Genomic DNA, 60,802 nt, shown 5'->3' with positions numbered 1-60,802 from the left:
GGATGGAACCCCCGACTGTGAGCCTGATCCCCAACATCACTGCCCAACCTCACTAATGCTCTTGTGGCTGAATGGGAGCAACTCCCAGCAACATCTAGTGGGGCCTTCCCAGAAGGGTAGGGGCAGTTATAGCAGCAAAGGGAGGGGCAACCCAACTGAACCCCTGTGGGATGGAACCCCGACTGTGAGCCTGATCCCCAACATCACTGCCCAACCTCACTAATGCTCTTGTGGCTGAATGGGAGCAACTCCCAGCAACATCTAGTGGGAACCTTCCCAGAAGGGCAGGGGCAGTTATAGCAGCAAAGGGGGGGGAGGCAACCCAACTGACCCCCTGTGGGATGGAACCCCGACTGTGAGCCTGATCCCCAACATCACTGCCCAATCTCACTAATGCCCCTGTGGCTGAATGGGAGCAACTCCCAGCAACATCTAGTGGGAACCTTCCCAGAAGGGCAGGGGCAGTTATAGCAGCAAAGGGAGGGGGCAACCCAACTGATCCCCTGTGGGATGGAACCCCCGACTGTGAGCCTGATCCCCAACATCACTGCCCAACCTCACTAATGCTCTTGTGGCTGAATGGGAGCAACTCCCAGCAACATCTAGTGGGAACCTTCCCAGAAGGGTAGGGACAGTTATAGCAGCAAAGGGAGGGGGCAACCCAACTGATCCCCTGTGGGATGGAACCCCAACTGTGAGCCTGATCCCCAACATCACTGCCCAACCTCACTAATGCCCCTGTGGCTGAATGGGAGCAACTCCCAGCAACATCTAGTGGGGCCTTCCCAGAAGGGTAGGGGCAGTTATAGCAGCAAAGGGAGGGGCAACCCAACTGAACCCCTGTGGGATGGAACCCCGACTGTGAGCCTGATCCCCAACATCACTGCCCAACCTCACTAATGCTCTTGTGGCTGAATGGGAGCAACTCCCAGCAACATCTAGTGGGGCCTTCCCAGAAGGGCAGGGGCAGTTATAGCAGCAAAGGGAGGGGCAACCCAACTGATCCCCTGTGGGATGGAACCCCGACTGTGAGCCTGATCCCCAACATCACTGCCCAACCTCACTAATGCTCTTGTGGCTGAATGGGAGCAACTCCCAGCAACATCTAGTGGGAACCTTCCCAGAAGGGCAGGGGTAGTTATGGCAGCAAAGGGAGGGGCAACTTCATATTCACCCCCTTGGGTTGGGAATGAGATGTTGGGCAGGTAGGGGGTCGGCATATTTTCAGCCATACAGTGAATATTGGGAATATAAACAACAGTGAACCCCTCTGAGATATATTCTTTGGCAAATACAGAACCAGCCAACTGAACTCAACATCCTCAGGGCAAATCACAAAATGGCGGCTCCTTGGTATGTACCAAAGACAGTCCATGACCGATACATGGCGTAACCCACCATCAACTTATCCATGTGTGTTCGGACCTGCTATAGAACATACATCAAAGCCCAACATTCAGGATCCCATTGAGACTAATGGATGGACATTCTGGGCCGATGGATCTGCAAATTCCCGGGACACGAGAGGAGAAATGTGGCTAAAGACTCCCCAGGTGATAAATAAACAGAAATGATACATAAGTACCAAAGTCTATGGTAAAATATTATTAGAGCGAAAAGAAGGATGCAGAGCTGTTTTGACCTTTGGGGGTCAAAAAAATCATGAGAATCGTAATGGTGAATAAGATAACATATGAGAGGAAAATGTAGAAGAAAAGTTTATTTGTACGAATCAGATCCCGACTCAGCTTCTCCACCTTGTCAGGTTCTCCTCTGTGCCTGACCCAAATCACCTAGAAAACAGAATAAATACATCAATAACTATATGTTTCAATAGGATATTTTCATTTACTAAAAGATCCATTATTGTTGTACAAAGAAAGGTCTTCTTCTGACTTCTACAGGATCTCAACAGGTTTTAGATGATGTATTTTTGCATTCAGATTCGGTTTTGTTTCATAGTAAAAGGGTTTTTTTGTGACAAAATTGGGTTTGGGTGTCAAAAATGCCCCCCTCAGGTATATAATAGCCCTAGTCTTCATTATAGTGACTTTAGCTACATAAGGTCAGGAGCCTCAAGGAGCCCCCGCCATGGCCTTCACACTCCCCCAACCCAATCCCCGCAGGGCACTCCCCCGAGCCGCCAGTCTCCCTCCCCTGATGAACTGAAGGACAGGGGGCCCTTGGGGTAGCGCCCCCCCGGTTTGACCCTGATACAGAAAGCTGGGGCCCCAAAAAGACATTGTATAATAATGGCGGTATGTAGCACTCAGCACAGAGTAAAGGTAATATTGTCTTCTTCTCAGGGTCGGACTGGTGGGTGAGGGGAACACCGGGGCTCCCGTCCCAGGGTCCCCACCCCCCAAGGCGCCCCTACCCGTCCAACTTCCTCCCCCAAGCGTGCCTGCTTTAGTCTTACCTTAGGCACAAAGGGGGAGGGAGACCTTTGGGTGGGGGAGTGCCATGGGGATTGGGTTCAGGCACTAGTGACTCAGGCCCACTGGTTTATTTCCTGGTGCCCCGCCGGGAAAACAATAAAGTTTATTTCTTAGTTACCTGAAATGCCTTAATGATGCAAATCACTCCAATTGGGGGGTAGAGAAGAAAGAGGATAAAGGAGAAGACTATGCAGAAGTTAGTTGCCCTCAGTTCTTTGGTGCCTCCAAGCTGGCGGCGGGAAGGGGCCCGTGGTGATGCCTGATGGGAATTGGTAATGGAATACGGTGGTGGAGTCTCATGGTTGCCTGAGGGAGATGGTCTAGAAGACTCGTCCTGGGCAGTTGAGGGTTGAGGAGAAGGTTGATATTGAGGCAATGTTGGGTTGATGAATGATGGGTCAAGAGACTCGCAGGCAGGAGGGTCGATATACACAGAATCATATTCCGGAGGAAGCTCATTCAGTATGGGGTAACGGGGCATCTCCATGCTCATGGTCCGTCCCAGGCGAATGTAAGATACATGAGCCTCCGCGTATCTATAGAGCCTGTAGCACCGACTACGCCCCATGGAGTCACGTTTTGTAACATTCCAATGTCGCCTCTTCTAACAAACGAGAAATATGTTTGAACGCTCGGGAAACCAGAACCAGGAAAGGCAGCGCTGATTATGTGGGTCTCCCAGGTGCCGTTGTGGGGCATAGGGAGTTATTCAGCCGCGGGGTAAGCGCTCTTCCTGCCAAACTGGTTTCACTCCTCCCCCTCGCCTTCTGCAATGTGACCTGTCAATCACCTGCTCAACTTCATTGGTTTGTCCCTTGTTGAGATCCTCAGGCAGCAGTGCCCCCAAAGTACCCAAGAGGGGCAAAAAGCCACTCCTGGTAACTTAAAGGGGATATAAACCCAACCATAACGCTGCCCCACTGCGCCCCCTAGTGTTGCTATAGTCGTAATTCTAGATGCAAGGAAATTCCCCAATGAGAATTCTACTGAGCAACAATGTGAGTGTAAGTGCAAGAGAAGTGACCAATGAGAATGCTGATTCCCTGTGTCAGGCCCCTTGCTGGTACCTTACATATAGAGATAATGATGGCATTTTCCCCTCATTATATGGCACAGGAATCAGACATGGGGATAAAGGGACAGACTTGTTCAGTGCTGGGAAACTGTGCTTATTGCTCCCAACTCCAATTGCAGGAACAGAGAACAGGGAGCCGGATTTACTCACATCAGCTGGGATTCTCATTGGGGGATTTCTTGCATTTTAATGCAGTTTTATTGGGCAATATTGCTTTAACCCTTTCACTGCCAGCCGTTTTGGACAAAGCGGAACTTCTACTGCCAGACAGTTTTTGAACATATTGCACTGTTTCACTTTAGGGGCCTTTCCTTGGGGGGACTTTTAGTTTACCCAGGAAAACTATATATTGTTTTTTTCAGGACCTAAGCTTTTAAAATATGGTAGAATTTTTGTGTAATTCCAATTCTGTAACAAGATATAGTCTTCTAAATGTCTAAAAAATGAAAAAAAAATCATATTTTCCATAATATAAACACATGCACCAGAAACAAAAATTAGTTTATGCATGAAATTACAACTGATTTGGAAAGTCCCATGTCTCCTGAACGTGCCAATACCAAATATATATAGTTTTATGGAGATTTCTCACTTGTATAGGTCACAAACTCCCAGCAGTACACTACCAAATTTCCAAAGCACTGCTCCAGAAAGCTGCATACTTTAGATTTCAAGGCCAAAAATTCCGCTAACAGAAAGTTTATCCCAGAAAATTTTACATTTTTAGAAAGAAGAGATTCTGGGGAATACAGAATAGGCACAACTGTTTGTCTACTCCAAACTATCAAGTCGCAATGCTTTCCTAAAGTTATTGGTTTTTATCAAAATTTGTGAAATTTTTTTAAAATCGCTTCAAAGCTTCCAGTCTATAGTATCTTAACTCCTAAAGGTCATAAAGTAACCAAATAAAACACCCTAAATATGAATGCCAGGGGTCCACTGAACAGTTTGATGCCCAATATGTATAGGTTTACCTAAGTATGTGGCATGTAGGGGCCCCAATGTGAACATACCCCCATATATACTGTCATTTCTGTCATTTCAGCTCCTGCAAAATCAACATTTACATCATTAGATGTGGGATAAAACTAGTAAAAAGTACATTCACCCCAGAAAGCCATATATTTTTGGAAAGTACACATTCCCCCGAATCTAAAATGGGTACCCATGTCTTTCTACTCCACAGTACCAAGCCGCAAAGCTTTCCTAAAGTTGGCAATTTTGATAACATTTCCAAAAATCCACTCAAAGCTTCCAGTTTCCAGCATCTTATCTCCCACATAGCATTAGGTACCAAGATAAAACACCCTAAATATGAACGCCAAGGGCCCACTGAACAGTTTGATGCCCAATATGTATAGGTTTACCTAAGTATGTGGCATGTAGGGGACCCAATGAGAACATACCCCCATATATACTGTCATTTCTGTAATTTCAGCTTCTGAAAAATCAACACATTTACATCATTATATGTGGGATAAAGCTAGTAAAAAGTACATTCACCCCAGAAAGTCATATATTTTTGGAAAGTACACATTCCCCCGAATCTAAAATGGGTACCCATGTCTTTCTACTCCAAAGTACCAAGCCATAAAGCTTTCCTAAGTTTGACGATTTTTATGGCATTTCCAAAAATCACCTCAAAACTTCCACTATACAGCATCTTATTTTCTACAGGTCATTAGATACCAAGATAAAACACCCTAAATATGAACCCCAGAGGCTACTGAACAGTTTGATGCCCAATATGTATAAGTTTACCTAAGTATGTGGCATGTAGGGGCCCCAATGTGAACATATACCCATATGTACTGTCATTTCTGTCATTTCAGCTTCTGCAAAATCAACATTTACATCATTATATGTGGGATAAAGCTAGTAAAAAGTACATTCACCCCAGAAAGCCATATATTTTTGGAAAGAACACATTCTCCCAAATCTAAAATGGGTACCAATGTCTTTCTACTCCAAAGTACCAAGCCGCAAAGCTTTCCTAAAGTTGGCAATTTTGATAACATTTCTAAAAATCCACTCAAAGCTTCCAGTTTCCAGCATCTTATCTCCCACATAGAATTAGGTACCAAGATAAAACACCCTAAATATGAATTCCAGGGGCCCACTGAAGAGTTTAAGGCCCAATATGTATAGGTTTACCTAAGTATGTGGCATGTAGGGGCCCCAATGAGAACATACCTCCATATGATCTATCATTTCTGTCATTTCAGCTTCTGCAAAATCAATACATTTACATCATTATATGTGGGATAATGCTAGTAAAAAGTACATTCACCCCAGAAAGTCATATATTTTTGGAAAGTACACATCCCCCCGAATCTAAAATGGGTACCCATGTCTTTCTACTCCAAAGTACCAAGCCATAAAGCTTTCCTAAGTTTGATGATTTTTATGGCATTTCCAAAAATCACCTCAAAACTTCCACTATACAGCATCTTATCTTCTACAGGTCATTAGGTACCAAGATAAAACACCCTAAATATGAACCCCAGAGATCTACTGAACAGTTTGATGCCCACTGTACATAGGTTTATCAAAGCACATGGCACTTAGAGACCCCCAAATATACCTTGTGCACACTAATTTCATGGCTTATCTTTACCTAATTCATAAACACATGGCAGTTTTATGATGGGTGGAAGCTGCAGAAATGTAGGGTGACCCCTAAAAACCCTATATTTTTGGAAAGTACACATTCTGACAAATCCAACAAGGGTAAAGAGTCCTTTCTACACCAAAGTACCAATCTGCAAAGCTTTCCTAAAGCTAGTGGTTTTTATGACATTTCAGAAAATCACATAAAAATATTGCAGTTTGCCACATTTATCTCACACAATTTCTTGCGTACAAAGGCAAATCACCCCAAATAGGAACACCTAAGGTCTACTGAACAGTTTGATGCCCAATATGCATAGATATACCAAAGTCTGCGGTGTGTACTGAATCCAAAATGAAAATAGCGCATATGGATTTCTCACCAACTCCGCTTTTGCACACAGAGCCCCCTGTCAGTGTATTATGTACCGTAACCCCCCTAACTATACAGAGACCCCCAGAAAACCATATATTTTTGGAAAGTACACATTCTGACAAATCCAACAAGGGTAAAGAGTCCTTTCTACACCAAAGTACCCATCTGCAAAGCTTTCCTAAAGTTAGTGGTTTTTATGACTTTTGAGAAAATCGCATAAAAATGTTGCAGTTTGCCGCATTTATCTCACACAATTTCTTGCGTACAAAGGCAAGTTACCCCAAATAGGAACACCAGAGGCCTACTGAACAGTTTGATGCCCAATATGCATAGATATACCAAAGTCTGCGGTGTGTACTGACCCCAAAAAGAAAATAGCGCATAAGGATTTTTGCACACAGAGCCCCCTGACAGCGTATTATGTGTAACACCCCCAAACTACACAGGGACCCCCAGAAAACCATATATTTTTGGAAAGTACACATTCTGAGGAATTCAAAATAGGTAAAGTTATTTTTCTACACCAAAGTACCGCATGGCAAAGCTATGCTAAAAACTAGGATTAGGAACTGTTATACAGGGATAAAAATGCAATAAAACCACAAAAATTGTGTAAATCGACACAACAAAATAAGTCACATGACAGTGTAATTAGTGGTCAGAATAATAGATCCAATAGTCATGGTGTCAAAATAAAATTTTTAGGGAAAAAAACTAAAAACAAAGGGGTAAAAAAAAAAAATTGTATACACAAAAAATTGTGTATACATGTGTGCAGACATCTAAAATGTGTGTGATAGTGTGTAAGTGTGTATATAAGTATGCTAAATTGTGTGTAGATGTGTGTAAATGCCTGTAAATGTGTGTAAGTGTGTGTATTAGGCAAATAAAGAGCACTTACCAGCAGGGATCGCAGGCAGGCAGTCCTCGCAGCACAGGAAGTGAGTGGGCGGAGCTAGGAGGAGCAAGGAGCTGGGGAACAGACTCGACAAGCAGCAGACGCTGCGATCGGTCTGCTGCTTGGTAAGTAGGTTGTGCGATGCGATTGCATCGCTGGACCAACTTGCCAGCCCCCTTGGGTCCTTGCCGAGGGGGTTGGGGGCACAGCTGACTCTCTGCACCGGCGGCTTTTGCCGCCGGTGCAGAGAGAATTACACTAGTACCAAAAACGTAGGTACTACGTCGGTGGCATACAACTGCTTTTTTTAAACCAACGTAGTACCTACGTCTTTGGCAGGGAAAGGGTTAAGAATACAGCCCTGATGTTGCTGGACTACAGCTCCCAGCATGCCTCACCCTTCATTATATGTTACATTATTCTGGGATTTGTAGTCCAGCAACAGCTGAGGGTTTAGTTCCCCTAAAGGAGCAAAATTCTGATTTTTAAATTGGACTTTAGGCTCTGCTAGTGTAGATAGCGCTATTGCACTTCCCTCTGGCCTCCTCTGATAATAAAAAAATCAGCACTAAGAGGTGAGGGGAGGCGCATCCCCCAGTTAGAAATCAGTACAGGTATGGGATCTGTTATCCAGAAACCCGTTATCCTGAAAGTTCCAAATTACAGAAAGGCCATCTTCCGTAGACTCCATTATAAGCAATAATAAAACAGTACCTGTACTTGATCCCAACTAAGATATAATTACCCCTTATTGGGGGCAGAACAGCCCCATTGGGTTTATTTCATGGTTAAATGATTCCCTTTTCTCTGTAATAATAAAACAGTACCTGTACTTGATCCCAACTAAGATATAATTACCCCTTATTGGGGCAGAACAGCCCTATTGGGTTTATTTAATGGTTAAATGATTCCCTTTTCTCTGTAATAATAAAACAGTACCTGTACTTGATCCCAACTAAGATATAATTACCCCTTATTGGGGCAGAACAGCCCTATTGGGTTTATTTCATGGTTAAATGATTCCCTTTTCTCTGTAATAATAAAACAGTACCTGTACTTGATCCCAACTAAGATATAATTACCCCTTATTGGGGCAGAACAGCCCTATTGGGTTTATTTAATGGTTAAATGATTCCCTTTTCTCTGTAATAATAAAACAGTACCTGTACTTGATCCCAACTAAGATATAATTACCCCTTATTGGGGGCAGAACAGTCCTATTGGGTTTATTTAATGGTTAAATGATTCCCTTTTCTCTGTAATAATAAAACAGTACCTGTACTTGATCCCAACTAAGATATAATTACCCCTTATTGGGGGCAGAACAGCCCTATTGGGTTTATTTAATGGTTAAATGATTCCCTTTTCTCTGTAATAATAAAACAGTACCTGTACTTGATCCCAACTAAGATATAATTACCCCTTATTGGGGCAGAACAGCCCTATTGGGTTTATTTAATGGTTAAATGATTCCCTTTTCTCTGTAATAATAAAACAGTACCTGTACTTGATCCCAACTAAGATATAATTACCCCTTATTGGGGCAGAACAGCCCTATTGGGTTTATTTAATGGTTAAATGATTCCCTTTTCTCTGTAATAATAAAACAGTACCTGTACTTGATCCCAACTAAGATATAATTACCCCTTATTGGGGCAGAACAGCCCTATTGGGTTTATTTCATAGTTAAATGATTCCCTTTTCTCTGTAATAATAAAACAGTACCTGTACTTGATCCCAACTAAGATATAATTACCCCTTATTGGGGCAGAACAGCCCTATTGGGTTTATTTCATGGTTAAATGATTCCCTTTTCTCTGTAATAATAAAACAGTACCTGTACTTGATCCCAACTAAGATATAATTACCCCTTATTGGGGCAGAACAGCCCTATTGGGTTTATTTCATGGTTAAATGATTCCCTTTTCTCTGTAATAATAAAACAGTACCTGTACTTGATCCCAACTAAGATATAATTACCCCTTATTGGGGGCAGAACAGCCCTATTGGGTTTATTTAATGGTTAAATGATTCCCTTTTCTCTGTAATAATTAAACAGTAGCTGTACTTGATCCCAACTAAGATATAATTACCCCTTATTGGGGCAGAACAGCCCTATTGGGTTTATTTCATGTTTAAATTATTTTGTGTAGACTTAAGGTATGGAGATCCAAATTATGGAGAGATCCCTTATCCGGAAAACCCCTGTTCCAAGCATTCTGGATAATAGATCCCATACCTCTAGTTGTGCGTAGGGCTGGATTCTTGGGACGATGAACCTTTGCGGGTAAAAATAACGGCAAGAATTACGGTGGTGTAAATAGCGATAGCCAATGGGAGGCTGACGTAAAAAAAAAAAATTATTCTTCACTGTCTGAGGTTCTCCTCTATACATGAACCAAATCACCTAGAAAACAGAATAAATACATCAATAAATATATGTTCCATGTACGTTGCCTCTTTGTTTTCCCCATCAATACATAATAGGATATTATCATTTCTCAAAAGGTTCCAATTGAAAAACCAAAGCCAGCGTCAAAAAACCCCAAAACCTCTAGAACCACCAAGCAAAGAAGGTCTTCTTCTACCATTGACTTCTTCATGATCTCTACACAGGGTCCCAAAAAGACCTTGTATAACAATGACGATATGCACCAATCAGCACAGAGTAAAGTTAATGCTGCCTTCTTCTTCTCAAGGCACCTGTCTTGACATTATGGTATATTCCGTAGTTACCTTGAAGGAGTTAATGATGGAAACCAATCCGAGTGGGGGTAAGAGGAGAAAGATGATAAAGGAGAAGACTATGCAGCAGTTATTTGCCTTCACTTCTGCCGGAGCCGGTGCCTGATGGGAATTGGTAATGGAATATGGTGATGGAATCTCATAGTTGCCTGAGGGAGATGGTTTGGAAGACTCGTCCTGGGCAGTTGAGGGTTGAGGAGAAGGTTGATATTGAGGCAACGTTGGGTCGGAGTATGTTATGAATGATGGGTCAAGAGACTCGTAGGCAGGAGGGTCAATATACACGGAATCATATTCCGGAGGGGGCTCATTCAGTATGGGGTAACAGCCAGAGGCTCGGGGCATCTCCATGCTCATGGTCCGTCCCAGGCGAATGTACGACATATGAGCCTCGGTGTGTTTAGCCTGTAGCACCAACTACGCCCCATGGAGTCATGTTTTCCAGAATAACGATATCGTGTTTTAACAGAAAAGAAATATGTTTGAAATTAAACATTGGAGAAGCAGGACAGGCAGCGCTAATTACTGGTCTCCAAGGCAACGCAATACGGCATAGGGAACAGTTACAGGTCGGCGGCTTAATATTTGAATACCAGTTTCACTCCTCCTCGCCTTCTGCTGGTAAGTCTATGCCACATCTGGCTTGGTCCTGTCATGATAAGCAGGAGAAGAAGAATCTTGTGTCTTTAGACCAGTATTAAATAATCAACTCAGTGGGGTAACTTGGTCCACCAACATCTTCACCTCTACCCGAGGTTCTACCAACATCTTCCCCTGTACCCCAGGTTCCACCAACATCTTCCCCTGTACCCCAGGTTCCATCAACATCTTCCCTTGTATCCCAGGTTCCACCAACATCTTCCCCTGTACCCCAGGTTCCATCAACATCTTCCCCTGTATCCCAGGTACCACCAACATCTTCCCTTGTATCCCAGGTTCCACCAACATCTTCCCCTGTACCCCAGGTTCCACCAACATCTTCCCCTGTACCCCAGGTTCCATCAACATCTTCCCCTGTACCCCAGGTTCCACCAACATCTTCCCCTGTACCCCAGGTTCCACCAACATCTTCCCCTGTACCCCACCTTCCACCAACATCTTTTCTTTCAGATCGCTCCTTTCAAGTCCTTTTCTAGCCTAACCTCCACCTCATTCCCTCTCTCTGTTCTGGCTCTTGTATGCCCTCTGCTGTTCTCACTTTATACTGTACTTCTATAGGAAAATGTATTTACTGAACTAGGGACTGAACTAGGGGCTGAATTTGGGACTGAACTAGGGGCTAAACTAGGGACTGAACTAGGGACTGAACTTGGGACTGAACTAGGGACTGATCTTGGGACTGAACTAGGGACTGAACTTGGGGCTTAACTAGGGACTGAACTTGGGACTGAACTTGGGACTGAACTTGGGACTGAACTTGGGACTGAACTTGGGACTGAACTTGGGACTGAACTAGGTACTGAACTAGGGGCTCAACTAGGGACTGATCTTCGGGCTGAACTATGGACTGAACTTGGGGCTGAACTAGGGACTGAACTAGGGGCTGAACTTGGGACTGAACTTGGGACTGAACTAGGGACTGAACTAGGGGCTGAACTAGGGGCTGAACTAGGGACTGAACTAGGGGCTGAACTAGGGACTGAACTTGGGGCTGAACTAGGGACTGAACTAGGGGCTGAACTAGGGACTGAACTTGGGACTGAACTTGGGGCTGAACTAGGGGCTGAACTAGGGACTGAACTAGGGGCTGAACTTGGGACTGAACTAGGGACTGAGCTTGGGGCTGAACTTGGGGTTAAACTAGGGACTGAACTAGGGAATGAACTAGGGGCTGAACTAGGGGCTGAACTAGGGGCTGAACTAGGGGCTGAACTAGGGGCTGAACTAGGGACTGAACTAGGGGCTGAACTTGGGGCTGAACTAGGGACTGAACTTAGGGTTAAACTAGGGACTGAACTAGGGACTGAACTAGGGGCTTAACTAGGGGCTGAACTTGGGGCTGAACTTGGGGCTGAACTTGGGACTGAACTTGGGGCTGAACTTGGGGCTGAACTTGGGACTGAACTAGGGGCTGAACTTGGGACTGAACTAGGGACTGAACTTGGGACTGAACTTGGGGCTGAACTAGGGGCTGAACTAGGGACTGAACTAGGGGCTGAACTTGGGACTGAACTAGGGACTGAACTAGGGGCTGAACTAGGGACTGAACTAGGGACTGAACTTGGGACTGAACTTGGGACTGAACTAGGGGCTGAACTAGGGGCTGAACTAGGGGCTGAACTAGGGGCTGAACTAGGGACTGAACTTGGGACTGAACTTGGGGCTGAACTAGGGGCTGAACTAGGGACTGAACTAGGGGCTGAACTTGGGACTGAACTTGGGGCTGAACTAGGGGCTGAACTAGGGGCTGAACTAGGGGCTGAACTTGGGGCTGAACTTTGAACTGAACTTGGGACTGAACTTGGGTCTGAACTAGGGAGAAAGGTCTATGAAGGGCTCAGTACATAAAACAATGTGCGCATTCAAAGCAGCCCCAGAACATGGTGTGACATTGCTTGGACGACCCCCATAGACTTGCAACTGACTATATTTTCCTATGCCAAAGTCAGATAATAACGACCTAACGATGCATCAGTAGAGTTTTCCAGGCAGCTATCCCCTAACGAGCACTTATTATACATAATAACATAGCGCTTAATAGCACCAGGGTATATAAGCCCCTAGCAACCAGAGAGCTGCTAAAATACCAGATGGAGAGCTGCTGAACAAAAAATGAAATAACTAACAAAAAATGAAATCCAATTGCAAATAATCTTAGAATATCAATATCTCCAATCCCCTTTAATGTTGGCTCTCAGCAATTATCATGAAAATGTATTGTAAGCTTTATCCAATGGAAATATGAAACTTTTTACATTTAATTAATTCAAAATAATCAGTTTGTATCTCCCTCCCAGCAGCCTGTCTTTCTCCATGTAGGAGGCGGGGCCAGACTGTGATTGACAGGAAGGTCTGATATATCTTTCAGGGGGTTTCCTTTCCCAGCAGGTGTATTAGAGCGCAAATAACTGACTCTGACAATTAAATCCTTTTTATAATCAAACAAATACACAATATTGTACATTTCATTTACACAAATGATTGTAACAAAGCAAATACACGTTACATAACGGTTTATATATAAAAATATGTACATAGTAAAGTCTCTGCGTCCTAAATTTGTATTGAACTTATACTAAATATATCATTTGTATAGAAATTTCTCTGTATAAACGATACATTTAGCATTAGTGAGGAGCGAATCTGTCCCATTTAACTTTGGCGGAAAATTTGCGAATCTTTCAAAAGATTCGCAAATGGCGGAAAAAAATATTGTCGCACATCAAAAAAAGTGATGCGTGCAACAATTTTTTTGCCCCTACATGATGCAATGACATTCCTGGAATCATTTGTGGGGCTCTTTCCCGTTGCAGCACAATAATGCCCCCCGTGTACAGAGCCAGGGCCTACAGATTGGGTTTGCCCAAGAACCTGACTGCACAGAGGCCTGAAATTAACCCAATAAACCCCTGTGGAATTATTCGGAACCCCAACTGTGAGCCTGACCCCCAACATCACTGCCCAACCTCACTAATGCTCTTATGGCTGAATGGGAGCAACTCCCAGCAACATCTAGTGGGGGACCTTCCCAGAAGGGTAGGGGCAGTTATAGCAGCAAAGGGAGGGGTAACCGAACTGAACCCCTGTGGGATGGAACCCCGACTGTGAGCCTGATCCCCAACATCACTGCCCAACCTCACTAATGCCCTTGTGGCTGAATGGGAGCAACTCCCAGCAACATCTAGTGGGAACCTTCCCAGAAGGGCAGGGGCATTTATAGCAGCAAAGAGTGGGGCAACTTCATATATCCCCTTGGGTTGGGAATGAGATGTTGGGCAGGTAGGGGGTCAGCATATTTTTGGCCATACAGTGAATATTGGGAATATAAACAACATTGAACCCCTCTGAGATATATTCTTTGGCAAATACAGAACCAGCCAACTGAACTCAACATGCTTAGGGCAAATCACAAAATGGCGGCTCCTTGGTATGTACCAATGACAGTCCATGACCGATACATGGCGTAACCCACCATCAACTCATCCATGTCTGTTCGGACCTGCTATAGAACATACATCAAAGCCCAACATTCAGGATCCCATTGAGACTAATGGATGGACATTCTGGGCCGATGGATCTGCAAATTCCCGGGACACGAGAGGAGAAATGTGGCTAAAGACTCCCCAGGTGATAAATAAACAGAGATGATACATAAGTACCAAATAAATATTAAAATATTATTAGGGCCAATAGTGCACTGGCGAATAGAAGGATGCTGAGCTGTTTTGACCTTTGGGGGTCAAAACAATGATGAGAATCATAGAAGTGTAAAAGATACCCAATAGGAGGCAGAGGAAGAAGAAAAGTTTATTTGTATGATACAGATCCACACTCAGCTTCTCCACCTTGTCAGGTTCTCCTCTGTGCCTGAACCAAATCACCTAGAAAACAGAATAAATACAGCAATAACTATATGTTTCAATAGGATATTTTCATTTATTAAAAGATCCATTATTGTTGTACAAAGAAAGGTCTTCTTCTGACTTCTACAGGATCTCGACAGGTTTTAGATGATGTATTTTTGCATTCAGATTCGGTTTTGTTTTATAGTAAAAGGGTTTTTTTGTGACAAAATTGGGTTTGGGTGTCAAAAATGCCCCCCTCAGGTATATAATAGCCCTAGTCTTCATTACATGGACTTTAGCTACATAAGGTCAGGAGCCTCAAGGAGCCCCCGCCATGGCCTTCACACTCCCCCAACCCAATCCCCGCAGGGCACTCCCCCAAGCCGCCAGTCTCCCTCCCCTGATGTACTGAAGGACAGGGGGGCCTTGGGGTAGCGCCCCCCCGGTCTGACCCTGATACAGAAAGCTGGGGCCCCAAAAAGACATTGTATAATAATGGCGGTATGTAGCACTCAGCACAGAGTAAAGGTAATATTGTCTTCTTCTCAGGGTCGGACTGGTGGGTGAGGGGAACACCGGGGCTCCCGTCCCAGGGTCCCCACCCCCCCAAGGCACCTGCTTTAGTCTTACCTTAGGCACAAAGGGGGAGGGAGATCTTTGGGTGGGGGAGTGCCATGGGGATCGGGTTCAGGCACTAGTGACTCAGGCCCACTGGTTTATTTCCTGGTGCCCCGCCGGGAAAACAATAAAGTATATTTCTTAGTTACCTTAAATGCCTTAATGATGCAAAACACTCCAATTAGGGGGAAGAGAAGAAAGTTGATAAATGAGAAGACTATGCAGAAGTTAGTTGCCCTCAGTTCTTTGGTGCCTCCAAGCTGGCAGTGGGCAGGGGCCTGTGGTGATGCATGATGGGAATTGGTAATGGAATACGGTGGTGGAGTCTCATGGTTGCCTGGGGGAGATGGTCTAGAAGACTCGTCCTGGGCAGTTGAGGGTTGAGGAGAAGGTTGATATTGAGGCAACGTTGGGTCGATGGATGATGGGTCAAGAGACTCGCAGGCAGGAGGGTCGATATACACGGAATCATATTCCAGAGGAGGCTCATTCAGTATGGGGTAACAGCCAGGGGCTCGGGGCATCTCCATGCTCATGGTCCGTCCCAGGCGAATGTGAGATACATGAGCCTCCGCGTATCTATAGAGCCTGTAGCACCGACTACGCCCCATGGAGTCACGTTTTGTAACATTCCAATGTCGCCTCTTCTAACTAACGAGGAATATGTTTGAACTCTCGGGAAACCAGAACCAGGAAAGGCAGCGCTAATTACGGGTCTCCCAGGCACCCCAGTGTGGAGTAGGGAACAGTAACAGGGCGGCGGCTTAATGTGTGAATTCCATTGGCAGTTATTCAGCCACAAGGTAAGTGCTCTTCCTGCCAAACCGGTTTCACTCCTCCCTCTCGCCTTCTGCAATGTGACCTGTCAATCACCTGCTCAATTTCATTGGTTTGTCCCTTGTTGAGATCCTCAGGCAGCAGTGCCCCCAAAGTACCCAAGGGGGGCAAAAAGCCACTCCTGGTAACTTAAAGGGGATATAAACCCAACCATAACGCTGCCCCACTGCGCCCCCTAGTGTTGCTATAGTCGTAATTCTAGATGCAAGGAAATTCCCCAATGAGAATTGTACTGAGCAACAATGTGAGTGTAAGTGCAAGAGAAGTGACCAATGAGAATGCTGATTCCCTGTGTCAGGCCCCTTGCTGGTACCTTACATATAGAGATAATGATGGCATTTTCCCCTCATTATATGGCACAGGAATCAGACATGGGGATAAAGGGACAGACTTGTTCAGTGCTGGGAAACTGTGCTTATTGCTCCCAACTCCAATTGCAGGAACAGAGAACAGGGAGCCGGATTTACTCACATCAGCTGGGATTCTCATTGGGGGATTTCTTGCATTTTAATGCAGTTTTATTGGGCAATATTGCTTTAAGAATACAGCCCTGATGTTGCTGGACTACAGCTCCCAGCATGCCTCACCCTTCATTATATGTTACATTATTCTGGGATTTGTAGTCCGGCAACAGCTGAGGGTTTAGTTCCCCTAAAGGAGCAAAATTCTGTTTTTTAAATTGGAATTTAGGCTCTGCTAGTGTAGATAGCGCTATTGCACTTCCCTCTGGCCTCCTCTGATAATAAAAAAATCAGCACTAAGAGGCGAGGGGAGGCGCATCCCCCAGTTAGAAATCAGTACAGGTATGGGATCTGTTATCCAGAAACCCGTTATCCTGAAAGTTCCAAATTACAGAAAGGCCATCTTCCGTAGACTCCATTATAAGCAATAATGAAACAGTACCTGTACTTGATCCCAACTAAGATATAATTACCCCTTATTGGGGCAGAACAGCCCTATTGGGTTTATTTCATGGTTAAATGATTCCCTTTTCTCTGTAATAATAAAACAGTACCTGTACTTCATCCCAACTAAGATATAATTACCCCTTATTGGGGGCAGAACAGCCCTATTGGGTTTATTTCATGTTTAAATTATTTTGTGTAGACTTAAGGTATGGAGATCCAAATTATGGAGAGATCCCTTATCCGGAAAACCCCTGTTCCAAGCATACCTCTAGTAGAATGTAGGGCTGGATTCTTGGGACGATGCACCTTTGCGGGTAAAAATAACGGCAAGGATTATGGCGGTGTAAATAGCGATAGCCAATGGGAGGCTGACGTAAAAAAAAAATTATTTGTATAATACAGAGTCCCCCTCAGCTTCTTCACTGTCTCAGGTTCTCCTCTATACATGAACCTAATCACCTAGAAAACAGAATAAATACATCAATAAATAAATGTTCCATGTACGTTGCCCCTTTGTTTGCCCCATCAATACGTAATAGGGTATTATCATTTCTCAAAAGGTTCCAATTGAAAAACAAAAGCCAGCGTCAAAAAACCCCAAAACCTCTAGAACCACCAAGCAAAGAAGGTCTTCTTCTACCATTGACTTCTACATGATCTCTACACAGGGTCCCAAAAAGACCTTGCATAATAATGGCGATATGCACCAATCAGCACGGAGTAAAGTTAATGCTGCCTTCTTCTTCTCAAGGCAACTGTGTTGACATTATGGTATATTCCGTAGTTACCTTGAAGGAATTAATGATGGAAACCAATCCGAGTGGGGGGAAGAGAAGAAAGATGATAAAGGAGAAGACTATGCAGCAGTTATTTGCCTTCACTTCTGCCGGAGCCACTGCCTGATGGGAATTGGTAATGGAATACGGTGGTGGAATCTCATAGTTGCCTGAGGGAGATGGTTTGGAAGACTCGTCCTGGGCAGTTGAGGGTTGAGGAGAAGGTTGATATTGAGGCAATGTTGGGTCGGAGTAGGCAGGAGGGTCAATATACACGGAATCATATTCCGGAGGGGGCTCATTCAGTATGGGGTAACAGCCAGAGGCTCGGGGCATCTCCATGCTCATGGTCCATCCAAGCAACTGTACGACATATGAGCCTCGGTGTGTTTAGCCTGTAGCACCAACTACGCCCCATGGAGTCACGTTTTCCAAAATACCGATATCATGTGTTGAAATGAAATGCGAACTCTCGGAGAACCAGGACAGGCAGCGCTAATTACTGGTCGCCAAGGCAACGCAATACGGCATAGGGAACAGTTACAGGGCGGCGGCTTAATATTTGTATACCATTGTCAATTATTCAGTTGGGGGGTAAGTGCAGTTCCTGCCAAACCAGTTTCACTCCTCCTCACCTTCTGCTGGTAAGTCTATGCAACATCTGGCTTGGTCCTGTCCAGATAAGCAGGAGAAGAAGAATCTTGTGTCTTTAGACCAGTATTAAATAATCAACTAAGTGGGGTAACTTGGTCCACCGACATCTTCACCTCTACCCGAGGTTCCACCAACATCTTCCCCTGTACCCCAGGTTCCACCAACATCTTTCCCTGTACCCCAGGTTCCACCAACATCTTCCCCTGTACCCCAGGTTCCACCAACATCTTCCCCTGTACCCCAGGTTCCACCAACATCTTCCCTTGTACCCCAGGTTCCACCAACATCTTCCCCTGTACCCCAGGTTCCACCAACATCTTCCCCTGTACCCCAGGTTCCACCAACATCTTTCCCTGTACCCCAGGTTCCACCAACATCTTCCCCTGTACCCCAGGTTCCACCAACATCTTCCCTTGTACCCCAGGTTCCACCAACATCTTCCCCTGTACCCCAGGTTCCACCAACATCTTCCCCTGTACCCCAGGTTCCACCAACATTTTCCCCTGTACCCCAGGTTCCACCAACATCTTCCCCTGTACCCCAGGTTCCACCAACATCTTCCCCTGTACCCCAGGTTCCACCAACATCTTCCCCTGTACCCCAGGTTCCACCAACATCTTCCCCTGTACCCCAGGATCCACCAACATCTTCCTCTGTACCCCAGGTTCCACCAACATCTTTTCTTTCAGATCGCTCCTTTCAAGTCCTTTTCTAGCTCCACCTCCACCTCATTCCCTCTCTCTTTTTGAGTTCCTCAAGGCTCTTGTATGCCCTCTGCTGTTCTCACTTTATACTGTACTTCTATAGGAAATATAGAAGTTTTATTCTATATATAATAACATAGCGCTTAATAGCACCAGGGTCAGATTGGACCGGCGGTCCCAGAGGTTTCCTTTCCTAGCAGATGTATTAGACTCTGACGCAGCGATGGCAATTATATCCTTTTTTTTAATCAAACAAATACACAATATTGTACATTTCATTTACACAAATGATTGTAACAAAGCAAATACACGTTACATAACGGTTTATATATAAAAATATGTACATTGTATCGGCGTCCTAAATTTGTATTACACTTTTGCTAAATAGTGATGGGCAAACGTTTTTGCCATGGATTTCCCCATTGGGGGATTTTTTTTCTGTATAAATTATACATTTATCATTAGTGATGAGCGAATCTGTCCCATTTAACTTTGGCGGAAAATTTGCGAATCTTTCAAAAAATTCGCAAATGGTGGAAATTCTGCACAGCAAAAAAATATTATGGCGCCGTATCAAAAAAAATGTACAGAGCCAGGGCCTACATATTGGGTTTGCCCAAGAACCTGAATGCACAGAGGCATGAAATTAACCCAATAAACCCCTGTGGAATTATTCGGAACCCCAACTGTGAGCCTGATCCCCAACATCACTGCCCAACCTCACTAATGCCCTTGTGGCTGAATGGGAGCAACTCCCAGCAACATCTAGTGGGGACCTTCCCAGAAGGGTAGGGGCAGTTATAGCAGCAAGGGGAGGGGCAACCCAACTGAACCCCTGTGGGATGGAACCCCGACTGTGAGCCTGACCCCCAACATCACTGCCCAACCTCACTAATGCCCTTGTGGCTGAATGGGAGCAACTCCCAGCAACATCTAGTGGGACCTTCCCAGAAGGGCAGGGGCAGTTATAGCAGCAAAGGGAACCCCTGTGGGATGGAACCCCGACTATGAGCCTGACCCCCAACATCACTGCCCAACCTCACTAACTCCCTTGTGGCTGAATGGGAGCAACTCCCAGCAACATCTAGTGGGGACCTTCCCAGAAGGGCAGGGGCAGTGATAGCAGCAAAGGGAGGGGCAACCCAACTGACCCCCTGTGGGATGGAACCCCGACTGTGAGCCTGATCCCCAACATCACTGCCCAACCTCACTAATGCCCTTATGGCTGAATGGGAGCAACTCCCAGCAACATCTAGTGGGGACCTTCCCAGAAGGGTAGGGGCAGTTATAGCAGCAAAGGGAGGGGCAACGTTATATTCATCCCCTTGGGTTGGGAATGAGATGTTGGGCAGGTAGGGGGTCAGCATATTTTTGGCCATACAGTGAATATTGGGAATACAAACAACATTGAACCCCTCTGAGATATATTCTTTGGCAAATACAGAACCAGCCAATGGAACTCAACATGCTCAGGGCAAATCACAAAATGGCGGCTCCTTACAGTCCAAAGTCCAAGGTACATACCAATGACCGATACATGGCGTAACCCACCATCAACTTATCCATGTCTGTTCGGACCTGCTATAGAAAATACATCAAAGCCCAACATTCAGGATCCCATTGAGACTAATGGATGGACATTCTGGGCCGATGGATCTGCAAATTCCCGGGACACGAGAGGAGAAATGTGGCTAAAGACTCCCCAGGTGATAAATAAACAGAAATGATACATAAGTACCAAAGTCTATGGTAAAATATTATTAGGGCATATTGTCCATTGGCGAAAAGAAGGATGAAAAGCTGTTTTCTGTGGACGATGCACCTTTTTGGCTAAAAACAATGGCGAGAATGACAGTGGTGTAAATAACGATCCCCAATGGGAGGCAGAAGTAGAAAAAATATTTATTTAAATAATACAGATGCCCACTCAGCTTCTTCACTTTGTCAGGTTCTCCTCTGTGCCTGGCCCAAATCACCTAGAAAACAGAATAAATACATAAATAAATATATGTTTCATATATGTTGCCTTTTTGTTTGCCCCATCAATACATAAAAGGATATTATCATTTCTCAAAAGATCCAAATTGAGAAAGCACCACGGAAAAAACTGACTTTTTCATACAGGTATTTGGCCCCTTATCCGGAAACCCATTATCCAGAAAGTTCCGAATTACAAAAAGGCCATCTCCCATAGACTCCATTTTAATCAAATAATTCAGATTTTTAATAATGATTCCTTATTGGGGGCAGAACAGCCCTATTGGGTTTATTTAATGGTTAAATGATTCCCTTTTCTCTGTAATAATAAAACAGTACCTGTACTTGATCCCAACTAAGATATAATTACCCCTTATTGGGGGCAGAACAGCCCTATTGGGTTTATTTAATGGTTAAATGATTCCCTTTTCTCTGTAATAATAAAACAGTACCTGTACTTGATCCCAACTAAGATATAATTACCCCTTATTGGGGCAGAACAGCCCTATTGGGTTTATTTAATGGTTAAATGATTCCCTTTTCTCCGTAATAATAAAACAGTACCTGTACTTGATCCCAACTAAGATATAATTACCCCTTATTGGGGGCAGAACAGCCCTATTGGGTTTATTTCATGGTTAAATGATTCCCTTTTCTCTGTAATAATAAAACAGTACCTGTACTTGATCCCAACTAAGATATAATTACCCCTTATTGGGGCAGAACAGCCCTATTGGGTTTATTTAATGGTTAAATGATTCCCTTTTCTCTGTAATAATAAAACAGTACCTGTACTTGATCCCAACTAAGATATAATTACCCCTTATTGGGGCAGAACAGCCCTATTGGGTTTATTTCATGGTTAAATGATTCCCTTTTCTCTGTAATAATAAAACAGTACCTGTACTTGATCCCAACTAAGATATAATTACCCCTTATTGGGGCAGAACAGCCCTATTGGGTTTATTTAATGGTTAAATGATTCCCTTTTCTCTGTAATAATAAAACAGTACCTGTACTTGATCCCAACTAAGATATAATTACCCCTTATTGGGGCAGAACAGCCCTATTGGGTTTATTTAATGGTTAAATGATTCCCTTTTCCCTGGTTAATATGGCATCATTAACAAGAGGGTAATCTCCACCCCTACCTCCGACTGGACAGAGCACATTATTTAGCAATTAAAGAAATTAACAGTGTGTATATAGGCATGCCCCACCCCCCGGTTCCTTTGTCTTTTTTTACTCTGTCCTACAACTGACTGGAAGGATTTTTTTCTAGGAACCTATACAATAATATAGCTTCCATTACCAGGGAGTTTTTCATTTTAGGCTCAACTGAGGAGCTCGCATGGTTTTGCCTGGTGGCCTGACAGCGAGCTAAAAAAGACATAAGCATTGCTATATCAGCGCTGCGGGGATCCTTACCTTATGGAAAGGAGGCAGCGATTAGACGAGTCAGACCTGGTGGCTGGCATATTAAAATAACCAATGCGCGCGGGAGCGCAATGGAGAGACACAGGACTTCCGCGTTCGGCGTAAGGGGGCGGAGTTATGACGCGGTCGCGTCTCTTAAGGACGTGGCTGCAGGCGCGAGGCGCTGCGCCATACCAGCACCTTCGGGAACGCAGAGGGAGCGAACAGTATAAGCGAACAGGTAGAGTCGCTACTATTTACTTTGCTTCCTTATGAGGTTCCTTATGAGCGTGTCTATTATCATTAACAGGCATGGAAGCTCGCCACTCACACAGCCCAGAAGGCACGAATAGAGAAGATAGGAGGTAAAAAAAAACAAAAAAACCCTATATTTTTTTAAAAGATGGAGAAGGAAAGGAAATTTAAAGACATTTGTGTTTTGTCTCTCTGCTTGTGTCTCCCATGCTTCTTCAGTGTGTCTACCCCAGTAAGAACAAGAGAGAAATCAAGATGTGCAGCTTGTGAGAATCCAGCAGCCAGAGATGCAAAATTTTGTCAGTCATGTACAAAAAAGCTGTCAGGAGAGACCTCAACAGAATCAGTTGACATCATGGCATGGATTAAAGATGCAGTGGCACAAGGCATAAAAGAAGCAACAGCGCCTAGCACTTCAAAGCAAGTTCGAAAGAGGGTGGCAGAGAGAGAGATTTTCACCAGAGATGATTCACCAGTAGAGGAATCATCAACAGGGGAATTATCTGAAGAAGAGCAAGAAGAAGATTTGGAGCAATTTATGGGATTTGATTTTGCCTTGGTAGAAACCTTAGTGAAGGCAGTAAGGCAAGAATTAAAACTGCCAGAGGTTCAAGAGGGTCAACCATCTACAAGCAATCCCTTTAAGACACTAAAGAGGGAACGAGCAACTTTCCCCTTGCATGAGACGATTAAGGAAATAATTACTACAGAATGGGATAAAATGGATGCTAGATTTACAGTCCAAAATAAAATCCAGAGGTTATATCCTTTTTTGTCCAGATCAGGAGAAGGTTTCGGAAAGACCACCAAAGGTGGATGCAGCGGTGGCTAGACTATCCAAGAGAACAGTCCTGCCAGTGGATGATGTGTCATCTTTTTCAAATCCTATGGATAGAAAGATGGAGACTATACTAAAAAAGAACTGTTTGGCTACAGCAGCTGCCTGCAGACTGGCCATAGCATTAACATCAGTATCACGAGCCATGCAAGCCTGGCTGCATGGGATAGAGAGAGCCATTAAGCATGGAGTGGAGAGAGAAGAGATTATAAAATCTCTGTCAGACTTAAAACTAGCAACAGATTTTGTGGCCGACGCATCGATTGATTTGGTAAAGTCCTCTTCTAGAGCACTAGCATTGTCAGTGGCGGCAAGACGTGCACTATGGCTTAGATCCTGGAGTGCAGATAAGGCCTCTAAGGCAAATCTATGTAACATGCCTTTTGAGGGTGAGATGCTTTTTGGAGCAAAACTAGAAGATATGATAAAGAGAGTCACAGGAGGAAAGAGTTTTTCTGCCGCAGGAGCGAAGGCAACATTTTTCTTCTTCAGGTCCAGGTTCAGATAGACAAAGACAATCCTTTCGGGATAAGCAAAACTTTAGAGACCAGAGAGCATAGAGACCTGGAAGAGAATATACACAGGCACAGAATTGGAGGAGAGATACCAACATGACGACCAGAACCTCTAGAGGTAGAGGTTCATCCTCAAGAGGTGCAAAAAAATATTTTTGAAGGGGGGACAGCTCAGACCGAGAAAATCCCCAGGAGATTATCAAAATTTTTAAAGGTCTGGGCAAAGTCAATATCGGACGCCTGGGTGTTGAAGACAATAGAGAGAGGTTATTGTCTGGAGTTTTCAAAGATTCCCCAACAGAATCATTTCGTAATTTCCCGCATTCCACACGACAGACAAAGGAGAGAGATATTGTTAAATTATGTGGATCAATTGAAGATGCAAGGAGCAATCAAGGTAGTACCAACCTCGCAGAGAAAGAAGGGGTTCTATTCACCCTTATTCATGCTAAAGGAGAAGACAGGGGACTTCAGGCCAGTACTAGATCTCAGAGACCTCAATCAATATTTATGGATAAAAAGGTTCAAGATGGAATCATTATACACAATAATTCCAGAGGTAAGGCCAGGAGATTGGATGATTTCTATAGATCTAAAGGATGCTTATCTACACATACCAATTGCAGGGTCGCATCAGAAGTTTCTTCGGTTCACGGTCGGGCCCTGCCATCATTACCAGTTCACATGTCTGCCTTTCGGGCTTGCAACGTCACCGAGAGTATTCTCAAAGGTTCTAGTAACATTGACAGCAGAGTTGAGAAGGAGAGCAATCAACATCTACTATTACCTGAATGACATCTTGATGTTAGCAAGGGAACCTCACATCTTAGAAGTACAAAAAGAAGAAGTTATTGCATACCTACAGAGTCATGGCTGGATAATAAATCTAGACAAGAGCCAATTATTTCCCTCTCAAGATCTAACATATCTGGGAGCAAGGTTCTGCACAGACAAAGAAGTGGTGACATTACCAGAAGAGAAGAAACAAAGGATAAAACAGAAGGTGCAATGGTTTCAAGAAAGATCAGTCTGCTCAGCAAGACAGTTCATGGGGCTGATAGGCTTATTGACGTCGGCGATACCGATGACTCAATGGGCAAGATGGAATATCAGAATCCCTCAGAGAGAATTTTCGTCCCAATGGGACAGGTTAAGTCCAGACTGGGACCAGAACATTTCTATTTCAAGAGAGCTGAAGACAGCCTTAGAATGGTGGTTAGAAGACAATCATCTGTCAAGAGGCAGAAGATTAGGAGACATATCCTGGGAAGTGCTGACCACCGACGCCAGCTCGACAGGTTGGGGAGCTTATTGGAGGTCAGAGATGACCCAAGGAGTTTGGTCTGTACAAGACAGTTTACTCCCAGCGAATGTCAGAGAATTGAAGGCAGTGGCATTGGCCCTAGCAGATTTTGGGCACTTGCTAAGCAGCAAATCCTTACTAATCAGAATGGACAACATCACAGCGATGTGCTATATAAAGAAACAGGGGGGCACAAGAAGCAACCAGCTGATGCAGGTACTGCAACCAATCATGCAATGGGCGCAGGACAATCTGGAAGATCTGTCAGCAATGTTCCTCCCAGGGAAAGACAACAAGATTGCAGACTTCCTAAGTCGATACCTACTAAACAGGCACGAGTGGGAACTCAGTCAACAAATATTCGAAAGAATAGTGAACAGGTGGGGCCAACCAGACATAGATCTGATGGCGACACAAACCAACAGGAAGGTGGACCAATTTTATTCCAGAATACTGGAACCGAAAGCGAGAGCGACGGATGCGCTAATGCAGGATTGGAGCTCAGGTCTTCTATATGTGTTCCCACCAATCCCAATGATACCAAGAATTCTAAGAAAGATAAGAGAAGATCAAGCAGAGGTTATAGCAATCATCCCAGATTGGCCAAGGAGACCGTGGTATCGGCTGCTCAGACGGATGACGGTGGGGATACCCATGAGATTACCGAGAGTACCATGGCTACTGAGACAGGGACCAGTTCAGCATCCAGAGGTACATACTCTAGCCCTCAAGGCATGGCGTTTGAGAGGAACAGATTAAGAGGCTCAGGCCTTTCATCGCCTGTGGTAGACACAATGATGAATTCAAGAAAGGGGGCTACATATAAAACATACCAGAAGACCTGGAAGGTATTCATGAACTATCTGAAAGACAAAGAGATGACAGCAGACCAGGTTACTGTTGTACAGATTTTAGAATTTTTGCAGAAAGGCTTAGAAAAAGGCCTTAGCATGAGGACACTAAAATCTCAAGTCTCAGCAATTTCAGCCTTTACGGGGAAGGCTTGGGCTCAAGAACAAGCTGTCATTCAATTCATGGCAGCAGTTATAAGAATAAAACCGCCAAGAAAGAATGTCGCACCTTCATGGGATTTGCCTTTAGTGCTAGAGGCTTTAACGGGACAACCTTTCGAACCTTTGCTAGAGGCTTCAGACACAATAATGACTTATAAGACAGTCTTATTAACAGCGGTAACATCAGCAAAGTGAGTGAGTGAATTGAGAGCCTTGTCAGCCCAGGAGCCATATACGATATTTCTTCTGGATAAAGTTATTCTAAGACCTAACCCAACATTTTTACCAAAGGTGATGACTTCTTTTCACCTGAATACAGAAATTGTGCTACCAGCCTTTTTTCAGCGACCACAATCAGACCAGGAAGAGAAATGGAGTACATTAGACCTGGTCAGGTGCTTATCCATCTATTTAAAGAGGACAGCAAAATACAGAAAAACACAACAGCTGTTTGTTATTCCGGCAGGAGTAAAAAGAGGTCAAGCAGCGGCAGTATCCACGATAAGTCGTTGGATAGTGATGGCCATACAGAAGGCTTATTCTTCGAAGGGGAAACAGATGCCAATTGGCATTAAGGCACACTCCACAAGAGCAGTGAGCGCTTCATGGGCTGTAGAAGCGAATGTTCCACCAGATAAAGTCTGCAGAGCTGCAGCATGGAGTTCCTTCTCTACATTTCTTAAACATTATCAGCTAGACGTCAAATCAACGTCAGAAGCAGAATTTGGACAAAATGTTCTAAAAGCAGTCCAAACCAGCAGAAAATAAAAATATTTTGCCATATTAACCAGGGAAAAAAGAAAATTAATACCATACTTACCGAAATTTTCTTTTCCTGGTTAATAGATGGCATCATTTACAAGACCCTCCCTAAAAGGCTTAATGACCAAGACAAAGGAACCGGGGGGTGGGGCATGCCTATATACACACTGTTAATTTCTTTAATTGCTAAATGATGTGCTCTGTCCAGTCGGAGGTAGGGGTGGAGATTACCCTCTTGTAAATGATGCCATCTATTAACCAGGAAAAGAAAATTTCGGTAAGTATGGTATTAATTTTCTTTTTTCTCTGTAATAATAAAACAGTACCTGTACTTGATCCCAACTAAGATATAATTACCCCTTATTGGGGGCAGAACAGCCCTATTGGGTTTATTTAATGGTTAAATGATTCCCTTTTCTCTGTAATAATAAAACAGTACCTGTACTTGATCCCAACTAAGATATAATTACCCCTTATTGGGGCAGAACAGCCCTATTGGGTTTATTTCATGGTTAAATGATTCCCTTTTCTCTGTAATAATAAAACAGTACCTGTACTTGATCCCAACTAAGATATAATTACCCCTTATTGGGGCAGAACAGCCCTATTGGGTTTATTTCATGGTTAAATGATTCCCTTTTCTCTGTAATAATAAAACAGTACCTGTACTTGATCCCAACTAAGATATAATTACCCCTTATTGGGGGCAGAACAGCCCTATTGGGTTTATTTAATGGTTAAATGATTCCCTTTTCTCTGTAATAATAAAACAGCACCTGTACTTGATCCCAACTAAGATATAATTACCCCTTATTGGGGCAGAACAGCCCTATTGGGTTTATTTAATGGTTAAATGATTCCCTTTTCTCTGTAATAATAAAACAGTATCTGTACTTGATCCCAACTAAGATATAATTACCCCTTATTGGGGCAGAACAGCCCTATTGGGTTTATTTCATGGTTAAATGATTCCCTTTTCTCTGTAATAATAAAACAGTACCTGTACTTGATCCCAACTAAGATATAATTACCCCTTATTGGGGCAGAACAGCCCTATTGGGTTTATTTCATGGTTAAATGATTCCCTTTTCTCTGTAATAATAAAACAGTACCTGTACTTGATCCCAACTAAGATATAATTACCCCTTATTGGGGGCAGAACAGCCCTATTGGGTTTATTTCATGGTTAAATGATTCCCTTTTCTCTGTAATAATAAAACAGTACCTGTACTTGATCCCAACTAAGATATAATTACCCCTTATTGGAGCCTAAACAATCCTATTGGGTTGATCCAAATTACGGAAAGACCCCTTATCTGGAAAACCCCAGGTCCCGAGCATTCTGGGTAACGGGTCCCATACCTGTATTGTCATACAAAAGCCAGTGTCAAAAATCCCCAAAACCTGCAAAGCCACAAAGCAAAGGAAGGCCTTCTCCTACCATTGACACTACATGATCTCGACAGGTTTTAGATGACGGATTTTTGCATTCAGATTTGTTGCAGTTTTTTTTTTTTTTGGAAATTGTGACAAAATCGCAGTGATATTTCGCGATGAAAATGGGTTTTGGTGTCAAAAATTCCCCCCTCAGGTATATAATTATAGTGACTTTAGCTACATAAGGTCAGGAGCCTCAAGGAGCCCCCGCCATGGCCTTCACACTCCCCCAACCCAATCCCTGCAGGGCACTCCCCCCGAGCCGCCAATCTCCCTACTCTGGCGTGCTGAAGGGCAGGGGGCCCTTGGGGTAACGCAGGTTCCCCTGGGGCAGTGGCCCCCCAGTCTGACCCTGATACAGAAAGTTGGGGCCCCAAAAAGACATTGTATAATAATAGTGGTATGTAGCACTCAGCACAGAGTAAAGGTAATATTGTCTTCTTCTCAGGGTCGGACTGGGAGGTGCAGGGCCCACCGGGGCTCCTGTCCCAGGGTCCCCACCCCCCCAAGGGGCCCCCGTCCTGGCTCCCACACCCCCCCAAGAGCACCCACCTGTCTTTGGGTGGGGGAGTGCCATGGGGGTCGGGTTCGGGCACTAGTGCCGCGGGCCCACCGTTATTTTTTCCCGGTGCCCCACCAGGAAAACATTAAAGTATATTTCTTAGTTACCTTAAATGAGTAAATGACGCAAATCACTCCAATTGGGGGGAAGAGAAGAAAGTTGATAAAGGAGAAGACCATGCAGATGTTTTTTGCCCTCAGTTCTTTGGTGCCTCCAAGCTGGCGGCGGGCAGGGGCCCGTGGTGATGCATGATGGGAATTGGTAATGGAATACGGTGGTGGAGTCTCATGGTTGCCTGAGGGAGATGGTCTAGAAGACTCATCCTGGGCAGTTGAGGGTTGAGGAGAAGGTTGATATTGAGGCAATGTTGGGTCGATGGATGATGGGTCAAGAGACTCGCAGGCAGGAGGGTCGATATACACAGAATCATATTCCGGAGGAGGCTCATTCAGTATGGGGTAACAGCCAGGGGCTCGGGGCATCTCCATGCTCATGGTCCGTCCCAGGCGAATGTGAGATACATGAGCCTCCGCGTATCTATAGAGCCTGTAGCACCGACTACGCCCCATGGAGTCATGTTTTGTAACATTCCAATGTCGCCTCTTCTAACTAACGAGGAATATGTTTGAACTCTCGGGAAACCAGAACCAGGAAAGGCAGCGCTAATTACGGGTCTCCCAGGCACCCCAGTGTGGAGTAGGGAACAGTAACAGGGCGGCGGCTTAATGTGTGAATTCCATTGGCAGTTATTCAGTTGGGGGGTAAGTGCTCTTCCTGCCAAACCAGTTTCACTCCTCCCTCTCGCCTTCTGCAATGTGACCTGTCAATCACCTGCTCAATTTCATTGGTATTGTCCCTTGTTGAGATCCTCAGGCAGCAGTGCCCCCAAAGTACCCAAGGGGGGCAAAAAGCCACTCCTGGTAACTTAAAGGGCATATAAACCCAACCATAACGCTGCCCCACTGCGCCCCCTAGTGTTGCTATAGTCGTAATTCTAGATGCAAGGAAATTCCCCAATGAGAATTCTACTGAGCAACAATGTGAGTGTAAGTGCAAGAGAAGTGACCAATGAGAATGCTGATTCCCTGTGTCAGGCCCCTTGCTGGTACCTTACATATAGAGATAATGATGGCATTTTCCCCTCATTATATGGCACAGGAATCAGACATGGGGATAAAGGGACAGACTTGTTCAGTGCTGGGAAACTGTGCTTATTGCTCCCAACTCCAATTGCAGGAACAGAGAACAGGGAGCCGGATTTACTCACATCAGCTGGGATTCTCATTGGGGGATTTCTTGCATTTTAATGCAGTTTTATTGGGCAATATTGCTTTAAGAATACAGCCCTGATGTTGCTGGACTACAGCTCCCAGCATGCCTCACCCTTCATTATATGTTACATTATTCTGGGATTTGTAGTCCGGCAACAGCTGAGGGTTTAGTTCCCCTAAAGGAGCAAAATTCTGATTTTAAAATTGGACTTTAGGCTCTGCTAGTGTAGATAGCGCTTTTGCACTCCCCAAACTGGAATATATATATCAGTAAATATTGCCCTTTTACATCCTTTCCCTTGAGCCGCCATTTAGTGATGGGCTGTGTGCCCCCTCAGAGATCAGCTGACAGGAAGTGATGCAGCTCTAACTGTAACAGGAAGTAGTGTGGGAGCAAAAGGCAGAACTCTGCCCATTCATTGGCTGATGGGGCCTAGCATGTATGTGTGCCTTGGCTTGTTTGTGTGCACTGTGACTCCTATGATCCCAGGGGGCGGCCCTTAGTACTTAAAATGACCTACATTGTTTGGGGGTATAGTTTTCCTTTAATTTAAGTTTTAGTATGTTATAGAAAGAACTATTCCTAGCTACTTTGCTAATTATCATTATTTATTTTTTATAGTTATTAATTATTTGCCTTCCTCTTCTACATCTTTGCAGCTTTCAAATGGGGGTCACTGACCCCGGCAGCCAAACCCTATTGCTCTGTGAGGCTCCTGTTTTATTGTTATTGTTACTTTTTATTCCTTATCTTTCTATTCAGCCCCTCTCCTATTCATATACCGGTCTCTCATTCATACCACTCCCTGGTTGCTAAAGTAATTTGGACCCTAGCAACTCTTTGCAGCTTTCAAATGGGGGTCACTGACCCCGGCAGCCAAACCCTATTGCTCTGTGAGGCTCCTGTTTTATTGTTATTGTTACTTTTTATTCCTTATCTTTCTATTCAGCCCCTCTCCTATTCGTATACCTGTCCCTCATCCAAACCACTCCCTGGTTGCTAAGGTAATTTGGACCCTAGCAACTCTTTCCAACTTTCAAATGGGGGTCACTGACCCCGGCAGCCAAAACCTATTGCTCTGTGAGGCTCCAGTTTTATTGTTATTGTTACTTTTTATTCCTTATCTTTCTATTCAGGCTATGTAGTTCCTGCATACTGTCTGTAAGCTGTGGGGAAGTTGTTACAATTTGTAACATCAGTGTTTTAGTCCCTCCTCCCCTGCCAGGATTTCCAATGATGCTGAAAGAGAAGAACTGTTCTGCAGCTGGTTCTCAGCATATAAAAATGGGATTTATTCCTACTTTTTGATGGAATGGGTTATATATTATATTATTATTATATCCCACTAATCGTTATTGGGGCCACCATCTCCCACAGAGATTCACAGAGTAAAGGACAGAAATAGAAGACATAATGGGGATATAAACACTGGGATGACTGGCCGGTACTACATGTTGTTAGGGGCAACAGAGGGGGATGAAGTGAGGGATACGGGATGGGTAACCGACTCCGGGATACGCCCACAGCAATGTATCATGGGAGTGAAAAGTCCATTTCTGCCATTGGGCCAGTTTGTGGGTCAAAAAGCAGGCAAGAATTATGGCCGTGTATAAGGCGAACCCCAACGGGAGGCTGAACAAAAAACATTTTTTATTCATGTCATTTGTGCTCCTACTCAGCATTTTCACCTTCTCATATTCTCCTCTGTGGATCAACCATCTCACCTAGAGCATAGAATATACATATTAGTAAGTATCTTTGATATTCAGCACCACTTTGTTTGCCGTGCCAGCCATCAGCATCCCGGTTACACCTTCCTTTTCTCTACAATCATGAAAAAAAATGTAACTTTAGTAGAATGCCCCCCCTTAATCTCACTGTTGGTGCCTATGAAGGCAGTTGGCAGTGAGACCACCCTACTGACCCTTTAGATAATTCTCTGTCTTGACATTAAATTATAGATACCTTGAAGGAGTAGATCATGGAAACCAATCCGAATGGAGGGAAGACCATAAAGGTGAAAAGGGAAAAAAAATTAAGCAGTTATTTGTCTTCAGGTGGGCAATGTGGTCAAACGGCCAGTCAGCAGGATCCCGTGGGGGCAGATGAAGAGAAGAACCATTCATAATGCAATATGGTGGCGGAAGCTCATAGTTGTCTTGGGGAGACCGTTCAGCTATTGGTGGAGAAGGATCCAGTGGGGGCAGATGAAGAGAAGATCCATTTGAAATGCAATATGGTGGGGGAAGCTCATAGTTGTCTCGGGGAGACCGTTCAGCTATTGGTGGAGAAGGGTCCAGTGGGGGCAGATGAAGAGAAGATCCATTTGAAATGCAATATGGTGGGGGAAGCTCATAGTTGTCTCTGGGAGACCGTTCAGCTATTGGTGGAGAAGGGTCCAGTGGGGGCAGATGAAGAGAAGATCCATTTGAAATGCAATATGGTGGGGGAAGCTCATAGTTGTCTCGGGGAGACCGTACAGCTATTGGTGGAGAAGGATCCAGTGGGGGCAGATGAAGAGAAGATCCATTCGTAATGTAATATGGTGGTGGAAGCTCATAGTTGTCTCGGGGAGACCGTTCAAATATTGGTGAAGAAGGATCCAGTGGGGGCTCAAGAAGAGAGGATCCATTTGTAATGCAAAAAGGTGGTGGAAGTTCATAGTTGTCTTGGGGAGACCGTTCAGCTATTGATGAGGAAGGATCCAGTGGGGGCAGATGAAGAGAAGAACCATTCATAATGCAATGTGGTGGCAGATGAAGAGAAGATCCATTCTGAGGCTCGTAGGCAGGAAGATCAATATGCAGAGTATTATTCTGTAGGGGAGGATCACACAGTATGGGGCCAGGGAGTTGAGACATCTCCGAGCTCATGATCTGTATCTTGGGCAGCTGAGAGAGACAGGAGCTCCTGGGTATTTATAGCCCCCGTAGTGCTGGTCCCACCCCATGGAGTACAGTTTGCAGAATAATAATGTAACATTTGCACAGAAGAGCAATATCCCCCTGCCTGTATGAACTGATTTCAGCAGAAGGGAGTTGCTTTGTGGCTGTTGGACAAACAAGGGATCAGTTCTGCGGAAGTGTCAGTGCCCGGGGCAGTTAGTGGGGAGAGATGCTGGTAGGGGAAGGGCACATTTCCATGCATGAATATTCACATATACAGAGAGACTGGGTGGGAGTATGTGGGAACACAATGGGGCAGTACTGGTGTATGTGGGGGGCATTTGTTATAGAATGATGGGGGGGGGGGTCCGTGTGTCTCAGTGCCGGACTGACAGGGGGAGGAGCTCCTGCCTGAACCAAGACTAACAGCTCTGTAGCCCAAAGGGCCCGGCATTGAGCCGCTGAGTGTTGGGAGCTCACATAGCAGAACTGGGTCACTGGCATGTCCTTCAATACGATAAAAAGGGATAGATAGATAGATAGATAGATAGATAGATAGATAGATAGATGATAGATAGATAGTAAGATAGAGGGGTGGATAGATAGTAAGATAGAGGGGTGGATAGATAGATAAATAGATAGATAGATAGATAGATAGATAGATAGATAGATAGTAAGATAGAGGTATGGATAGATAGATAGATGATAGATGATAGATAGATAGATAGTAAGATAGAGGGGTGGATAGATAGTAAGATAGAGGGGTGGATAGATAGATAAATAGATAGATAGATAGATAGATAGATAGATAGATACTAAGATAGAGGTATGGATAGATAGATAGATGATAGATAGATAGATGATAGATAGATAGATAGATAGATAGATGATAGATAGATAGATAGATAGATAGATAGATAGATAGATAGATAGTAAGATAGAGGTATGGATAGATAGATAGATGATAGATGATAGATAGATGATAGAGGGATATATAGATTAAATGATCGATCGATCGATAGATAGATAGATAGATAGATAGATAGATAGATACAGAGACAAATAGAAAGATGGATAGATGATTACAGTTGGCAGGGCCCCTTGGTGATTTGGGTTCATAGCTCGTTGCACAGTCCCCTGGGTGGGCAGGTTCTAAGTAGAAAAAAAGCTCATTTATAGAAGTCAGTGGGGCCATAGCCCTGCCCTTCCTAGGCCACACCCCTGATCTTCCTAGGTCACGCCCCTGATCTTCCTAGGTCACGCCCCTGATCATCCCAGGCCACACCCCTGATCTTCCTAGGCCACATCCCAGTCTGCCTAAATATACCCACACCTGTCCAAAACCCACCCAAACAATTTGCATTATATTCTATGGATAAAGATACATAGCATAGCTCAGGGGGCCCCACACCCCACCAAGGGACCCCTGCCGCCCCCCCCCCCCCGGTGTATTCTTTATTCTTACCTTAGGGGCGTCAGGAGAGGGGGATCTGCAGGTGGGGATTGGGATTGGCTCTGGCCCGGTGGGACCCACAGGGTTTTTTCCCAGTGCCCCCCCCCCAGCCCAGTCCCACCCCGATACAGCTGTTTTATTTATTTTGAATACTAGTATATTTTATCTATATATTTCTATGCCAACCACTGCCTGGTTGCTAGGGTAATTTGAACCCCAGCAACCAGAAACCTGCTGAAATTCCCAGCTGGAGAGTTGCTGAACAAACAGCTAAATAGCACAGAAAATAAAAAGTGAAGACCAACTGCAAATTTTCCCAGAATATCAAGCTCTACATCATACTAAAAGTTTTTTTCTTGTAAATGAGCCCCGTAATGTGTATATTATAATGTGTATATTGCAATTAGTATTAGTGGCCAGTAGGTGGCGATGGGTACATGTTTATTTCAAAGCAGTGTTTACTGTGACCGTAGCCAATTGAGTTTAAAATTGGAATTGGAGAATGAGCCCGTAGGACTCTGGTTGGTTCCGTATTTATTTAGTGGAAATTGAATTGTTTCCAGTTTGGATCAGGGTCGGACTGGGCTGTTGGGGCACCTGGAAAAAACCCAGTGGGCCCCCGACCCAATCCCCATTTTTCCCAATATCCCTTGGCCCAGTCCAACCCTGTCACCATCAATCTGCCACTCTTTTTGTTTTCTTCTTACAGTAAATGTTTTTTTGCATGCTCCATCTGTAGATTTATCGTATTTGTTTTTTTATGCTCCATCTGTAGATTTATCATATGGGGTTTGTTACTTGCTCCATCTGTAGATTTATCACACTGGGGTTTGTTACTTGCTCCATCTGTAGATTTATCACACTGGGGTTTGTTACTTGCTCCATCTGTAGATGTATCACAATGGGTTGGGTACATGCTCCATCTGTAGATTTATCACACTGGGGTTGGTTACATGCTCCATCTGTAGATTTATCACACTGGGTTTGTAACTTGCTCCATCTTTAGATTTATCACAATGGGTTGGGTACATGCTCCATCTGCAGATTTATCACATGGGGTTTGTTACTTGCTCCATCTATAGATTTATCACACTGGGTTTGTTACTTGCTCCATCTGTAGATTTATCACGTTGGGTTTGTTACATGCTCCATCTGTAGATTTATCACAATGGGTTTGTTACATGCTCCATCTGTAGATTTATCACATGGGTTTGTTACATGCTCCATTTGTAGATTTATCACAATGGGTTGGTTACATGCTCCATCTGTAGATTTATCACACCGGGGTTTGTTACATGCTCCATCTGTAGATTTATCACACTGGGTTGGTTACATGCTCCATCTGTAGATTTATAACACTGGGGTTGGTTACATGCTCCATCTGTAGATTTATCACATGGGGTTTGTTACTTGCTCCATATGTAGATTTATCACACTGGGTTGGTTACATGCTCCATCTGTAGATTTATAACACTGGGGTTAGTTACATGCTCCATCTGTAGATTTATCACATGGGGTTTGTTACATGCTCCATCTGTAGATTTATCACACTGGGTTTTGTTACTTGCTCCATCTGTCGATGTATTACACTGGGTTTGTTATTTGCTCCATCTGTAGATTTATCACACTGGGTTGGTTACATGCTCCATCTGTATATTTATTGTATTTGTTTGTTTATGCTCCATCTGTAGATTTATCACATGGGGTTTGTTACATGCTCCATCTGTAGATTTATAACACTGGGTGGGTTACATGCTCCATCTGTAGATTTATCACATGGGGTTTGTTACTTGCTCCATCTGTAGATTTATCACATGGGGTTTGTTACTTGCTCCATTTGTAGATTTATCACACTGGGTTTGTTACTTGCTCCATCTGTAGATTTATCACAATGGGTTGGGTACATGCTCCATCTGCAGATTTATCACATGGGGTTTGTTACATGCTCCATCTGTAGATGTATCACATGGGGTTTGTTACTTGCTCCATCTGTAGATTTCTCACACTGGGTTTTGCTACTTGCTCCATCTGTAGATTTATCACATGGGGTTTGTTACTTGCTCCATCTGTAGATTTATCACATGGGGTTTGTTACATGCTCCATCTGTAGATTTATCACACTGGGTTTGTTACTTGCTCCATATGTACATTTATCACACTGGGTTTGTAACTTGCTCCATCTTTAGATTTATCACAATGGGTTGGGTACATGCTCCATCTGCAGATTTATCACATGGGGTTTGTTACTTGCTCCATCTATAGATTTATCACACTGGGTTTGTTACTTGCTCCATCTGTAGATTTATCACGTTGGGTTTGTTACATGCTCCATCTGTAGATTTATCACAATGGGTTTGTTACATGCTCCATCTGTAGATTTATCACATGGGTTTGTTACATGCTCCATCTGTAGATTTATCACAATGGGTTGGTTACATGCTCCATCTGTATATTTATTGTATTTGTTTGTTTATGCTCCATCTGTAGATTTATCACATGGGGTTTGTTACATGCTCCATCTGTAGATTTATAACACTGGGTTGGTTACATGCTCCATCTGTAGATTTATCACATGGGGTTTGTTACTTGCTCCATCTGTAGATTTATCACATGGGGTTTGTTACTTGCTCCATTTGTAGATTTATCACACTGGGTTTGTTACTTGCTCCATCTGTAGATTTATCACAATGGGTTGGGTACATGCTCCATCTGCAGATTTATCACATGGGGTTTGTTACATGCTCCATCTGTAGATGTATCACATGGGGTTTGTTACTTGCTCCATCTGTAGATTTCTCACACTGGGTTTTGCTACTTGCTCCATCTGTAGATTTATCACATGGGGTTTGTTACTTGCTCCATCTGTAGATTTATCACATGGGGTTTGTTACATGCTCCATCTGTAGATTTATCACACTGGGTTTGTTACTTGCTCCATATGTACATTTATCACACTGGGTTTGTAACTTGCTCCATCTTTAGATTTATCACAATGGGTTGGGTACATGCTCCATCTGCAGATTTATCACATGGGGTTTGTTACTTGCTCCATCTATAGATTTATCACACTGGGTTTGTTACTTGCTCCATCTGTAGATTTATCACGTTGGGTTTGTTACATGCTCCATCTGTAGATTTATCACAATGGGTTTGTTACATGCTCCATCTGTAGATTTATCACATGGGTTTGTTACATGCTCCATCTGTAGATTTATCACAATGGGTTGGTTACATGCTCCATCTGTAGATTTATCACACCGGGGTTTGTTACATGCTCCATCTGTAGATTTATAACACTGGGTTGGTTACATGCTCCATCTGTAGATTTATAACACTGGGGTTGGTTACATGCTCCATCTGTAGATTTATCACATGGGGTTTGTTACTTGCTCCATATGTAGATTTATCACACTGGGTTGGTTACATGCTCCATCTGTAGATTTATAACACTGGGGTTAGTTACATGCTCCATCTGTAGATTTATCACATGGGGTTTGTTACATGCTCCATCTGTAGATTTATCACACTGGGTTTTGTTACTTGCTCCATCTGTCGATGTATTACACTGAGTTTGTTATTTGCTCCATCTGTAGATTTATCACACTGGGTTGGTTACATGCTCCATCTGTATATTTATTGTATTTGTTTGTTTATGCTCCATCTGTAGATTTATCACATGGGGTTTGTTACATGCTCCATCTGTAGATTTATAACACTGGGTTGGTTACATGCTCCATCTGTAGATTTATCACATGGGGTTTGTTACTTGCTCCATCTGTAGATTTATCACATGGGGTTTGTTACTTGCTCCATTTGTAGATTTATCACACTGGGTTTGTTACTTGCTCCATCTGTAGATTTATCACAATGGGTTGGGTACATGCTCCATCTGCAGATTTATCACATGGGGTTTGTTACATGCTCCATCTGTAGATGTATCACACTGATTTTTGTTAATTGCTCCATCTGTAGATTTATCACACTGGGTTGGTTACATGCTCCATCTGTAGATTTATCACATTGGGTTTTGTTACTTGCTCCATATGTAGATGTATCACACTGGGTTTTGTTACTTGCTCCATCTGTAGATGTATCACACTGGGTTGGGTACATGCTCCATCTGTAGATTTATCACACTGGGTTTTGTTACTTGCTCCATCTGTAGACTTATCACATGGGGTTTGTTACTTGCTCCATCTGTAGATGTATCACACTGGGTTGGGTACATGCTCCATCTGTAGATTTATCACATGGGTTTTGTTACTTGCTCCATCTGTAGATGTATCACATGGGGTTTGTTACTTGCTCCATCTGTAGATGTATCACACTGGGTTGGGTACATGCTCCATCTGTAGATTTATCACATGGGTTTTGTTACTTGCTCCATCTGTAGATGTATCACACTGGGTTGGGTACATGCTCCATCTGTAGATTTATCACACTGGGTTTTGTTACTTGCTCCATCTGTAGATTTATCACACTGGGTTTTGTTACTTGCTCCATCTGTAGATTTATCACACTGGGTTTTGTTACTTGCTCCATCTGTATATTTATCACACTGGGTTTTGTTACTTGCTCCATCTATAGATGTATCACACTGGGTTTTGTTACTTGCTCCATCTGTAGATTTATCACACTGGGTTTGTTACATGCTCCATCTGTAGATTCATCACACTGGGTTTTGTTACTTGCTCCATATGTAGATGTATCACACTGGGTTTTGTTACTTGCTCCATCTGTAGATTTATCACACTGGGTTGGGTACATGCTCCATCTGTAGATTTATCACACTGGGTTGGTTACTTGCTCCATCTGTAGATTTATCACACTGGGTTGGTTACATGCTCCATCTGTAGATTTATCACATTGGGTTTTGTTACTTGCTCCATATGTAGATGTATCACACTGGGTTTTGTTACTTGCTCCATCTGTAGATGTATCACACTGGGTTGGGTACATGCTCCATCTGTAGATTTATCACACTGGGTTTGTTACATGCTCCATCTGTAGATTTATCACACTGGGTTTTGTTACTTGCTCCATATGTAGATGTATCACACTGGGTTTTGTTACTTGCTCCATCTGTAGATTTATCACACTGGGTTGGGTACATGCTCCATCTGTAGATTTATCACACTGGGTTGGTTACTTGCTCCATCTGTAGATTTATCACATGAGGTTTGTTACTTGCTCCATATGTAGATTTATCACACTGGGTTTTGTTACTTGCTCCATCTGTAGATTTATCACACTGGGTTTTGTTACTTGCTCCATCTGTAGATTTATCACATGAGGTTTGTTACATGCTCCATCTGTAGATTTATCACACTGGGTTTTGTTACTTGCTCCATCTGTAGATTTATCATATGGGGTTTGTTGCTTGCTCCATCTGTGGATTTATCACATGGGGTTTGTTACTTGCTCCATCTGTAGATTTATCACACTGGGTTTGTTACTTGCTCCATCTGTAGATTTATCACATGGGGTTTGTTACTTGCTCCATCTGTGGATTTATCACACAGGGATTTTTACTTGCTTCATCTGTAGATTTATCACATGGGGTTTGTTACTTGCTCCATCTGTAGATGTATCCCACTGGGTTTTATTACTTGCTCCATCTATAGATTTATCACACTGGGTTTTGTTACTTGCTCCATCTGTAGATTTATCACACTGGGTTGGTTACATGCTCCATTCATAGATTCCCAATTCTCTGCATATTTAATATGGGGCTTAGCATTTTACTTGCCAATATATATATATAAGGGCTGACTGAAGAATTTGGCACACACACGGGGCCAAAATGCCCTTCCTTTCTCAGACCTTCCATGATGCCCCAGCAAGGTGGTAGCGCCGGCTGAGTGCCCAGGGAATGATGGCGATAGGAACACAAGGCGTGCCAAGGGAACTGCCCATATTTGCAAATAATAAAATTGTTTCCTCAATCAAAATGACATTTGAAGCTCTGCTGATCCTGTTAAAACCTGTTCCTATCCCCGTGTCACATATTTGTCCCCATTCTACAGCTAGAACCCAATTCCCAAAACAAGAACCCAAAACAGCATATAACAGCATATAATATAGCGCCAGATCCTCCTGGTCCCAGAGCGCCGGTTCATTTTGGGACATTGATAAGTCTTTAGGGAACAATGCACAACCCATTACGCATATTATGTAACTAAGGAATGGAGCGATATAATTCACATATCATACCTTTAGCCTCCAGGCTCAGCAGTCAGGCAGATGAGGGTGTTATATAAATATTGTGTAACTTGATGTTGCAGGTTCTTTTTAGCCTGAAAAACTGGCTAAATGTAAAGTGGTAAATAAGAGTTGAATAAGAATGTTGGGTTATGTAATAAAAGGCACTAATTTTGCCCAGGAGCAGTAACCCATAGCAACCAATCAGCAGGTAGCATTTACTGATCTAAGCTGATAAAGGGAATGGGCTCAGTTATGGGGAAAGGCTGGCCCAGTTGGGATTGGTTACACTGGGGGGGGGGGGGTCACTATATATAAATATATAAGGGGGGGGGCAGTAATGAAATAGAGAAAGTACAGGGAAGAGCGACTAAGCTGATAAAGGGAATGGGCTCAGTTATGGGGAAAGGCTGGCCCAGTTGGGATTGGTTACACTGGGGGGGGGGCAGTTAAGGGGGGGTCACTATATATAAATATATAAGGGGGGGGTAGTAATGAAATAGAGAAAGTACAGGGAAGAGCGACTAAGCTGATAAAGGGAATGGGCTCAGTTATGGGGAAAGGCTGGCCCAGTTGGGATTGGTTACACTGGGGGGGGGGGCAGTTAAGGGGGGTCACTATATATAAATATATAAGGGGGGGTAGTAATGAAATAGAGAAAGTACAGGGAAGAGCGACTAAGCTGATAAAGGGAATGGGCTCAGTTATGGGGAAAGGCTGGCCCAGTTGGGATTGGTTACACTGGGGAAGGGGCAGTTAAGGGGGGGTCACTATATATAAATATATAAGGGGGGGCAGTAATGAAATAGAGAAAGTACAGGGAAGGGGGTTTGTACTGCTTTAATCAATCTTCTAATTATGTCTCACTGGCAAAGCCCTGAGGTTCTCGGCTAGTGGGGCAGATCCCTGGCAGCAGGTCGGCCTATTAATCCAGAGGCCTCATGTTTGCATATTACTGTCAGGTCCAACTGTTTCCTTATTATGATAAATAGCCCTGTCTGCCCTCAGGGAACACAACCGGCCAAACCTGTAACATAGAAACCCAATATCAGTTATTCTATCCGTTTGTAACTTTGTCTGCATGTGACACAATGGACCTGTTACCCAGAATGCTGAGGACCTGGGGTTTTCCTGATAAGGGATATTTCCGTAATTTGGACCTCCATACCTTAAGTCTACCAAAATCATTTAACCATTACATAAACCCAATAGGGCTGTTCTGCCCCAATAAGGGGTAATTATATCTTAGTTGGGATCAAGTACAGGTACTGTTTTATTATTACAGAGAAAAGGGAATCATTTAACCATTAAATAAACCCAATAGGGCTGTTCTGCCCCCAATAAGGGGTAATTATATCTTAGTTGGGATCAAGTACAGGTACTGTTTTATTTTTACAGAGAAAAGGGAATCATTTAACCATTAAATAAACCCAATAGGACTGTTCTGCCCCAATAAGGGGTAATTATATCTTAGTTGGGATCAAGTACAGGTACTGTTTTATTTTTACAGAGAAAAGGGAATCATTTAACCATTAAATAAACCCAATAGGACTGTTCTGCCCCAATAAGGGGTAATTATATCTTAGTTGGGATCAAGTACAGGTACTGTTTTATTATTACAGAAAAAAGGGAATCATTTAACCATTAAATAAACCCAATAGGGCTGTTCTGCCCCAATAAGGGGTAATTATACCTTAGTTGGGATCAAGTACAGGTACTGTTTTATTATTACAGAGAAAAGGGAATCATTTAACCATGAAATAAACCCAATAGGGCTGTTCTGCCCCAATAAGGGGTAATTATATCTTAGTTGGGATCAAATACAGGTACTGTTTTATTATTACAGAGAAAAGGGAATCATTTAAACATTAAATAAACCCAATAGGGCTGTTCTGCCCCCAATAAGGGGTAATTATATCTTAGTTGGGATCAAGTACAGGTACTGTTTTATTATTACAGAGAAAAGGGAATCATTTAACCATTAAATAAACCCAATAGGGCTGTTCTGCCCCAATAAGGGGTAATTATATCTTAGTTGGGATCAAGTACAGGTACTGTTTTATTATTACAGAGAAAAGGGAATCATTTAACCATTAAATAAACCCAATAGGGCTGTTCTGCCCCAATAAGGGGTAATTATATCTTAGTTGGGATCAAGTACAGGTACTGTTTTATTATTACAGAGAAATAGCTTTCCATGCATGAAGCCATATTACATTGAATAAATACCAACACCACATGAGCATTCAACATCTCAATTTTATTTATTTCCAATAACCCACACTCGGGCAATTTATTTATCTATTTATTCCATTTTACAGCATTTCTGACCCTGATACTATATCATAATTACTGTTATTTTCACCTCCCAAAACCATTATCCTCAATCAACAAACTCCAACCATTAACCCCCTGCACCACTGTTAACCCCCGTGATGCTGCGCTGTACAAAGAATAAAATATTTGAAAAATAAAGGAGTTATTTCTCTGAAATGAAATTACTTTAATGTGTCCTTTAATCGGCTCCCAAAATGGCAGAGAGACAATTAAACATATCCAGTCTGGATTACTCCCTCTCGGGTATATATATAATATATAGTGAATATATCAACATTTCAAAGTACTGAAGACTTTAATACTGTAATCACACGATTACACAATTTTAAACTTTATATTTTGATGACGGTTGTCCTTTAAAGGGGTTGTTTAGATTTAAATTAACTTTTAGTATGTTGTAGAGGGTGCTATTCTGAGACAATTTGCAGTTGGTCGTATTTTGTTTCTTATTTATGTGAATTATTTAGCTTTTTGTTCAGCAGCTCTGCAGGTTGGAATTTTAGCAGCTCTCTGGTTGCTAGGGTCTTATTTAACCTAGCAACCAGACAGTGGTTTGAGTAAGAGACGGGAATACGAATAGGGGAGGGGCTGAATAGAAAGATAAGGAATAAAAAGTAACAATAACAATAAAACTGGAGCCTCACAGAGCAATAGGGTTTGGCTGCCGGGGTCAGTGACCCCCATTTGAAAGCTGGAAAGAGTTGCTAGGATCCAAATTACCTTAGCAACCAGGGAGTGGTTTGAATGAGAGACTGGTATATGAATAGGGGAGGGGCTGAATAGAAAGATAAGGAATAAAAGTAACAATAACAATAAAACTGGAGCCTCACAGAGCAATAGGGTTTGGCTGCCGGGGTCAGTGACCCCCATTTGAAAGCTGGAAAGAGTTGCTAGGGTCCAAATTACCTTAGCAACCAGGGAGTGGTTTGAATGAGAGACTGATATATGAATAGGAGAGGAAAGTGAAAAATATGAAGTTATAAAGAAGTAGAAAAATAAGTTATAAAAAGTAACAATAACAATAAAACTGGAGCCTCACAGAGCAATAGGGTTTGGCTGCCGGGGTCAGCGACCCCCATTTGAAAGCTGCAAGAAGGGTAATAATTGAAAAATACAATAACAAATAAATAATGAAGACCAATTGAAAAATTGCTTAGAATTGGCCATTCTATAACATACTTCCCCTTTAATGGAATAAAGGTCACTGTCTGTATACTCCTGGGGCAGTCAGTTGGGCACTGCCCAATACCTTACGGATCAGGTTCTGTGTCAGTCTCTGTGCCCCCTACAGTGCCAGCTCTAAAGTGCCAACCTGCCCCCCCCGGGTCTCGCCGCCCATTGCCACGGTCTCTAGACAAAGAGCCAAAGCTCTATTGGGCCAGAAGCAGAATTCAGCCGGTTCCGTCTGTGCCAGTTCCGTGCCAGTTCCGTGCCGGTTCCGCGCTTCCCTCGCATAATTAATCCTCTCGGCCCAAAGTGCAGAGAACAGGGACGAGGATATAGAGCGCGACGGCCATTAGGAAGGCGCCTATTAGTCCTATCAGATTCAGTTTAATCAAAGTCCCACACAACTTGTCCACTTGCTCAAGTTCCCCTTCACGGATGAGATTTCTCATCTAGAAAATAGGATGAATATATACACAGATAAATAAATACAGTGCTATTTAATATTGACAATAAAGGGTAAGTAAAATGCACACACTATTGTGGATATTATATATACAGGTATTGGACCCCTTATCCAGAATGCATGGGACCAAGGTTATTCCAGATAAGGGGATTTTCCATAATTTGGATCTCCATACCTTAGGTCCAGTAACAAATCAATAAAACATTAGTTAAACCCAATAGGATTGTTTTGCATCCAATAAGGGGTAATTATATCTTAGTTGGGATCAAGTACAGGTACTGTTTTATTATTACAGAGAAAAGGGAATCATTTAACCATTAAATAAACCCAATAGGGCTGTTCTGCCCCCAATAAGGGGTAATTATATCTTAGTTGGGATCAAGTACAGGTACTGTTTTATTATTACAGAGAAAAGGGAATCATTTAACCATTAAATAAACCCAATAGGGCTGTTCTGCCCCCAATAAGGGGTAATTATATCTTAGTTGGGATCAAGTACAGGTACTGTTTTATTATTACAGAGAAAAGGGAATCATTTAACCATGAAATAAACCCAATAGGGCTGTTCTGCCCCAATAAGGGGTAATTATATCTTAGTTGGGATCAAGTACAGGTACTGTTTTATTATTACAGAGAAAAAGGAATCATTTAACCATTAAATAAACCCAATAGGGCTGTTCTGCCCCCAATAAGGGGTAATTATATCTTAGTTGGGATCAAGTACAGGTACTGTTTTATTATTACAGAGAAAAGGGAATCATTTAACCATTAAATAAACCCAATAGGGCTGTTCTGCCCCAATAAGGGGTAATTATATCTTAGTTGGGATCAAGTACAGGTACTGTTTTATTATTACAGAGAAAAGGGAATCAATTAACCATTAAATAAACCCAATAGGGCTGTTCTGCCCCAATAAGGGGTAATTATATCTTAGTTGGGATCAAGTACAGGTACTGTTTTATTATTACAGAGAAAAGGGAATCAATTAACCATTAAATAAACCCAATAGGGCTGTTCCATTTTCATATTGTTTTTTATTTAACATTTGCTTTTATTTGCCTAAACATGAGCCCCTTTGCACCCATAATTATAACTATAAAAAACATGTGTGTAGGTGCATATTAATTATGTAGTGTATATCAAGCCTTCCTAACGAACAATCTTCTTGGAGAAGCCAAACTACTCCTTATAGTAATCCCTGATACACTTTGTAGCAACAAACTCCACTAAATGCCCCCATTTTGCTAATAATTTATCCATATTAAAGCATTAGTAATGTTACTAATTGATGGTGTAGTTGATGGATGTAGTTACCTTGATGGTGTAGATGATGGAAACCAACCCAATTGGGGGGAAGAGGATGAAGATGATAATGGACCAAGCCATGAAACAGTTATTTGTTTTCTTTTCCACCGCAAGTTCATCCCACAGTGATGGATCCTCTTGGACACTTGGTACCGGTGAGAGATCCAATGTTGGGGCTTGGAGAGAAAAAGTACTGGTAATGCAATATGGCGGTGGATGCTCGGAGTAGGCCGGGGGACATGGTTCAGAAGACCTGTTGATGGTAGTTGAGGATTGAGGAGACGGCTCGTATGGAGGCAACGGGCAGCTGAGATGAAGGCTTGGAGGAGCAGAGTATGTTGGGGATGATGGGTCCGGAGGCTCATAGGCAGGAGGGTCGATATACACAGAACCATATGGTGGAGGAGGCTCATTCAGTATGGGGTAACAGCCAGAGGCTCGGGGAACGTCCATGCCTGATACCTTGCTCCGACAGCTTTGAGCCCTATAGACCTATATATATATATACAGTATTGGATACGCCCCCTGAGGTAATGCTCACTGAATACCAATCTCACATATTCTAAAGGAATGTTAGAAATTCAAACTACCAGACAGGCAGCATGAAACGCACGTTCCAGACGAACACGGCAACTCCGTTCCTATATCCGAGCAACACAAGAGGACCATCTGCAAGCGGTAACATACTATCGTCAAAGTCATTAACGCTATGTACATTCTCCTTAGTTACGTGAAGTGAACCCTGTGTGGTATTATGGTTTATGTACCGCATTGGGGCACTTTATCACAGGGATCCATTTAGTTCTACTGGGCCTGGGGGGTCCGTCTGGGTTCCCTTGTGAAATACCAGTCATACCAGGACCAAGGCAATGGTGTAGGGTTGACCTGGTGGTCTCTACATCATAGTGGAGAAGAAGGTACGGTTTCCATAGAGCCAGGACCATAACTGTAGAGGAACCAGACCGTATGACTGTTGGAGGGCCCCAGAGATATAGGGGACCTGGCTGGGAATGACCTTAGAATAAATGTTCTTATAAAACCCTTGGCAATATATTCTTTCATAGCCTGAGCATTGGGAACTGAATGGGGGTCCGCTCTACCCCGAGGGGATCCAAGACGTTGCTTAATGGCCCAATCAGGTCTGTGAGGGTGAAGGAATTCAGGGTTTCTCCTTGTTGAAGACCCCAACATAGCCCCACCAGCAGTTAGACAGGGGGCAAGGAAGCCAAGGTGGCAGCAATGAGGGGGATTGGAACAGGGACGGGGATTTGGAGCTGCAAAAGGACCCCCAAGTATGGTAACGTGGCAGTAACCAGGGAGCAATGATAAGGGTATTAGAAGGGCCTATAATAACCAGAATAAGATACGTTACTGATGGAACCTCCCCACGTAGAGATAAAGGAAGGGGCGTAACTACAGAGACTGCAGACCCTGAGGTTGCAGGGGGGCCCAGTAATGTAGGGGGGCCAGCGAGGTCCTAATTATTGAACATTTTTAATATATCTTGATAGAATAGGTCAACTTACTAATGTAATAGGCCCAAAATTGAATTGGCTGTGGGGCCCAGTAACATCTAGTTACGTCAGACATCTGAGGGACTGGAACTACAACAAATACAGGTATGGGATCCCTTATCCAGAAAGTCCCAAATTACGGGAAGGCCATCTCCCATAGACTCTATTATAAGCAAATAATTCAAATTTTTAAGAATGAGATTCTTTTTCTCTGTAATAATAAAACAGTACCTGTACTTGATCCCAACTAAGATATAATTACCCCTTATTGGGGGCAGAACAGCCCTATTGGGTTTATTTAATGGTTAAATGATTCCCTTTTCTCTGTAATAATAAAACAGTACCTGTACTTGATCCCAACTAAGATATAATTACCCCTTATTGGGGCAGAACAGCCCTATTGGGTTTATTTAATGGTTAAATGATTCCCTTTTCTCTGTAATAATAAAACAGTACCTGTACTTGATCCCAACTAAGATATAATTACCCCTTATTGGGGCAGAACAGCCCTATTGGGTTTATTTCATGGTTAAATGATTCCCTTTTCTCTATAATAATAAAACAGTACCTGTACTTGATCCCAACTAAGATATAATTACCCCTTATTGGGGCAGAACAGCCCTATTGGGTTTATTTCATGGTTAAATGATTCCCTTTTCTCTGTAATAATAAAACAGTACCTGTACTTGATCCCAACTAAGATATAATTACCCCTTATTGGGGCAGAACAGCCCTATTGGGTTTATTTAATGGTTAAATGATTCCCTTTTCTCTGTAATAATAAAACAGTACCTGTACTTGATCCCAACTAAGATATAATTACCCCTTATTGGGGCAGAACAGCCCTATTGGGTTTATTTAATGGTTAAATGATTCCCTTTTCTCTGTAATAATAAAACAGTACCTGTACTTGATCCCAACTAAGATATAATTACCCCTTATTGGGGCAGAACAGCCCTATTGGGTTTATTTCATGGTTAAATGATTCCCTTTTCTCTATAATAATAAAACAGTACCTGTACTTGATCCCAACTAAGATATAATTACCCCTTATTGGGGCAGAACAGCCCTATTGGGTTTATTTCATGGTTAAATGATTCCCTTTTCTCTGTAATAATAAAACAGTACCTGTACTTGATCCCAACTAAGATATAATTACCCCTTATTGGGGGCAGAACAACCCTATTGGGTTTATTTAATGGTTAAATGATTCCCTTTTCTCTGTAATAATAAAACAGTACCTGTACTTGATCCCAACTAAGATATAATTACCCCTTATTGGGGGCAGAACAGCCCTATTGGGTTTATTTCATGGTTAAATGATTCCCTTTTCTCTGTAATAATAAAACAGTACCTGTACTTGATCCCAACTAAGATATAATTACCCCTTATTGGGGCAAAACATTCCTTTTGGGTTTATTCAATATTTGAATTATTTTAAGCAGACTTAAGGTTTGGAGATCCAAATTACAGAAAGATCCCTTATCTGGAAAACCCCAAGTCCTGAGCATTCTGGATAACAGGTCCCATACCTGTACTAAAATTACTCTCACTAGCAGACCCCAAATCTCCCCCTAATTGCTGTTAATGGGGCCGCGATACCTGACAAAGATCAGGACTAAGAGCAGAACAGGTAACAAAACAAGGAAACTCTGCTGAAAATCACAGTAAAGTAAGTGAACCCGGAAAATTCTTATAAAAAATGTATTTTCCTTTCCCAGCTTGAGGGCTTTGCAGCTCAGTTATATAATTGTTTGAGTTAGTAGGAGAGAGATCACGGGCTGGATGTTACCCTGCGCCAGATGCGCCTAAATCTGGGGTAAAATGACAGTAATTCCCCAATCTCTTTATAAAGGGGGTCTCTGGGGAATGTGCACCAATCAGGGAGGGACCCCTGTTAATTACATTGCTTCTTATTGTCTCTTGTGTATTAACTTCTTATGTTAATTGTTCTCTGATCAGGGAACGGGTCAGGGATCGGGTCAGGGAACGGGTCAGGGATCGGGTCAGGGATCGGGTCAGGGAACGGGTCAGAGAACGGGTCAGGGATCGGGTCAGGGATCGGGTCAGGGAACGGGTCAGAGAACGGGTCAGGGATCGGGTCAGGGATCGGGTCAGGGAACGGGTCAGGGAACGGGTCAGGGAACGGGTCAGGGATCGGGTCAGGGAACGGGTCAGGGAACGGGTCAGTGAATGGGTCAGGGAACGGGTCAGGGAACGGGTCAGTGGAACAACTGTAGGGTCAGTGAAGTGGTTGGATCGCAGGGGAGTGTCAGTCCCACTGGGAGGGGAGGCAAACATGGCGGGCGTATAAAGGTGAGGTGGGATTTGAACCAGGGACGTTTAGGTTCATGCCGTATCCACTGGGCCAGCTGGCAGCTAGCAGGTTTGCTCATCACCTCAACTTTCCTTTCTGTTCCCAGCAGCAGCCTTATTGGTGGGTTTGGGTCAGCCAATCAGGGCTGACCCTGCCCTATATAAGCCCAGCCCCCTCACATCCCGTGCCTGAGCATTGGCCTTACAGTTGAGCACTATGGCTTGACCCAAGCTCTCTATTCCTTTGTATTGGCTCCTGTTCCTGGTTCTGCCCTTGTTCCTGTTCCTCCTCTATCCTGTTCCTGCCTTAGTCCAGTCCTGCTCCAGTCTGTTCCAGATCCTACGCCCGCTCCACCCCATTCCTGCCTGTCCCAGATCCTTTGTCCTACCACTTCTTCATCTGCTCTTCATCTGCTCCATCCTCTTGTCTTTCATTGATTCTTCACCATCATCCCCCCATTCTTCTTCCTGTTCCCCATCTCCCCTGTTCCTGCCTTAGTCCAGTCCTGCTCCGGTCTGTTCCAGATCCTACGCCCTCTCCACCCCATTCCTGCCTGTCCCAGATCCTTCGTCCTTTCAGTCCTGCACCATCCATCTACCACTTCTTCATCTGCTCCATCCTCATGTCTTTCATTGATTCTTCACCCTCATCCCCCCATTCTTCTTCCTGTTCCCCATCTCCCCTGTTCCTGCCTTAGTCCAGTCCTACTCCGGTCTGTTCCAGATCCTACACCCGCTCCACCCCATTCTTGCCTGTCCCAGATCCTTTGTCGTACCACTTCTTCATCTGCTCTTCATCTGCTCCATCTTCTTGTCTTTCATTGATTCTTCACCCTCATCACCCTGTTCTCGCTCCAGTTACCCTGTCTCCCCTGTTCCTGCCTTAGTCCAGTCCAGCTCCAGACTGTTCCAGATCCTACACCTGATCCACCCCATTCCTGCCTGTCCAAGATCCTTTGTCCTACCACTTCTTCATCTGCTCCATCCTCTTGTCTTTCATTGAGTCTTCACCCTCATCCCCCGTTCTTCTTCCTGTTCCCCCGGCACATTACCAGACCCTGAAAGACTCACCTTCCCCTCCTTCTCCTCCTTAGCGCCCCCTACTGAACCCTAACAGGCTGCAAGGAGAGGGGCTGAAGGCAGGACTGGCAACTTGAAGGGCTTTACAGTTTGGTTATATCATTCCTTGGGCAGAAGATGCTGGGACATAAGGCTCTACTGAATGTTACCCTGCCCCACTGGCACAGAGGCATCTACATCTCGGGTAAAGGTTCAGTACTTACCCCATCTCCTCAAAAAGGGTATCTAAGCAGGCTGCAGCTGTACTGGCCAATCACATATCCCACTGCAATTGTGGTTGTTTTGAACCTTCTTTATCTACTAAATTCTTTGCGCAGGAGCAGTAACCCATAGAAACCAATAAGATAATTGCTTTGAGACCAGTAAATGGTACCTGCTGATTGGTCGCTATGGGTTACTGCTCCTGGGCACACTTAGTGCCATTGGGCTTATTGTGTAACTGGTTTAATGGCTGATTGGCACTAGATAGTCTATTTGTTATACTGGGAGGGACAGGAACATTGCCCGGGGCGGCAGAACGAGTCTGGGAGACATTTCCTGGCAGTCGGTAGAGCCGGTATGCAGATATATAGATATAAATACATGGTCTGCGCTAACAGGTATGTGGGGTTTTCTGTTGCACGTAGGAATGTAACCAGGGCCACTTACTGTCAGTCACTAGCAATATGTAATGTTTGGGTTCCTTTTCCTGCATCTGAAGTGGAACAGAAAGATTCAGCCTGTGGCCCCATGGGGAGTAATAGGGGGGCGGACAGTCCGGGCAGGAATGGGAAATGAATAACTATAACTCCATGGTCGTTCCCAATCTGCTCATAAAGGGAAATCTCAAGCTTTATTGAGATCTTACTTCTAGGCTCCCTTTTAGGATCCAGATTTTTAAAGTTAAATGCGGAACAGGAAGGGGCAACATTTTTATTATGCCACGCCCACTTTTGGCCACTCCCCTATTGCCATAATCCCGCCAAACCTCACAGCCACATATTTTTATCTTAATATCATTCCCTAGAAAAGCTCCGCAGTAATTTTATACATATTGCTTCTTTCAGGAATGTGTATAATGGGCGGAGGAAAGGGGATCAGGTGACAGAAGACCACTCCTTCCTTCCACCTGTTCAGGAATAACAATGATTGGCTGAGGGGGGAGTGGCTCTGTTGCCACAGGAACAACCAGTTACAGCTTTTAGAAGGAGGGGCTCTTGCCAGGGTCAGTTTTTCATGGGGACAGGGAATCTGAAACGAGCTCAGTCCCCGTTAAACGGGGACAAATAGTAACGCTAATGTTGCACCTCTATACTCCTCTGACTTGCAACTAATGTACCCCTCAGTGCAGGGCCGATGCTGGCCAAATGGGTGCCATAAGCAGAAATTTATTTTTGTGCCCCTCCCCCAAATATTACGGAAGTGCCCCCATACACAGTGCCCCAATTGCCCCATAGACAGTACCCCCAATAGACAGTAGCCCCCACACACAGTGCCCCAATAGAAAGTGTCCCCATACACAGTACCCCAATTGCCCCCATAAACAGTGCCCCCAATTGCCCCATAGACAGTAGCTCCCACACACAGTGCCCCCAATAGAAAGTGCCCCCATACACAGTGCCCCAATTTCCCCCATAAACAGTGCCCCCATACACAGTGCCCCAATTGCCCCCATAAACAGTGCCTCCAATTGCCCCATAGACAGTAGCCCCCACACACAGTGCCCCCAATAGAAAGTTCCCCCATACATAGTGCCCCAATTGCCCCCATAAAAAGTGCCCCCATACACAGTGCCCTAATTGCCCCCATAAACAGTGCCCCCAATTGCCCCATAGACAGTACCCCCCATAGACAGAAGCCCCCACACACAGTGCCCCCAATAGAAAGTGCCCCCATACACAGTGCCCCAATTGCCCCCATACACAGTGCCCCCAATTGCCTCATACACAGTACCCCCCATAGACAGTAGCCCCCATACACAGTACCCCCAATAGAAAGTGCCCCAATTGCCCCCATAAATAGTGTCCCCATACACAGTGCCCCAATTGCCCCCATAAACAGTGCCCCATACACAGTGCCCCTATTGCCCCCATAAACAGTGCCCCCATACACAGTGCCCCCGATTGCCCCCATAGAAAGTACCCCCAACAGACCAAGTCATCGTCGGCGGCTCCTTCTCTCTTATGCCGCGGCAACAGGCACTTCTATAAGGTTGTGACTCGTCGCTGACGTGTGACGTCATACACATGGGCGCAACCTTATAAAAGGGCCTGTCGCTGCCGCATAAGAGAGAAGGAGCCGCCGACGATGACTTGGTCTGTTGGTGCACACTCTGTGTAGGGAGCGGCGGTACTGCCTCAGTGACACTGTGTTCATTGTTGCAAGCTTTGATGTACCATAGCAACGCCAGCAATTTTGTTTCAGGTGCCCACTAATAGGTTGGAATTATGGGACATGGCTGGTAAAAGAACCAGCAGCCCCTCTGGCATTCCCAGTACCCACAGATTGCCAGTCGGGACCCTATGCCCAGATTGCCCCAGCCCCTGTAGGGACCTTGCTCAGGCTGGGGTGCTACTCCCTGCACCCCCTGGGGGTTGTTTCCCGGTGTATTTTTAGCATTTTCTAGACACAGATTACATAGATACTTGGAATTTTTCCACTCGCTTGTTCTATTCTTATCCCTTGGCTTCCTTGGTAAATAGCTTTGTTATGCACAATATGTACGGGGTATAAACCGACACACAGAGACAGATATTAGAATAGAAGGAACCCCTAATCCGCAGGGGGGGGCTAATATATTTTTTTCCTGTAATTTTTTTTTTTCAGAACCATACTGTAATCTTTCCAGGGATTCCTTCCTGGAGCACTGACCCAGGGCAAAAAAACATATTTGCTCCCACCAGTGAATTAGGGTTTACTTGTCCTTTAAAAGTATTACTGACTGTGTGTGCAGATTGTGCCCTACTCCCATTGCCTCATTCTCATGTCCCAATCACAAGGCTTGTGTAAATGATCCCTACCTGCACCATCTCCTTAATATGCACCACAGGGGGCACAGTAGGGCACACCCTATAATGCTTGTGTGCCAGAGGCCGAGGTGGGAGGAAATTATTGAAGAAATCACAGCATTAAGTAAGGATTTAAAAATAATCCATGTAATCCCTGGCTTTTAAGATGGCTGAGTACCAGGATCCATCTTGGTCAAGGTGCCCATATTTGCACCCCAAAAGGTCCTTCAGAGGTTGCCATGGTAGCTGAGTGGTGCTCATAGACAGCATGATGCTGGGGGGGAGGTTTGGGGACAATGACTGGGGTCTTTAGGGGGGCGGGGCCTCTGCGGTGGCAGCCCCGGTGGACCCTACATCTCCCAGACGGACCCTGACTCAGTACCTAAGAGTGATGCAGGCCAGTTGGGCCAATTTCCCATGGCTGGACCCCCCCTATTATTATTGCCCCTTGGGATCACTGACCCTAACCAAAGGCTTCAGAGTAACACGATACAGGGGATCCCATTTGATGTTGGGCGGCCATGTTGTATAGAGGCTTAAGGGGAACAAAGGTTCTGCCAGGGGGGCAGTTGGCATGGGCAACAAGACTGTCATACCCTTTGGTAACCCCAGGACTTTTATTTATGTCCCCTCATACTCGTCCAACCTATAATTGGTCTCCTAGCCAGCCAGTGATGGGGCAGGGCCGCATAGGGTGGGTTCTGGGGACGTAGGGTCTGTAGGGGGGCACAGAGATTGGGGATTAGGCTGTGAGGGTACAGATATCAATTGGGGAGGGGTTATTGTAAGAAGATGGTTTTGAGGCAGATATATGGGTCCCCTCACCCAGCGACTCCAATGTCTAAAAAAAGACATTCCCGCCCCACTCAGGGGCCCGAAGGGGCCGAGTCTGTTTGAATTTTCAGTATGAGGGAACCGTGAAAGGGGAATTTTTCCAACTATTGTTCCAGTTTCAAACTATGCAAATAATAATGACTTGTTATGTGTGTGTCACGGAGCGTTAGGGTTACTCCCCCTTATGGCTGCTCCCGGTATTGTATAACTATTATATAACTAGAACTATATATCCGCCATGGGGTGAAGGCAAGAAGAGAAAAGACCCCACATGGGTAAGGAATAAAACTAATGTGCTTGTTAAGGGGGTTGTTCACCTTTAAAAGTATGAGTGCTATTAAGTGCTATTCTGAGACAGTTTGCAATTGGTCTTCATTTGATCTTCAGCTGTTGTCGAACTATAACATCCGGCAGCTAGAACTGGAACATAAAAGCTTATACTCTCTGTAATAATAAAACAGTACCTGTACTTGATCCCAACTAAGATATAATTACCCCTTATTGGGGCAGAACAGCCCTATTGGGTTTATTTAATGGTTAAATGATTCCCTTTTCTCTGTAATAATAAAACAGTACCTGTACTTGATCCCAACTAAGATATAATTACCCCTTATTGGGGCAGAACAGCCCTATTGGGTTTATTTCATGGTTAAATGATTCCCTTTTCTCTGTAATAATAAAACAGTACCTGTACTTGATCCCAACTAAGATATAATTACCCCTTATTGGGGCAGAACAGCCCTATTGGGTTTATTTAATGGTTAAATGATTCCCTTTTCTCTGTAATAATAAAACAGTACCTGTACTTGATCCCAACTAAGATATAATTACCCCTTATTGGGGCAGAACAGCCCTATTGGGTTTATTTCATGGTTAAATGATTCCCTTTTCTCTGTAATAATAAAACAGTACCTGTACTTGATCCCAACTAAGATATAATTACCCCTTATTGGGGGCAGAACAGCCCTATTGGGTTTATTTAATGGTTAAATGATTCCCTTTTCTCTGTAATAATAAAACAGTACCTGTACTTGATCCCAACTAAGATATAATTACCCCTTATTGGGGGCAGAACAGCCCTATTGGGTTTATTTCATTTTTAAATGATTCCCTTTTCTCTGTACATTTTACTGGCATTTACTGGGGGTTGGGGGGGGGTTAAGTTAAGGTAGGCAAACTATATATCTTTTTTTTTTTCATATAAACCTGAGCTTTCAAAATCTGAGTTTTTGTGTATTTCTGGAAATATTTATATTTTCATGATATAGGGATTTATACCAGAAACATATTTTATTTTATGGACAAAAATTCAACTGATTTGGAAAGCCTTATGTCTCCCAAATGTGCCAATACCTGATATGTATAGTTTTATGGAGATTTCTGACATTACAGCAGAATATGGCATACTTTAGATTCCAAAGCCAAAAATCCTGTTACATTAGGTTTACCCTAGGAAACCATATATTTTTGAAAAGTGCACATTCTGCCAAATCCAAAATGGGTAACCGTGTCTTCCAACTCCTAAGTACCAATCACCGATGTATCTGGCATTTAGAGACCCCTAAAGGAAGTAGGGCATAAAAAGTGCATATGCGGCAATATAAGCTACCGGTATGTGTATTATGTGCCCCCTAACAGTACGGAGACCCTAGAAAACCATACATTTTCTGGAAGTACACATTCTGACATAACAAAATCGGGTAAATACAACTTTCTACTGCAAACTACCAAACTACAAAGCTATGCTAAACAGAACGGTTTTTATGACATTTCTGAAAATCGTCACAAAGCTTGCATTTTACCCCATTATGTACCCCCACATTTTGTAATGTATCAACATAAAACTTTATAAATGTGAATGCCAGGGGTCTACTGAACAGTTTGATGCCCTATATGCATAGATTTACCAAACTATGTGGCGTACAAGGGCACTCAAATAAAAACATGAATTTTCACATGACGCTCCGGCTTGTGCAATTTTTGCACCCGGTATATGTATTATGTGCCATAAGAGCCCCTAACAGTACAGAGACCCTAGAAAACCATGTATTTTCTGAAAGTACACATTCTGACATAACAAAATTGGGTAAATACATCTTTCTACTGCAAATTACCAAACTACAAAGCTATGATAAACAGAACAGTTTTTCTAACATTTCTGAAAATCATCACAAAGCTTGCACTCTATTATGTACCCCAAATTTTGTAACGTATCAACATAAAACTATATAAATGTGAATGCCAGGGGTCTACTGAACAGTTTGATGCCCTATATGCATAGATTTACGAAACGATGTGGTGTACAGCGGAAGCCAAATTGAAATACAGCAGAGATAATGTCCATGTGCAAAGACAAGTGAAATCAAATAAAATCGCTAAAATCCAAAAAAATCACTAAAATCAATGCGATTTTTTTTACCTAGTGATATCTGCAGTCAGAATCACAGTTTGAGTATTTAGGCTTGGGCAAATTAGTTTTACAGACAAAGTCAAGCGAACAACAGCTATACATAACAGAAAATGGCAGGGTTCTGGGCAAGGAGCTGGCTAGGAATAGACGGCACAATGGACACCCTTGATTGCTGTTTGAGCCCTCGCACTCATTCCCAGTTCTCCTTCCAGGCCTGACCAACTGTGGGAATTCATGTTCTCCCACCTTCCCAGGAAGCTTCTACAGCTCCTAACCGGCTCCTTTATAGACTGGAAGCTCACAGGGCAAGCCCTTAGTATCTAATGGGGCTAACTTAACCCAGACCCGCCCAGCTCCTGAGGAAAATCCTTGCAATTTGCCTTATAGGGCTACTACACTACTCAAGAGGAGACTGTGTGGTAGGGATGACCATTCAATCACCAGCAAACTGGATTCATCAAGTTAATCAAGGTTAATTAATCAATGGAAGTAGTTTGGAACTGGTTTCTGATGAAACACGGAAGTGCAGAATTCCCCGTCGGTAGGAAAATTATTAATTGGCGCCTCAATGGGGAAGGGAATCAAACTGGGTGTTGACCCATTTCTCATAGTGATATGATAGAGTTAGGTGCCAGGTAACCCCCAGGCACATACTGTAAGGAGAATTTAAAATAAATAACTCAAGTACAGACTTTCAGTAAGGAACCCCTTCCTATGCTGATGGTGAGATCTCCTTTCCTCCCCACCCCCAATGAATCACTCATTGCCCCTCTCTGGGTAGGGAATCCCATAACCTGACTGCCCTTACAGTAAGGAACCCCTTCCTATGCTGATGGTGAGATCCCCTTTCCTCCCCACCCCCATTGTATCACTCATTCCCCCTCTCTTGATAGGGAACCCCATAACCTGACTGCCCTTACAGTAAGGAATCCCTTCCTATGCTGATGGTGAGATCCCCTTTCCTCCCCACCCCCAATGAATCTCATTCCCCCTCTCTTGGTAGGGAACCCCATAACCTGACTGCCCTTACAGTAAGGAACCCCTTCCTAAGCTGATGGTGAGATCCCCTTTCCTCCCCACCCCCAATGTATCACTCATTCCCCCTCTCTTGGTAGGGAATCCCATAACCTGACTGCCCTTACAGTAAGGAACCCCTTCCTATGCTGATGGTGAGATCCCCTTTCCTCCCCACCCCCATTGTATCACTCATTCCCCCTCTCTTGGTAGGGAACCCCATAACCTGACTGCCCTTACAGTAAGGAATCCCTTCCTATGCTGATGGTGAGATCCCCTTTCCTCCCCACCCCCAATGAATCTCATTCCCCCTCTCTTGGTAGGGAACCCCATAACCTGACTGCCCTTACAGTAAGGAACCCCTTCCTATGCTGATGGTAAGATCCCCTTTCCTCCCCACCCCCAATGTATCACTCATTCCCCTCTCTTGGTAGGGAATCCCATAACCTGACTGCCCTTACAGTAAGGAACCCCTTCCTAAGCTGATGGTGAGATCTCCTTTCCTCCCCACCCCCAATGTATCACTCATTCCCCCTCTCTTGGTAGGGAATCCCATAACCTGACTGCCCTTACAGTAAGGAACCCCTTCCTGTGCTGATGGTGAGATCTCCTTTCCTGCCCACCCCCAATGAATCACTAATTCCCCCTCTCTTGGTAGGGAATCCCATAACCTGACTGCCCTTACAGTAAGGAACCCCTTCCTGTGCTGATGGTGAGATCTCCTTTCCTGCCCACCCCCAATGAATCACTAATTCCCCCTCTCTTGGTTGGGTACAAAGCATTTTTTTGAAAAGTACACATTCTGCCGAATCCAAAATGTATTCCCAACTCCCAAGTACCAAACAGTAATGCTTTCCTGAATTTAGCAGTTTCTATAAAAACAATTATGAAAATTCTAAAAAATCGCCTCAAAGCTTCTACTTTCAAGCATCATATCTCCCACATAACATTAGGTACCAAGAAAACACCCCCTAAATATGAAAGCCAAGGGGCCACTGAACAGTTTGATGCCCATTGTGCATAGGATCACTGATGTATCTGGCATTTAGAGACCCCAAAAGGAAGTAGGGATACAAAGTGCATATGCGGCAATATACGCTACCAGTATGTGTATTATGTGCCCCCTAACAGTACAGAGACCTTAGAAAACAATATATTTTCCGAAAGTACACATTCTGACATAACAAAATTTGGTAAATACATCTTTCTACTGCAAATTACTAAACTACAAAGCTATGCTAAACAGAAAGGTTTTTATGACATTTCTGAAAATCGTCACAAAGCTTCCATTTTACCCCATTATGTACCCCCACATTTTTTAATGTATCAACATAAAACTTTCTAAATACGAATGCCAGGGGTCTACTGAACAGTTTGATGCCCTATATGCATAGATTTACCAAACTATGTGGCATACAGAGGAAGCCAAATTGAAATACAGCAGACAAAATGCCCATGTGCAAAAACAAGTGAAATGCAATAAAAGAACTAAAATCCCCCAAAAAATCACTAAAATCAAGGGGATTTTTTTGCCTAGTGATATCTGCAGTCAGAATCACAGTTTGAGTATTTAGGTTTGGGCAAATTAATTTTACAGACAAAGTCAAGCGAACTACACCTATACATAACAGAACATGGCAGGGTTCTGGGCAAGGAGCTGGCTAGGAATAGACGGCACAATGACACCCTTGAACTGTTTTATTTACTAGGTCAGTTTAGAAGAATTACAGGTGGGCAACCAACCTCTGGGGAACTCCTGGACCACTTAGGGGTCCCTGTCTCTGGGGGTAACCAATGGTAAATAGACCTTCTAGCACCCCTGGTTGCTGTTTGAGCCTCACACTCATTCCCAGTTCTCCTTCCAGGCCTGACCAACTGTGGGAATTCATGTTCTCCCACCTTCCCAGGAAGCTTCTACAGCTCCTAACCGGCTCCTTTATAGACTGGAAGCTCACAGGGCAAGCCCTTAGTATCTAATGGGGCTAACTCAACCCAGACCCGCCCAGCTCCTGAGGATAATCCTTGCAATTAAAGCCGTATAGGGGTACTACACTACCCAAGAGGAGACTGTGTGGTAGGCATGGCCATTCCATCACCAGCAGACTGGATTCATCAAGTTAATTAAGGTTAATTAATCAATGGAAGTAGTTTGGAACTGGTTTCTGATGAAACACGGAAGTGCAGAATTCCCCGTCGGTAGGAAAATTATTAATTGGCGCCTCAATGGGGAAGGGAATCAAACTGGGTGTTGGCCCATTTCTTATAGTGATTTGATAGAATTAGGTGCCAGGTAACCCCCAGGCACATACTGTAAGGAGAATTTACTATAAATAACTCAAGTA

The 60,802-nt window shown here is 43.7% G+C and overlaps 4 protein-coding genes across 4 annotated transcripts; all 4 read right to left on the bottom strand.

Moving 5' to 3' along the window:
* Positions 1–1,131: 1,131 nt before the first annotated feature.
* Positions 1,132–3,151, bottom strand: LOC100497298. Its single transcript, XM_031906361.1, has 2 exons — positions 2,557–3,151; positions 1,132–1,793 (listed from the first exon to the last, which is right to left on the bottom strand). Exons 1-2 carry the CDS (start codon positions 3,004–3,006, stop codon positions 1,608–1,610), a joined length of 636 nt encoding a protein of 211 aa, XP_031762221.1. The 5' UTR covers positions 3,007–3,151; the 3' UTR covers positions 1,132–1,607.
* A 10,788-nt stretch (positions 3,152–13,939) lies between these two features.
* LOC101731020 lies at positions 13,940–16,187 on the bottom strand. The gene is made up of 2 exons (XM_031906360.1): positions 15,415–16,187; positions 13,940–14,683 (listed from the first exon to the last, which is right to left on the bottom strand). The coding sequence occupies exons 1-2, from the start codon at positions 15,874–15,876 to the stop codon at positions 14,483–14,485; spliced, it is 663 nt and encodes a 220-aa protein (XP_031762220.1). The 5' UTR covers positions 15,877–16,187; the 3' UTR covers positions 13,940–14,482.
* A 4,192-nt stretch (positions 16,188–20,379) lies between these two features.
* Positions 20,380–30,097, bottom strand: LOC116412408. Its single transcript, XM_031906596.1, has 2 exons — positions 29,330–30,097; positions 20,380–21,120 (listed from the first exon to the last, which is right to left on the bottom strand). Exons 1-2 carry the CDS (start codon positions 29,789–29,791, stop codon positions 20,905–20,907), a joined length of 678 nt encoding a protein of 225 aa, XP_031762456.1. The 5' UTR covers positions 29,792–30,097; the 3' UTR covers positions 20,380–20,904.
* A 14,401-nt stretch (positions 30,098–44,498) lies between these two features.
* LOC101731079 (proline-rich receptor-like protein kinase PERK9) lies at positions 44,499–47,975 on the bottom strand. The gene is made up of 2 exons (XM_004916416.4): positions 46,315–47,975; positions 44,499–44,986 (listed from the first exon to the last, which is right to left on the bottom strand). Exons 1-2 carry the CDS (start codon positions 46,756–46,758, stop codon positions 44,828–44,830), a joined length of 603 nt encoding a protein of 200 aa, XP_004916473.1. The 5' UTR covers positions 46,759–47,975; the 3' UTR covers positions 44,499–44,827.
* Between the last annotated feature and the right edge of the window lie 12,827 nt (positions 47,976–60,802).

This window comes from Xenopus tropicalis, chromosome 7, assembly GCF_000004195.4.
Source record: "Xenopus tropicalis strain Nigerian chromosome 7, UCB_Xtro_10.0, whole genome shotgun sequence".
Taxonomy (NCBI): Eukaryota; Metazoa; Chordata; class Amphibia; order Anura; family Pipidae; genus Xenopus; species Xenopus tropicalis.
The sequence above is the reverse complement of the archived record's forward strand: the minus strand, read 5'-3'. Positions and strand labels throughout refer to the sequence as shown.

Coding starts and splice junctions, on each gene's coding strand:
- LOC101731020 (XM_031906360.1), bottom strand. CDS start 15,876: ATGGGGCGTAGTCGGTGCTACAGGCTCTATAGATACGCGGAGGCTCAT. Junction 14,684..15,414: donor GCATCATTAAGGCATTTAAG/GTAACTAAGAAA, acceptor TCTGTTTTCTAG/GTGATTTGGTTCAGGCACAG.
- LOC101731079 (XM_004916416.4), bottom strand. CDS start 46,758: ATGGACGTTCCCCGAGCCTCTGGCTGTTACCCCATACTGAATGAGCCT. Junction 44,987..46,314: donor CCATCATCTACACCATCAAG/GTAACTACATCC, acceptor CCTATTTTCTAG/ATGAGAAATCTCATCCGTGA.
- LOC100497298 (XM_031906361.1), bottom strand. CDS start 3,006: ATGGGGCGTAGTCGGTGCTACAGGCTCTATAGATACGCGGAGGCTCAT. Junction 1,794..2,556: donor GCATCATTAAGGCATTTCAG/GTAACTAAGAAA, acceptor TCTGTTTTCTAG/GTGATTTGGGTCAGGCACAG.
- LOC116412408 (XM_031906596.1), bottom strand. CDS start 29,791: ATGGGGCGTAGTCGGTGCTACAGGCTCTATAGATACGCGGAGGCTCAT. Junction 21,121..29,329: donor GCGTCATTTACTCATTTAAG/GTAACTAAGAAA, acceptor TCTGTTTTCTAG/GTGATTTGGGCCAGGCACAG.